Genomic DNA, 63,628 nt, shown 5'->3' with positions numbered 1-63,628 from the left:
TGTTCCATGCTTCCATGTCTGTGGCATAAGTGAGACCATGTGATATTTGTCTTTCTCGGACTGGCTTATTTCACTTAGCATATATTCTTTCTAATTGGTGTTTTGAGATTCTTAGAATATATTCCTAGAAGTGGAATCACTGGGTCAAAAGGCAGTCCCATTTTTAATTTTTTAAGGAACCCTCCACACTGCTTTCCATAGTGGCTGCCCCAGTCTGCATCCCCACCAGCAGTGCACCAGGGTCCCCTTTCTCCACACCCTCGCCAGCACATGTCCTTTGTTGATTTGATGATGGAGCCATTCTGACAGGTGGGAAGTGATACCTCATTGTGGTTTTAATTTGCATCTCTCTGGTGATTAGTGACACTGAGCATTTTTCATATGTCTCTTGGCCATCTGTGTGTCCTCTTTGGAGAAGTGTCTATTTAGTCTTTGCCCATTTTTTAATTGGATTATTTGTCTTCTTGGTGTTGAGTTGTGTAAGTTCTTTATATGTTTTGGAAATTAACTCCTTATCAGATGTGTCATTGGCAAATAGGTTCTCTCATACAGTGGGCTCCCTTTTAATTTTGTTGATGGTTCCTTTTGTTGTGCAGAAAATTTTATTTTGATGTAGTCCCATTTGTTTACTTTTCCTTTGTTTTTCTTACCCTAGGAGATGTATCGGCATAAATTTCGCTACATGAGATGTCTGTGATTTTACTGCCTATCTTTTCTTCTAGGATTTTTATGGTTTTGATACTTACATTTAAGTCTTTTATTCATTTTGAATTTATTCTTGTGTATGTGTAAGTTGGTGGTCTAGTTTCTTTTTTCTTTTTTTTTTGTGTGTGTGTCTGTGTGTGTGTGTGTGTGTGTGTGTGTGTGTGTGTGTGTGTGTGTGTGTTTTAAATCCTCACCTAAGGGTATTTTTTCCATTGTTTTTCAGAGAGAGTGGGAGAGGGGAAGAGAGAAAGAGAGAGAAACATCAATGTGAGAGAGACACATGGATTGGTTGTTTCCCTCTCGAGAGCCTGCAACTGAGGTATGTGCCCTTGACCAGAATTGAACCCAGGACCCTTCCTTCAGTCCACAAGCTGACACTCTAACTACTGAGCAAAACTGGCTAAGGCCGCATGTACATTCTTAAAGCCTCTCTATGAAGGATACAGTTCAACACAGAATTGGGGTTCTGTCTTGCTGTAGGCTATTCATGATGTGATTATAGGTGGGTATAAGCTATAAATGACAATAGCCTTTGGATATTGAAAATTATGAAATGATCATGTTAGTGATGCTTTGGAGCTAAAAACAAACCAAAACACAGCTGCCTCAGCCTTTTGCAAGTAATTATGGTGAGTTTGAAAATCAAGTAGCAGTATGGGGGTGCAATTTTCCTGGTTCCCTAACACAGTTTGACTTCATGCCTTAATATATTTGAATCCATTGTTACGTGATTCTTGATGGGTTTTCTAAAAATATTTAGGAATAAAAGTGTTCTACTGTTGACTTTCAGGTATCCAAATATTCTTCTCCTTTTTGAAATACAGTCTAAAATTTCTGGCTGCATGTGAAAATTGAGTCTAATAATTTAAGTACTCCCATTTAGAAATCATCTTTACAGATAATCATTCTTTCCTGCTAAGTTTCATAAGCTATAATTGCCCCAAACGCCTCTTTACAAGGTTTTAGAAAATGTTTGGAAGATAGGTGCCTATCTGAAATTTTGCTTAATGATTCTAAAGGAGGAATTTAAGTTGAGAACAACCAGATGACACTTTTCTTTTCTTCCAAAATAATCGGGAAGTGAATTCCAAAAGTCTGGAAGTTCAGACTCTCAAGTGCAGACAAGCCTGCCTTGTGTTCATTCTTAAGTAGCCACTTGATATAGTCATGTGGTACAATAACAAATGGAGCAGAAATTCAGCTATCTTGTCCTCTCATTCTCCTTTCACTTCTGAGTCCTTCATCCACTTCTCTCTTTCTCTGTAATCTTGAGCACCTTCATTTGACCTTGACACTCTTCCTGTTACTAAGCTCTTGTTTTCTGTGAACAAGTCTGTTTGACATCTTTCAATTCTTGTTTTGCAGAAGAACTTCAAAATGTTCAAAAGAAATAATGGTCTAACTTTCCTAAGAAGTTAAATTTGGTCATTCCCCTGGTAAAAGTGACCTGCTGTGAGGGTATTCCAAGCTGCTAGGGTAACTCCTATAAAAAAGAATTGAAAGTTAGAGGGAAAATAAGGAAAGATCCAAAAGTTGTACTGAGACAGATATTTAGGAGGAGCTGGTGTTCACATGGGGGTTTAAACACAATTAGTATCTTTCTTCTAAATATTTGGTAAGCATAAATTGAAATGTGTATCTCATAATCTTTGAAATAGCCTCATGTTTTTTGTGAGAAATATAATCATACAAATACAGAAGAATTAACTCAGTTACCTATTTTTCTAAAAGGGACCTAAGAGATCATTTATACTCATGACCTGTTTGTATAAAAGGAAATTGTTCTCTGAAAAGGTCATACTATCTTTTCGTGATAACACAGCTGGACTGGGAGAAGGGGAACTAGGGCACAGGACTCCTGATTTGTACCATGTTCTTATCACTTGAAGAACCAAGTCAATGAATTCCTAAGCTTTTTGCTAAATTAAGGTTTCTTACAACAGGAACTTCGGAAGAGATTAGTAGGTCTTCTATAATTTTAGGTAAATTTCAGTGTGAATGTACATTTCTCCCTGGAAGGAACAGAGCTTTCAAAAGACTAAGAATAGCCCATACTCCCCTTAAGGAAAATAAGGTATCAAAACTTTTAAACTACGTAAATGTTTATCTTAATATAAAAATCATGGATAAGGGTTTTAATGCTATATCTTCCTTGTTTCTCTCAGCTATGTGTATATGAAGGTAGTCTAGCTTCAGTTCTAGTTCAGTTATTCATGGAGAAGGTAAAGGACCCCATGGAGTAAAAAAATAAAAAAAATTAAAAATAAAAATTTCCATATACCCTGACCATAAATAATCAATCTGCTAAGAGATCTTTGTTTCACACACTCTGACTATATGTGTGGTTTCCATTTGCTCATCACTTATCCCACTCACCCCCTGAAACGTCTTCTTGGGAGAACTGTCAAAAATCCAACTCATAAGAGTACTGTATCATAGTACAGCAATGGATTAAGTGGAAACTACATTGACACTCTCCCAGGACAAAACTGGAATTACAACTAAAATATAGAAAAACCATCCTGAATAATCAATGGAGACTAGCTGGAGAGCACCCTCATAACCCTGATAAACATATGTGCACCCAATATAGGAACACCTAAATTTATTAAAACAAAACTTCTGGAGGACTTTAAGGGAGAGATCAACAGCAACACAATCATAGTGGGGAACTTTAACACCCCACTGTGATCACTGGACAGATCATCGACACAAAAAAATCAACAAGGAAACAGTGACCCTAAGTGACACAGTATATCAGATGGATTTAATTGACATTTACAAATCATTCCACTCAAAGCTGCAGAATACACATTCTTTTCAAGTGCACATGGGACATTCTCAAAGATAGGCCACATGTTAGGACACAAAACAAGTCTTTACAAGTTCAAGAAGACTGAAATCATATCAAGCATCTTCTAGGATAACAAAGGCATGAAATTAGAAATCAACAACAGTAAAAACACCCAAAAACATTCAAACACATGGAAGCTAAATAGCATGTTATTAAACAATGAATGGGTTACCAATGAGATCAAGGAAGAAATCAAAAACTTCCTGGAAACAAATGAAAATGAAAATGAACACACAGCAACCCAAAATCTATAGGACACAGTGAAAGCAGTCCTGAGAGGGCAGTTCATAGCACTACAGGCCTACCTGAGAAAACAAGTAAACTTTTCATAAACTATCCAACCCTATGACTTAGCTTAGAAAGGGAACAACAAGAAAAACCCCGAGGAAGTAGAAGAAAGGAAATAATAAAGATCAGAGCAGAAATAAATGACATAGAGACTTAAAAAACAATACAAAAGATCAATGAAACCAAGAGCTGGTTCTTTAAAAAGATAAACAAGAGTGATGAACCTTTAGCCAGACTCAAGAAACAAGGGAGAGGACCCAAATTAGTAAAATCAGAAATGAAAGAGGTGAAGTAACAACTGACCCTACAGAAATACAAAGTATCTTAAGAAAATACTATGAAATGCTATATGGTGGACAGTGTGGACAAAGCTGGACAATGTGGACAAAATGGACAAATTCCTAGGAAAATACAATCTTCCAAAGTTGAATCAGGAAGAATCAGAGAACCTGAATAGGCCAATAATAGCTGATGAAATTGAAGCGGTAATAGAAAAACTCCCAGTACACAAAATCCCTGGCCCAGAGAGCTTCACAGGGGAGTTTTACCAAGCATTCAAAGAAGAATTAACACCTATCCTCCTCCAACTGTTCCAGGAAATCCAAGAGGAAGGAATACCTCCAAGCTCTTTTTATGAAGCCAGCATTAGCCTAATTCCAAAAACAGATAAAGACACTACAAAGAAAGAATTACAGGCCAATATTCCTGATGAACATAGATGCTAAAATCTTCAGCAAAATATTAGCAAATCAGATCCAGCAATCTATTAAAAAGATCATATTTCATTACCAAGTAAGATTTATTTCAGGGATGCAAGGCTGGTACAATATTTGCAAATCAATAAACATGATATATCACATAAACAAATTGAAAGACAAAAATCACATGAGCATATCAATAGACACAGAAAAAGCATTTGACAAAATTCAACACCCATTCTTGATAAAAACTCTCAACAAAGTGGGAATAGAGGGCTCATACCTCAACATAATAAAGGTCATATATGACAAGCCTACAGCCAACATCATATTCAGTGGGCAAAAACTAAAACCATTTCCCTAAGAACAGGAACAAGACATGGGTGTCTACTTTTACCACTCTGACTCAACATAGTACTGGAAGTCCTAGCCACAGCGATTAGACAACAAGAAACATAAAAGGCATCCTTTTGCTTGGAAAGGAGAAAGCAAAACTTACCTGATACCGTACATAGAAAATCCTAAAGACTCCACCAAAAACCTACTGGATTTATTAAATGAATTCAACAGGGTAGCAGGATACAAAATTGACACCCAGAAATCAATGGCATTTTTATACACCAATAATGAACTCTCTGAAAGAGAAACTAAAAAAAAAACAAAAGGCCAATTACCATTGCAACAAAAAAATTAAGATACTTGGGAATAATATAAACCAAGGAGGTAAAAGACCTGTACTCAGAAAACTACAGGACTTTGCAAAAAGAGGTAGAGGAAGATACAAACAAGTGGAAGAATATACTGTGTTCATGGATTGGAAGAATTAACATCATTAAAATGTCCATACTACCCAAAGAAATCTATAACTTTGATACAATCCCTGTTAAAATACCAGCAGCATATTTCACAGATCTAGAACAAACACTTTGAAAACTTACATGGAACCAAAAAACACCCCGAATAGCCATGGCAGTCTTGAGAAAGAAGAACAAAATTGGAGAGATCGCAATACCAGATATCAAGTTATACTACAAAGCCACTGTCATCAAAACAGCCTGGTACTGGCACAAGAACAGACATATCGATCAGTGGAACAGAACAGACAACCCAGAAATTGACCCATGCCATTACACTCAATAATATTTGACAAAGGAGGCAAGAACATACAATGGAGTAAGACAGTCTCTTTAATACATGGTGCTGGGAAAATTTGATAGGTACATGCAAAAAATTGAAATTAGACCTCCAACTTATACCATACATAAGAATAAACTCAAAATGGATAAAAGACTTAATGTAAGATGTGAAATCATAAAAATCCTAGAAGAAAATGTAGGCAGCATAGTCTCAGACATCTCTTGTGGCAATATGTTTGCCAATACATCTCCTAGGGCAAGGGAAACAAAGGAGAAAATAAACAGATGGGACTATATCAAAATAAAAAGCTTCTTCACAGCAAAAAAACTCCACCAACAAAACGAAAATGCAGACCACTGTATGGGAGAACATATTTGCCAATGACACATGTGATAAAGCGTTAATATCCAGAATATATAAGGAAATCATACAACTTAACAAAAGGAAGACAAACAATCCAATTAAAAAATGGGCAAAATACCTAAATAGACACTTCTCCAAAGAGGACATACAGATGGCCAAGAGACATATGAAAAAATGCTCAAGGTCACTAATCATCAGAGATGCAAATTAAAACAGTAATGAGATATCACCTCACACCTGTCAGAATGGCTCCATCAACAACTCAGCAACAGTGCTGGCAAGGATGTGAAAAAAAAGGGAACCCTAGTGCACTGATGGTGGGAATGCACACTGGTGCAGCTACTATGGAAAAAAGTATAGAGTTTTCTCAAAAAAATAAATATAGAATTGCCTTTTGACCCAGTGATCCCACTTCTAGGAATATGTCTTAAGAAATCTGAAACGCCCTTATGTTCATAGCAGCGCTATTTGCAATACCTAAGATCTGGAAACAGCCCAAGTGCCCATCAGTAGATGAGTGGATAAAAAAGCTGTGGGACATTCACACCATGGAATACTATGCAGCTGTAAAAAAGAAGGATCTCTTACCCTTTGGGACAGCATGGAGAGTATTATGTTAAGTGAGATAAGTCAGTCAGAGAAAGACAAGTATCATATGATCTCACTTATATGTGGAATATAATGGACAAAATAAACTGATGAACAAAATAGATCCAGAAACATAGAACAGACTGACATATCTCAGAGGGAAGGTGGGGTGGGGGAGTGGGTGGGGAGAAATTAATCAAAGAACTTATATGCATAAATGGGGAAGGCCTGGGGGTGGGGCAGATGCGGAGTGGAGGGAATCAATGGGGGGGACATCTGTAATACTTTCAACAATAAAGATCAAGTTTTAAAAATAAATAAATAAAGACCTCTTGGAAAAAATTAGTAAAGGAGTTTGTTGTTTGCTATTTTTAATTTATTCATCTAAATTTCTTTATCATATGTTGTTCATTATTGTAGCATATTTGCCTTTTTGATAATTGTGTTTTCTCAGCTAATACAACACTCCTCTCTTTAGGTGGCCCTGATTCTTCTTTTCCTTTCCTATCTGTTGTCTCCAGAAATCCCAAAATCTTTATATATGTAATATGTTATCATATTCCCTCAGGGGTTTCATCCCTTCTGAAGATTTAAATGTGTTCTCTCCACCGAGGAATCCCAAATCTGCCTTTCCAGCCTCTTTCCTAACATATTTCTAACCACTCAGATTTAAGCCCAGTTTATTATATATTCCTCCACCAAATATGGACCATCTCCATATAGCCTCAAAGGAAGTGAATTTCTTGTTTCCAAATGGAATCTCCCTTCTACATTCCAAGTGTCTCATAACAGCACCAACTTTTCCATAATCTCCAAATTAAGATATTCAAACTACTTTGTGTAATTTTGTTCTTTTTCATTGAAAACATCCAAGAACTATCCAGTCCTATCTGTTTTCCTGCTGTATGTCTTTTGCTTTCATTGGTTTATTGAATAAACATGTTTTTTGAGAATCCACTAGGTGCAAAGTAATTGTTACATGCTATAGGGGAAACCAAGATGAGTGAGACTCTGTTTTAGCCCTCTAAGAACTTGCTGACAAAGTGTATGAAGCATATTTATAAACAGCTACAATGCAAAGCCTTAATAGCACTGGCAGTGGCTATCTGTGTCTTGAATTATGCCTCAGTTATGCCGTGATGTTACTGACTTTTGCCCAAATTCATACCCATCTATTGGGTTTATCTCAGACTTTTTCATTCTATACATCTCACTTTATTTGATATTTCTTTTCTTTTCTTACTTTTCCACTCATGGTCCTTTCAACTCTATAACTTATTTGATTTCTATCTCTCTTCGGGGCCTATGAGTGGAAAGATATGACTCCATAATCCTCCTGTTGATCCAGTGGAGGTTTTTGAGCCCTGCCCTTTGGCAATGAGCATCAACCAGAGGATAACCAGGACATGCACTTTCTTACCTGAAAAGCTGATTTTAATTAACTGGAGCTCCCTTTCTCCAACTCTCTTTGCCTTTGAAAAGCTGAGATCATTCACTGCTTCAGCTCTGGCTGTGTTTCTCTTGCTGGGGGTGGTCTGTCTTTTGCAGTTCAGCTAAGGATGACCTTTTTGGCCTTGTAAGACACCTAGGTCACTTCTGAGTACTCTTCTCCTTCTACCTGGAACACTTTGCCATGACATGAGCTGTGATAAAGTGATTCCTAAGCCCAAATTAATGAAATGAAAATGAATGCCTAACACCCATGCCTACTGGTTTCCTGCTCTTTCAACATCCACATTCTACTTCAGGTATTAAAATTCTCAGCTCCCCTGAAATTCATGTACTATTATGAATGTTTTATACAGCACTCCAACATGTTAACTGCAGTGTCACACAACTGAGTGAAGACAACAAATCATCATGCCTAGTTGGTGAGCTTTTGTCAATTCCAGCTCTCAAATAAAAAGTTGCCAAAGCAAAAAGCTATCCTTCAAACCAGGTATATTTGTTTATATTTCTTCTGCCATTAGTTAATCCATGAAAGCATCATATTCACATTCTTCCTTAAAAAAAAAAAAAAACCAAGAAATCCATTTTATTCAACTCCTCTAAGATCTTATGAGAAAACAGTTCTCAAACATGATTTTGTTTATTTTTAGGCTGAGGTTTTACAAATCATTTATAAATGAGGAAGAAAACAGAGGTAGTGGCCACATTCTTAGCTGAATCTTGTTTCTAGCCTGAAAGGTTGTCATTGACTAATGAAACAAAGGTGACAAATATAATTATCAACCTTTGAAACCTCTCCTTCTAGTGTGTGTGTGTGTGTGTGTGTGTGTGTTACTGCCTGATTTGCAATTTTATATTCTAGGAAATCTCACTTTTCTATGTTTAGAAAGCAGAAATTCAACATCCCTTCAAATATCCATTCCTTTACCTCTGATGATGTGTGTTTGGCGGGGGAGGGGGGAGGTCACTGAGAATTATAAGGGTATAGTGACATCTACAGGTAGCATGCTAAATAAGACATGGTTACCCTCTGCTGAGGAATGGACTGTTCCAACAAACCTCTCTGCCTTACCTTCGTTTCAATGTGCCTTGACCACGGTAACCAGCAGGAAAGCTTAAACCAGTTAAACTGGAATGGCTGATGTAAGAGATCTTGCTAAAATTAAAATCCATGCAATAAATGGGACTTTGATTTACTTAGTTCCCTAGACTTAGTTTATTTTCATTTTTGAAATGGGAATAGCAGTTTGATTGGCAGTTCATTTTGAAAATCTGTGTAAGGCATACATTTATACTTGATAAAAGTTGTCACTAAACATTGGTGGAAAACACAGAGAAAGGATATGCCAATTAGGAATTCAAAAAGTCATTTTCAGCTCTCAATGATGAAAGAGCCAAAATAAAACTTCTTGGAAGGCCTGTTCAGTGATAACAACTCAAGTTAATATTATGTCAGAAGGTATTTGTACATTTACTTAATGACAAAAGTGGGGAGAAGTAACAGTGGGAGGGGTTGAATAATAAAGTATAATCAAATTAGGCTTATTGATGTTGATTGTTTTGCTGTCTGGGTAAAATCAAAACAAATCAGGAAAAGGAAAAGATACAATTTAAGCTCCTTGTAGGGAGAGATTATGTGTTATAATTCTTTATATTCCTCATGGTAGTTAGACATATATCATGAATAGTTGATCAATCAGGAAAAATAAAAATTAGGGATTACTGTAAAAATATATCTTTCCCCCAACAACTTCTAATGTTTTATTTTTCATCTCTGTGCTTTTGTTCATGTTTTGGTTTTTTGGTTTTGTAATCTAGAATATCCTTTCTTTCTCTGAACATACAAAACCCACCTAGCTCAAATATCCTGTTCCTTATGAAGTCTTTTCTGGTTAAGTGAAAATAGAGTCATTTCTTCTTTTTTGAATTCTCATAACACTTTCTTATGTCACCTATCATCTTTTACTTTGGTATTAAAATATTTATGTATCTATTTTAGCTCTCCTTCGATACCTTGAGGACAGGGACAATTCTGGATATTTTTATTTATGTGCATTGCGTAATTTGGGTGTTCAGTAAGTATTTGTTGAATGAATGAAATAAAAGATTTCGCCTTCTGGAAGTTGAACAACAAACAATTCAAGAATTAGATGATAATATCATATTTACAAAAATGAGTTCACTAAGCCATTAGTCCTTGTGTTAAAAAGTTCTTTATTCCTTAGGATCTCCTTTTTTGGCATAAATCAAAATCTTAAATACCATTTAGGATTTCACCTGTGTGCTTGCTTATCTGAGCAGGAAGAATAGGATTAAACACATGTGGATAACTGGAGAGTGGGGGACAGTAGAGCAGTTTGAATTCCCTTCTTTTAGCATGAGAAAAATGGGTGGGCTTCCATCGGTCACTGCCAAGGTTACCTAGCTGGAGCAAGTTTGCTAATAGCCAAATAAACGAGGCTGATAACCAGGTCAGGCACTCAGCAGCAAGAAGCTACAGGATGTTCTGCTACATGGGGACCTCTCCTGTCAGGGAACAGCATAATAGGCTTCTTGGAGACCTGTGAAGAACCTGTATGTGGCCCTGGCCATTGTAGCTCTGTTGGTTGGATGTCATCCCATGCACCGAAGGGTTGCTGGTTCGATTCCTGGTCAGGGCACATGCCCAGGTTGCTGGCTCAATCCCCAGTGGGGGGCATGTAGGAGGCAGCTGATTGATATTTTGCTCTCTCTGTCCCCCTCCCTTCCTCTCTCTCTAAAAATCAGTAAAAATATTTTTTAATAGAAAACCTACATGTGTGTGCAATGAGCAGGTCATTATTTGGGCACTGCCACAGAGGGCATCTTCAGCCTGTCAATATTAGCCAGAGAAGCAGGAATAGCCACAGAGAGGGTAAGCTTTAAAGAGAGAGGGGAAGAGGTGCCCGAGAGCCAGGCCCTGCTCACGCCTCCCAGTTTAAACAGAATAGTCAAGATTGCCACTCAAGGCTGACCTGAGGAAAAGGAAAGGAAACAGGGTTTAAAACAGCTTTTAAAATAATGCTTCGATTTGAACTAAAGTTGATACCGAACACGGGTTTGGCTGCCCACCACTCGACAGCCAAAACTCAAGAGACAGAGTCTGATAGAAGGAGAGCAGGTTTATTCCAGAGCTGTCAGCTTGAGAAGATGGGGGACTCTCATCACTAAAAACATCTTAACATCTCAGTGCAGGCAGGGGGTTTTATGAGCTGGAAGAAGAAAGCATAACAAAAGCAAAGGGAGAGGTTGTGGGTTCTTGCTGAGGGTGCTGTATGTGAGTCAGCACAGTCTGCTCTGATAACCATCTCAGAGCCAGTCAAGCCACGGTTTGATTTTCCTGGAAGGTGAACAAATCTCCTGGAGCCAAAATGCCTGAAGGCTGGAGTCCGCTTCCTTTGTGGTTAGCTCCTAGAGTCCTTTAAGCAAACAGGCTGTTTATCAGTAGCTACATATTAATGTAAAAGTCATCATTTACAGAAACAATATTCAAAGAATGGTGGGGTGGGTTACAAAGTTTAATAACCAAAAGTGGCCACAAAACTATGGAATCTTCCTATCGCTGTACTGGAAAGGGAGATACAATAGGCAAGAGAGAGAAGACAGTAATTGGAAACACTGCAGCCAATTTATCTTTACATTCCACCAAGCTCAAACTTCTCAATAAACCTAGTTACATTAGTAAACAAAGAACTGTCTTAGCCTGTTAGGGCTGCCATAACAAAATACCATAGGCTGGGTGACTTAAACAACAAAAATTTATTTTCTTACAGGTTTTGAGGTTCTGGTAGGGTTCAGTTTCTGGTGAGAGCTCTTCCTTGCTTGCAGATGGCTGCTTTCTCACTGAATCCTCTCATGGCAGAAAGAGAGAAAAAGGGGTGGGGGGGACAGAGAGAAAGAGGAACAGAGAGATCTGGTGTTTCTTCCTCTTATATAAGGGCACCTGCTGTATCAGATCAGAACTCCACCCTTATAACCTCATTTGACTTGAATCAGCTCCTTAAAGGCACCATCTCCAATACAATCACTTGGGAAGTTAGAGCTTCTACATATGAATTAAGGGGGGGGGGGATGCAATTCAGTCCATAGCAAGGACCCCTTGCCATGTGGCAAAACTGTTTGGAGACACAATAGGATAGAGAAAAACAGAAAATGATTTTCCATTCCATGCTTATGTCAGGACATTGCAATTTCAAAGAGAAACAAGAACTTTCAGGGCTTGATTAAATCTGGTTTTTTGGTCGTGATTAAGACTAAAGGAACTAAAAAGCTAATCGGAAACTCAGAGGCTCCACCTTTAGTCCCTAAAGCCAGAGGTAGTTGATGCTGCCAATTCTTTGGGAGAGGGGGGAGGTGATTTTCAAAATAATTCAACATGACATTAAACTCAAAATATACTCTTCAAAAGCTGAAACATATCTCTGCCTATAAGGGTGTCTCCTTCCCTAGGACCTGCCTTCACTATCGCTGGAAAAGGCATGGGTTTAAGTCTGTGTAATAGCCTTACCCTTCTTTACTCTGCTTTTCCTGGTAACCTCCCATAACTGGCTCTCCACCCCCAGTTTTCTTTGTCTTTAGTTGAATGTGGTATTTAAGGTAATGGCTTCTTCTATTTGTGGGAATTACTCAGTTTTCCTGGATCTCTCCCATGTATACAGGAGGTAAACTTGTTATTATTAAACTTTAATTTGTTTTTCTCCTGCTAATCTGTTTCACGTCAATTTGATTATTAGACCAGCCAGAAGAACCTTGAAGGGAGATTTTTCCTCCCCAACAAGCATTTTATCCAGTTACTTAAAAATAAAAAAATAAAATTACATCTCAACAACTTATAAAAGGCAAGTAGAGGTAAATGTGCTCGTTTTACACATGACAGAGAACACCAAGGTAGTTGTTGAAAAAACCAGCACTCCTGAAACAATGAACTTTCCATTAGCCCTGTGGCACAGTCAGCTCCGCAAACACAAAAGGCTTTGAAAACATTCACCTGGCTACTGCTGTTAATGTTCTGTAGGAAGTTAAAGTACAATGTGAAACAACAAAATACTGAATGTGAGAGCTGGAAACAATTGAGCATTGTCCTGGTTTTCTGGAATTTGAGCAGTAACCTATTTTATAAAGCTGGAAGGTCTCCACAAAGCAGCCACTGGCTGGTCTAATAGGTTACAGGTGCAAACTCTACAACTCCAATTGTCTTGAGGAAGACAAGCTCCACCTTGGGTGTAATTTCTTTAATATGACTTTTTCGCCTTTCTTTCCTTTTGATGCAAACTGGACTCATTCAGCACACTGACTCACCTGCCTCCTTTTCCCTTGTACAGCCACTCCCTTAATCATTAAGCCCTCAGGACAATGAGCTTCTGATCAGCATCAAATAATCTCAGGAAGGAAGCCTAGGGTCTGTTGACCACAAAGACATAGTTTTGGTCAACATCTAGGCCTCAGCTTTGTTTCAGCTCCAGACCCAGGAAAGTAGCAGAACCAGGCAAAGTGATGCCATGGCTGACATCAAGACCAGATGCAATGACCAACTACTTCCTACCTTAGCACCAATTAATCAGTAGAGACCACGACCCTGACCATGACCCTAACTCCCTTAGTCACCATAATTAATAATTTTCCCCTATAAACTCATCCTCCAGAAGCCATCAGGAGCCAAGTCTTTGAGCATTAGCTCATCTGTGACTCCAGGCATGGGCCACTTCCTAAAAATAAACCCTTACTTTCTTTGCTGGAAAAAAAAAAAAAAGGCAGAAAGAAAAAAAAAAAAAAAAAGCTGAGATGTGTCACAAATTGGCAGTATAAAACTCAACAGTAGCAAGTCTAAAGTTAATCAACAGTGCATTGGAGAATCCAGGTAGTAGGAATAGTATTGGAAAGTTAAGACTAAGTAGAAAAAATGTTTGTATCTGAAAACTATTTGTTAAGTTACAATAATCTACTCTTAAAAAAGAAATAGTTCTGACTTCCATTTTCAGGTCTGACATGTAAACAGCTTGGAAATATTCATTTCCATCCTCACAATAAGAAAAGAGCTGTTCTCAAACTAAAAATCAACAATTCTTCTAGATTTGATGCCATTGTAATAATCTGGTTATTATTTAATAGGAAAGGAGGAAAAGGGAAGGCTAAATAATATAGACATGCCATTTTTACAGCTTTGCCAAAAAGCTGCATTTAACACTTTCCAAGTCTGTCCCCTGCTGGGGAATGGACTGGAACAAAGGCAGTTTAGACACGTGCTCAGTAAGATCTGAGTGATGTGGGAAGGTGCCTACCTGACTGCCAATCAATCACGCCTGGAAACAAAATAGTGGCTAGGATGGGCATGGCCACTGCATGTGAAGGAAACCTGAATTTTTGAACTTCCAAACAAAGAAAGTTCCCTCCTTCTTCCTCTCTGGCTGGCCAGGTTCCTGGCCCTCCTGTGGCAAGGGGCTGCAGTCCCCTGCGCCCACATAGCTCACGGCCATGTGGGACACCCACAATGGACTAATGGACTTTAATTCACTTAGATGCTGAACTACCCTGGCTGCAACATGGAACGGAAGCTCTGGACACTGGCCTTACCTCTGACTTTGCTGAACCCCCATCTGTACCTTTTCCAGGACTAGCTTAAGGGACAGGGGACTTTGGAACCTCAGAAATGTAATGTCACACAAATAAAGCCTTTTTCCACATCCCATCTTCCCATGGGGACTTCTGAAAATGCTTCAGCAGTACCCCAAGAACCTCATTTCCACTCATGTCTGGGAAATCTGGCCCAATAATTTCTCCTGCAACAGATTCATCAGACAATGGAAGTCGCAGGTCAAACTCCTGCCCCTAAAACTGAAGAGGCAAGCAGGCAGATACAAAGAATCACAGCTCAGGAGCAGAAGCCCACAACTGGAGGCAGAATAGTAGGAAATCTTTACATTATAAATACCTCCAAAGTTCTCTTTTCTTAAGAAGGCCTGCCCTCAAGGGAAACTATTTTACTAGAGCTTAACCAAGTAGGGTTTAACCAACATGTGGGAAGGAACAGTCCTAACCCAGCCCTCTCTAGCCTTCCATATTGTGGAAGGGAAATAACCAACTCAGGCTCACTAAAATTCAGAACTAATTCTAGAACTATAGTATCCCTGCTCCTACCTTCTCACCACATCACTAGGGCTCATGTATAATAACAGGGGGTTATAGCTAAAAGAATTAGATGCCTCAGACTCTGGAAAACCCAAAGGCAAATGGGGGAGAAAAAACAAGGATGCTAGAGGAAATTTTCACCTCTGACAGTACAATGACAACACACAGTAAACACAGCCTAACTCCTAGCCAGATAAACTTCAACCTCACGCTAAAGGCCCACCTACCCCATACATCATGTTTGGCTTTCAACAAAAATATTGCAAAGCATATTAAAAGAAAAAAAAAAAAAACAGTCTGAATGGACAAAATAAGCATCAGAACCTGGCTCAGATATGGCAGAGATTTTGTAATTAACTGGGAACTTAAAATAACTATAATTATCATGCTAAGGGATCTAATGGCAAAAAAGAGGATGACATGTAAGAAAAGATAGGTAATGTAAGCAGACAGATGGAAACTATAAGAAAGAATCAAAAGATTATGCTAGAAATCAAAACACTGTAACAGAAATGAAAGCTGTCTTTGATGGATTCATCTATAGACTATACACAGCCAAGAAAAGAAACAGTGAGTTTGAGGATATATCAATAGAAACTTCCAAAACTGAAATACAAAGAGAAAAAAATAATGAAAAAGATTGAACAGAATATCCAAGACCTAGGGGACAGTTACAAAAAGTGTGTCATACATATAATATCAATAACAGAAGGAAAAGAAAGGGACAGAAGAAAGATTGAAGTTTTAATGGCAGAGGATTTCCCCAAATTAAAGGCAGACACCAAACCACAGGTACAGGAATCTCAGAGCACAATAAGCTGGATAAAAAACAAAAACAAAACAAAACAAAAACTAACATCTAGGCACATCATATTCAAACTGCAGAAAATCAAAGGCCATGAGAATATCTTGTAAGAAACCATAGAAAAATTGCCTTACCTACAGAGGAACAAGGGTAAGAATTAAATCATACTTCTTTTCAGAAACCATTCAAGCAAGTGATACTGTTGCAATTATCTAGTTATTAATAATAGGAAAGGATCAAAGAGGGAAGGCAGACATTATAGGCATGCCATTTGGGCAGCTTCACCAGGAAGCTGAAATTTCACACTCCCCAGGGAACCACCGGCCCATTCCCTGCAAAACACTGGAGGAAGAGGCCCAACAAAGGAGAGATAGACATATGCCCAATGAAGCTGGGGTGACATAGGGAAGGTACTTGCCTGTCAGTCAAACCTAGGGACAGAGATCATTGGCCAGAGTGGGTGGGGGCCACTGCAAGTCCACAAAAATTTGGAAATAGATAATCCCTTTAAAAAAAGGTGTTCACCCACTTCTCTCAAAAGAGAGAGAGAGAGAGAGAGAGAGAGAGAGAGAAAGAGAGAGATCAACAGAAACTTCCAAAACTGAAATACAAAGAGAAAAAAATAATGAAAAAGATTGAACAGAATATCCAAGACCTAGGGGAAATAGATGAGTGGATCAAAAAGCTGTGGGACATTTACACCATGGAATACTATGCAGCTGTAAAAAAGAAGGGCCTTTTACCCTGTGGGACAGTATGGATGGACCTGGAGAATATTACGCTAAGCAAAATAAGCCAGGCAGAGAATAAATTAATTTTAATAATTTAGACTACTTATTCACTGGTTATTTAATTCCTCCAAATATTAATGAAACATCTGTTCTTTGGAGGGCTCCATGCTAGTACTGGGGATGGAAATTAAAAACGAAAAAACAAAACAAAACAAAAAACACTGAGCCACTTCCCAAAGAATTTTAATGGTTAGGAGGAGCTATCATATAAAAATAAGGTAAGATTATCTCTCAGACATAAAGAATAGGCAAAAAAGGAGGATGAGGAAAGGAGGAGGTTCCAGATTAGAGCTTCAAGTGTAAATGCCCTAAAGCAAGGCAGTGTTGGGTCTTGGGGAACTACAGGTCCCTTGGTGGGAGGGTAATCTAACTTAGCTGTATGGTGGGCTAGATGAGGCTATGATAATGGTGAGCAGCGACCAGACCCTCAGATGGAGAGACTCATGGTTAAAATTAAGCCTGAAAGGAGAAACTGCCCTTAACAGTTTCTTTGGGATTGTGGGTCAACCAAAGAGAATTTCCACATGGGCCAGGTATCGAATGTGTCCTCTGCTCTCGTCCCAGTGCAGATAAACACAATGTGCAAATTAGATGTTTTATTCACATTGTCTCAGGGAGTTCCTGAGATGTAAGAGGGTGAGTCTCCTTTGAGGTGAGAAGTTAAGAAGACACTGAGCACTCTTAGCACTGAGCTTCGAGGATCAGAGCCTGCTCCATCAAAAGGGCATTTAAATTATGTTATCATGTGCATAAGTGAGTCCTAGGGTTTTGGTGCTGGTTACATTCATGAAAATAAGGGTTGTTTAAATGAAGGGCTGCTGGGAGGGAGGGAAGTTGTCAATTCTAGAAGCTTTGTGTTGCATCTATCTGTGGAAGTATACCTCATGCCCATATTGAATGACATCATATAATAGGAAAATATTACTTAGTTTTCCTGGCTAATCAGCATTTTAGCTGATTGGATTTTCTTTGTTACAGAATGCTACATGCTTGCTGATTTCTGTTGGATGAAAGCAAACAAACAATCCCAGAGGATGGGTGGCATCACTGGGATTCAAATGAATCACAGTGATAAATGCCATGTTGAAGTCTCAGTACAAGCCAGGTATTGTGCCAGGCACTTAACACATATTAACCACATTCCATCAGTCCAACAAGACAGAGCTTATCAAACAAACCCACTTCACAGATGATCACAATGTTTAGAAATGTGCCCAAATTCACACAGCTGTTAAGGACAAGGTTGAAACTAGACTCCTGATCTGGATTAGTTTAGATCTCACACTATTCCAATTCTCCCAGCCTGAGGCCCACCGTGTGTTTCTGAATTCAATTTTCTTTTTTCTTCTTAATAATGTATCTCAGACAATAAAAATAAAGAATCTATGGTCATGCTACTGGGCTGGACTACATTCCCATAGCAATAAGAATACCAAAATAAATGAGAGGCTGAATAGAAAGCTAATACTTGGCAACAACATGATCATCTGCACATACAATGTTACATAACCTGAAAATACCAGAATTTCATAAAATTATCCCAGACATCCCCTTCCCTGTAGAATAGCAGAACAGACTTTACATGAGAATCTAAGTATGACTGATGAAGAGAAGGAAAATATCAACATATTTTTGCCAGACAGTCCCTTACCTGTCCTGGGACTCCTGACTTGTGCTTCAGCTACCCCATCTCACATCACTCCTAAAACCAAGGTTTGCAGATGGAAAACCGTTCAGGGTTTGCAGGGATGTGGCATTTCCCAGGAAGCATTCATCCCAAGAGGCAGGAGTGAAGAGGAGGACCCCAATGTTAGAGGGCTGGATAGATAAGCACCCCGGAATATTGGGGATCACACACAGACATGCTTCCACCTGCTCTCATACTTAAAGGGCCCCAGACAGAGCTGTCAGGCTAAGCATACCCGAAATTATTCTTCAGGACTTCCAGGGACTTAAGAGCCTTAGCCTAAGAAGGACAACCTCAGGTCAGCAGATAAATAGATACAAAGGCAAGAACACCGAATGAGGAGTCATGAAAAGACCCAGACAAAACAATGGGGTTCCATAAAACCCAGCTCAGGCCATCAACCCTTGCCTGTCTGGAAAAGTCCTGGAAGGATGTGGCTCATCCTGACTTCCAATTTGGAGGTCGCCAAAAGGTGAGTACCTTGATTTAATGGGAGCAGCCTCAGGGTAGCAGAGAGCAGAGCCCCAAGAATGGTCAAGTGTCAAGGTGTAGAATCTGAATAAGACTGAGAGAACCACCCATGGCAAACAGAGTAACACCGCAAATTCCCCCAATGTGGTTGGTCCTGGGATGCTCAGGACAGAATTGTGACAGAACCCCATTAATCTTCCAGAAGTGATCTCGTGATTGATGGAGACAATCCCACATATGTAGAGAGAGAAAACACAAGCCTTAACACGAGCTGTAATAAACCTAAATGTTATGATGGAAGCCCCACTAGCAGAGGGAGCCAAACAGAGCCCAAGCCTATTCTTAGCCCTGGGAAAGTGTAAAAGAGCTATCACTACTTAACACCTGTGAGGTCTTGAGAGGGAAGGCTCTCGGGTTAAAGGATGCAGCTCCAGTTCTACAGACAAAAAGTAGTTTGGGCCTTAAGTGAAGATAAGATGAGAACCCTGAGCACTGAAGATAAGACCGCTGCCTAAACAAGGGGACTTACAGGGAATTTACCTTGCTGTCAGGCTTATGTAGCAGAAGGACTAGATCTAAGGCCTATAAGCAAACTTCCCCGCATATAAGGACAGACTCAGGTGACTAAAAAGAAGAGTCCCAGGCTCAGATAGAAACCTGGTTAGGAAGCTGAGTGAAGACCAAAGGCCCAAAACTCTTAAAAAGTGGGGTCTGGACCGGCGGGGAATGGTTCAGAGGCTGAGCGTCGACCTAGGATCCAGGCGATCAGGGTTTGATTCCCGGTCAGGGTACATGCCTGGGTTGCAGGCTCAATCCCTAGTTGGGGGCCTGCAGGAGGCAGCCAATCAATGACTCTCTCATCATTGATATTTCTCTCTCTCTCTCTCTCCCTGTCCTTTCCTCTCTCTGAAATCAATAAAGATATATTTAAAAAAAAAAAAAAGGGGGGGGGGGGCCTGACAACGTCCTAACCCTCCTGTCAGGCCTGCAAGGCCCAGGGCCTAGAGCAGAAGCAGTGCGCCCTAACTACCCCAGTGGATTTGGGAGAGTGAGGACTTTGTTTGCAGCCAGGCCCACTCAAGTCTATAGAGAGAGGAGTCCTGGCTCTGAAGACAAGAAAGTGGGGGCCCCGAGCAGGGACCTAGGGCCCACGGACTCCTAACCGCCCCGCCTCAGCCCGTCAGGCACCCTGGACAGCCCTGCAGAACAGGACCCAACCAACTTCCGCTCCGGAGCCCAGGGCGTTTCCGTTTCCGCCTCTACTGTGCTTGGCCGTTTTGTGGCCCAGGGCGGATTCGCGGGCGTGGCGACTGTCTGCGAGTCAAGGTGAGGACCCTGAGTGGGACCTGAGGAAGCCACACCCCTCCATCACGAAGGTGGGCCCCCAACCCCTCCCCTGCACTCCGGCTCCGAGAGGCCCCAGCAGAGCCCTCAGACTGAATCCGGCCTGCAGTGTGCTGCCGAGAAGGCCTTGCCCTATGGGTGTGGCCCCCATTCTACAGGCGGGGGACCCCTAGGCCCCAACGGGCTTCACCATGAGGGCCCTGAGTGCTTAAGCCAGACCTCTGTCCATTTAAAGGGGCCACACAGAGCAGCAACCCCTGCACTCAGCTCTAGGAAGCGCCAGGCAAAGGAAACAGATAAAAAGCGAACCACCCACCTCTCCAGAGGTAACTAAGGCAGTCACGGGCTCTCCCTGGCAACTCCCAAACTCAGCAAAGATGGCGGCGACCCAGGGCAGAGCTGGCAGGTTGAAGTGACCTTTATTTCCTCAGGTGGTGATCTCAGAGAGGTAACGGCCTTGGTTTAGTGGAGGAAGGTCATTCAGAAAGAGGGACCCGTCTCTAACAGGATTCGGGGTTGTTATAGTGAGCGACGATGGGGGACTCGTCCTACAAAGTAGGGGGCCACATAAAGTCCCAGCCGTGTTTTCAGACCTAGGAGACTAGAGCATATCTTAACAATGAGTTGCACTCACTTCTTCCGGGGCCATCTCAGGGAGGTGACAGATCAGGTCAAAGAGAGCAGAGGCAGGTCAGCAGAGGGAGGATTTCCTGTTGTGGCAGGTGTCAGGGACAGATCATTAAGGACATTAGGGATGTGCCTACTATATCCGTAGAGCCATACAAAAGCTCCTTCCCTTAGCCTGTGTGGCTTAGTGGTTAGAGCATCCACCTGGGCACATTCCTGGGTTGAAGGTTGCATCCCTGGTCAGTCGGGGCTGTGGGGGAGGCCACCAGTCAATGTGTCTCTTTCACATCCTTGTTTTTCTCTCTGTCTCCTCCCCCTTCCATTGTCTCTTAAAAAATCAATGGGAAAAATATACTTTCACTGAGGACTAACAAAACAAACAAACAAAAAAGAATCCTCCCTAATATCAGCACTGTTAGACCTCAAGGATAGATGTCAGGCAGGAGTGCCTATCAGTACTCACTCAGGGGTAACAGGGAAGCAGGGGATTGGGTCTGAGGGGAGTGGTCCCAGGCCATCACAGGGAGAAATCCTGACCTCAGCATGAGTCAAATTGACCCCTCGGAATTGGATCCTGTGTGGAACCACCTACCATAACACTTCAAAATGCTTGCAACAGTCCCCATACTTGGGAGACTGTGGTCAGTCACATAAGGTCAACTTCATTTCCTCTTACTGGAGCTCAGGTGGGTTGGCTCTTACTGTGAGGAGTTCTCTACCAGAAGCCCAATGGAGGAACGAACCAAACCTAAATAAAGGGGATATCAAAGCATTCATTCGAACCCTTTGCTGTCAGCCTCTCAGGGAAGGGCTGTCAGGTTGGGCGTCACCCCTTACTTCTTTATACCAGTCTAAAGGAGTTGAGATCCTTAGTCTGAAGGTCCAGCCACCAGTCAGCCAAAGAGGAGTGGTGTCAAGCCTTACAAGGAGCCAAGGTGAGAAGCTTGACTGACAACTGGGATTCCAAATGAACTCAGGACACAAAGGACCCCACTAAGCTCTCAGCACTGGGTGTCCAATGATTTGGAGGTGGACTGAGGCACCTCTCCGGTTCCTTCTCCTGGGTCCCAGCTAGCGTTGAGGTGTCCACCTCAGAGTAGCTGTGGGGAGGGTCCTCAGGCTCTGTGTGGAGTACACACCATAATACTGAAATTGAACAGAGAGGACCCCACGTGCCAGAACCAAAGTGGCCATAGTGACATCGCCTACTGACCCCTGAGTAATCTCAAGGCAGGGCTGGTAGGATGCAGCATGTGACTCACTCTAAAGTTTCCCTGGGTCCTCTGCAGGATTCTTAAGAGGACAGACTGACTAGGAGAACAGGAGCCTTGTGGGAGCCTAGAGTAGTGCCTTCAAGGATGCCTGCAGAGGCAGCCTTCAGTAAAGGCAAGGTGGAATCCAACTGTTAAAGGTGATCACATCATCTTGCTTTCCGTTCACCAGGTGCCCAAACCAGCTGTCCATTGGCCCACATTCCTGTCTGCTGTTCCAAACAACAGCCATCATGCCTCGTGGTCAGAAGAGTAAGCTCCGTGCTCGTGAGAAACGCCGCCAAAATAAAGCTGAGAACCAAGGTGATGAGAGTGCTCAGGCCCCTAGAGGAGAGGAAGGAGAGGCTGCTTGCTGCTCCTCTTCTCTTTTGGGGGAGCCTCCCTCAAGCTTCACTGCTGCTGGCACTCTCCAGGCACGGCCAAGTGCCCCAGCAACCACCGGTGCCGCTGCAGGTGCTTCATCTGAGAGACCTGCTGTAAAAGCCAAAGGCCATGGTAGGAAGAGTAAAACTTCCTCCCGGGCCTCAACTTCCACTGAGAGCTCTGGCCTAGATCTTCTAACTCAGAAGGCGATTATGTTGGTAGAGTACCTGCTGTGTCAGTATAAAAGGAAGGAGCCCATTAGAAAGAGAGACATGCTGAAGATAGTCCACAAATGGTTCAGGAAGGACTTCCCTGAGATCCTCAGGAGAGTCTCTGAGCACATGGATCTAGTCTATGGCCTAGAATTGAAAGAAGTTGAGCCCAATGGTAACTCCTACACCCTTATGGACAATCAAGATGACAGCAGTGATGGGAGTCTGAGCAGCGGCTTTAGGTTTCCTAACAAAGGGATTTTGATGCCTCTCCTGGGTGTGATCTTTTTGAATGGCAACTGTGCCTCTGAGGAGGAGATCTGGGAATTCCTGAATATGATGAATGTCTACGATGGGAAGACTCACTTCATTTTTGGGGAGCCCAGAAAGCTTATCACTCAAGATTTGGTGCAGGAGAAATACCTGGTGTACCGGCAGGTGGCCAGCAGCGATCCTCCACGCTATGAGTTCCTGTGGGGTCCAAGAGCCCAAGCTGAGACCAGCAAGATGAAAGTCCTGGAGTTTTTCTCCAAGCTCAGTGATTCCGTCCCCAGTGCCTTCACCCCCTATTATGAAGAAGCTTTGAAAGATGAGGAAGAGAGAGCCCAAGCCAGAGCCCAGGCTGCAGCCAGGCCTGGCATTCCTTCCAAGGCCAAGGGGCGCTCCAAGGTCACATCCAGCAGCTGCCCTCACCCTGAGTGATGTCAAGATGGAGTCTTCACTTTTAGTTGGAAAGGTCTGTTAAGCAGTATTGTTATATGCAAAATATCTTGTTTGCTTATCTTTGTGTGGGTTTTCAAAATTTGTATTTTCAAGTGGTGTTCTTTTAGATATAATGTTAGTTTACATCCAGAATATAAGTTCATATGTTTATGAAGGACATGCGTGACACATTTATGGCCATTTATCAGATTAGGAGTAAGAGTTTGGTGTTTTAAATAGAAATTGGAAGTCTTTCAGTCCCTTTTGTCATCGAAAACAGCATAACATGGCTTTAGGATAGGAGTATCTTTTGAGATGTGGAAGAACTTTACATTAAAATAGTTGGCAGCAGTACATAGATGATAGATAATAGATGATGATAGATGATAGATAGATGATAGATAGATAGATAGATAGATAGATAGATAGATAGATAGATAGATAGATAGATAGATAGATGATAGATAGATAGATAGGTGATAGATGGATGGATAGATGATAGATAGATAGATGATATAGATAACAGATTAGATAGATGATAGATAGATAGATGATAGACAGATATAGATAATAGATTAGATAGATTATAGATATAGATAATAGATTAGATAGATGATAGATAGATGATAGATAGATAGATGATAGATAGATAGATAGATAGATAGATAGATAGATAGATAGATAGATAGATGATAGATAGATAGATGAAGTAAAAAATGGCCACTTCTGTTTTAAAACTATTTTCCAATTTCAGTTCACAACATTATTAGTCTCAGGTTTCCAGTATATCTATTAGACTTGTATATTACCTAAAAGTGTTCACCCCCTTAAGTCTAGGAGCCATCTGAACAGTGCTTAGGTATTACAATGTTATTGATTATATTCCCTATCCTGTACCTAGCATTACCTGTTACAGCCAAGTCATGGAAGTGTTCTTGTGTAGACGAATGGATAAAGAAGATTGGGATATATATAAAACGGGTCACTTCTTGTTTGCCTTACTACATTTAGTCTTTCGGTTTTGTAAATTTTGAAGAAATGTATCTGGATTTGCTTGTTTTTCAAGAATGTTTGAAAATATAAATCCTAGTGAATCAGACCTCTTGTTTCATGGCTTTTACTTTACACGATAATTGAGCATCAGCTCTTTGGAAGACTTTATGCTTGCATCCGGAATGTTTAGCAATGAAGCCCATGCCCCTGCCTTGCAATTATAGACTGTAGGAGAAGCTATCAATATAAAGACATGAGATGGGCTCCACTTCATAAGGAACAACTTAATAGGAGTGTAAAGAGAGGATGGAGATAGCATATTACTTAGTTTTCATTCCTAAGCAGAATTTAGTCCTGTTGGGAGGTCAGTGGGCAATCCAGGGCCACATCCAGGTGCTTCTCTCATCCTGAGTGAGGTCTGAGGTGAATTCATCACATTGTGGTTGGAAATGCCTGTGGACCAGGATTCCTGATGTACACAAATACCTTGTTGACCTATTTTGGGGGTTCATTTTCAAGTGGTAGTGTTTCAACCCAAAGTTTATTTAGATTCAGAATATATGTGTATGGATGACTTGAATCACACACTTGTCATTTATCAGGTTTAGGAGTAAGCGGTATGTTTCTTGAGAAACACATTGAAAGTCCTTAAATCACTTTTGTGATCCTGAACACCACCACATGGCATTAGAATGGGGATATCTTTCGTAACGGGAAAAGAAAACCCATACAAAGATAGGTGGCATCAGAACATAGAGTGAGAAAAAAGTAAAAATTGTTCAATTGTGGGTTTACCTTATTCCATTCACTTTTTCTTTTCCTATATTTAAAAGCTGTGTACCTGGTTGACCTTAGATTACTCAAGAATGGGTGAGTTTAAGGGAATATAAATTAGTGCAGCCACTATGGAAGACAGTATACATTTTCCTCAAAAATTTAAAAATAAAACGACCATTTTATCCAGCAGTTCCACTACTAGGTAATTATCTAAAGAAAATAAAACCACTAACCTGAAGGGATAACTGTACCACCATGTTCATTGCAACATTATTCACAGTTGCCAAGACATGGAAACAACCTAAGTGCACGTTGAGGAATGAGTGGGTAAAGAAAATGGGATACTCAAACACACACACACACAAGGAGACACGGATATATCATTCAGCCATAAAAAAGAAAGACATCCTGCCATTTCCGACAGCACCAGCAGAACTGAAGGGTATTATGGTAAATGAAATAAATGGTGATTTGAACCCCTGGGACCTCCCTGGCAGAGATGTCAGGCTGATTTGAGGCTGGGAAGTCTCGGGGTGAGGGCTTCCATCTAACATGGGCTGTATCCCTTTTGCAGAGGGACGAACTGGGTTTCTAAAAGGAATCCAGCCATAGGGACATCCTGAGTGTCATGAGGGGATCCTCAGAAAGCAGAGGGGGCCACAGAGTCCAGCACTCTCCTTAGCCCTGTGAGACCCAGAATAGAACGAGTCCACGCATTCCGCCTGTGACGTCTCAGGGAGGGATCGAACCCCAGGTCTGCAGAGACAGGAGTCTTGCTCATAAACGAGTCAAGGCGAGGACATTCAGGGCTAAATGAGAGGGTGCCTCCCACAAACGCAGAGCCCCGCTCCCCGTCAGGCCTGCAAGGCCCAGGGCCTAGAGCAGAAGCAGTGTGACCTAACTACCCCAGTGGATTCGGGAGAGTGAGGACTTTGTTTGCAGCCAGGCCCACTCGGGTCTCCAGAGAGAGGAGTCCTGGCTCTGAAGACAAGAAAGTGAGGACCCTGAGTGGGGACCTAGGGCCCACGGACTCCTAACCGCCCCGCCTCAGCCCGTCAGGCACCCTGGACAGCCCTGCAGGAAAGGACCCACCCGACTTCCGCTCGGGAGCCCAGGGCGTTTCCGTTTCCGGCTCCACTGCGTTTGGCCGTTTTGTGGCCTAGGGCGGATTCGCGGGCGTGGCGACTGTCTGCGAGTCAAGGTGAGGACCCTGAGTGGGACCTGAGGAAGCCACACCCCTCCATCACGAAGGTGGGCCCCCAACCCCTCCCCTGCACTCCGGCTCCGAGAGGCCCCAGCAGAGCCCTCAGACTGAATCCGGCCTGCAGTGTGCTGCTGACAAGGCCTTGCCCTATGGGTGTGGCCACCATTTTAAGGGCGGGGGACCCCTAGGCCCCAACGGGCTTCACCATGAGCGCCCTGAGCGCTTAAGCCAGACCTCTGTCCATTTAAAGGGGCCACACAGAGCAGCAACCCCTGCACTCAGCTCTAGGAAGCGCCAGGCAAAGGAAACAGATAAAAAGCGAACCACCCACCTCTCCAGAGGTAACTAAGGCAGTCACGGGCTCTCCCCGGCAACTCCCAAACTCAGCAAAGGTGGCGGCGACCCGGGGCAGAGCTGGCAGGCTGAGGTGACCCTTATTTCCTCAGGTGGTGGTCTCAGAGAGGTAACGGCCTTGGTTTAATGGAGGAAGGTCATTCAGAAAGAGGGACCCCGTCTCTAACTGGATTCTGGGTTGTTACACTGAGCGACGATGGGGGACTCGTCCTACAAAGTAGGGGGCCACATAAAGTCCCAGCTGTGTTTTCACACATGAGAGACTGAGGCACATCGCCATAATGAGCACTCACTTCTTCCGGGGCCATCTCAGGGAGGTGACAGGTCAGGTCAAAGAGGGCAGACACAGGTCAGCAGAGGGAGGATTTCGTGTTATGGCAGGTGTCAGGGACAGACCGTTGAGGACACTAGGGTTGTGCCCACCATACCAATGGGGCCACACAAAAATCCTCTCTGTTTTCAGTGCTGGTAGACCTCAAGGATAGATGTTAGCCAGGAATTCCCATCAGTCCTCACTCAGGGGTAACGAGGAAATGAGGGCCTTGGTCTGAGAGGAGTGGTCCCAGGCAAGCTGAGGAAGAAATGATGACCTCAGCTTCAGTCGAATTTAGACCTTGGCTTTGGATTCTGTGTGGAAACCCCTACGATAGCACCTAAAACCTCTTGCAACAGCCCCCACTCTTGAGGGACCACTTTCTGTCAGAAAAGGTCAATGTCATTTCCTCTTATTGGAGCTCAGATGGCTTGGCTCTTACTGTGAGGTGTTTTCTACTGGGAGTCCTATGGAGGAACCTGAGAGAGGACTGAAAGAATGTACCAAATCTTAATAAAGTAGACATCAAAGGGTCCATTCCATCCCTGTACTATCAGCTCAAGTAATCTCAGGGAAGAGCTATCAGGTTGAGCTTCCCCCTCACTTTTTTATATCAGGTATAACAAGGTGAAATCCTTAGTCTGAAGGTCCAGCCACCAGTCAGCCAAAGGGGACAGTGGCAGGCCTTACAAGGAGACAAGGTGAGAAGCTTGACTGACACCTGGGGATCCCAATGAACTCAGGACAAAAAGGACCCCACAAAGCTCTCAGCACTGGATGTCCAATAATTTGGAGGTGGTCGGAGGCTCCCTTCCAGTTTCTTCTCCTGGGTCCCAGGGAGCACTGAGGTGTCAATGTCAGAGTAGCAGAGGGGAGGATGCCCAGACTGTGCCTTGAGTTGACATGATAATACTGAAGATGAACTGAAAGAACCCCAGATGCCAGAACAAAGGGAGTCACACTGACATTGCCTACTTCACCTGAGGAAATTCAAGGCAGGGCTGGTAGGATGTAGGAGGCAACTCACCCTAAGGTTTCTGTGGTAACTCTGTGGGATTCTTAGAGGACAGGCTGACTTGGAGAAAAGGAGCCTTGTGGGTCCATAGACTAGTACCTTCAAAGAAGCCTTTAGAGGCAACCTTCCATAGGGCCCAGGTGGTGTATACCTGTTGAAGGTGCTCACGTTATCTCATTATCCTTCTACCAGGTGCAAAAATCACCTGTCCATTGGTTCACACCCCTGACTGCTGTCCCGAACAACAGCTATCATGCCTCGTGGTCAGAAGAGTAAGCTCCGTGCTCGTGACAAACGCCGCCAAAACAAAGCTGAGAACCAAGGTGTTGAGAGTGCTCAGGCCCCTGCAGGAGAGGAAGAAGAGGCCGCTTGCTCCTCCTCTTCTCTTTTGGGGGAGCCTTCCTCGAGCTCCACTGCTGCTGGCAATCTCCAGGAGCCGCCAAGTGCCCCAGCAACCACCGGTGCCGCTGCAGGTGCTTCATGTGAGACAGCTGCTGTAAAAGCCAAAGGCCATGGTAGAAAAAGTCAAAATTCATCCCAGGCCTCAACTTCCACTGAGAGCTCTGGCCAACATCTACTAAGTAAGAAGGCAACTATGTTGGTAGAATACCTGCTGTATCGGTATAAAAGGAAGGAGCCCATTAAAAAGGGAGACATGCTGAAGATAGTCCACAAATGGTACAGGAAGGACTTCCCTGAGATCCTCAGGAGAGCCTCTGAGCGCATGTATGTGTTCTTTGGCCTGGAATTGAAAGAAGTCGAGCCCAACGGTAACTACTACACCCTTGTCGACAATCAAGATAACGGCAGGGATGGGAATCTGAGTAGTGGCTTCAGATTTCCTAAAAAAGGGATTCTTATGCCTGTCCTGGGTTTCATCTTGTTGAATGGCAACCGAGCCTCTGAGGAGGACACCTGGAAATTCCTGAATAATTTGGGCATCTATGATGGAAAAAGTCACTTAATATTTGGAGAACCCAGGAAGCTTATCACTCAAGAGTTCGTTCAGGAGCAATACCTGGTGTACCGGCAGGTGGCCAGCAGTGATCCTCCACGCTATGAGTTCCGGTGGGGTCCAAGAGCCCAAGCTGAGACCACCAAGATGAAAGTCCTAGAGTTTTGGGCTGAGCTCAATGATACGGTCCCCACTACCTTCGCACCCCATTATGAAGAGGCTCTGGTAGATGAGGAGAGAGCCGAAGCCAGAGCCAAAGCTGCACCTAAGGTTGGCACTCCTTCCAAGGCTAGTGAGCCCTCCAAGGCCACATCCAGCCACTGCCCTCACCTTGAGTGATGTCAGGGTGGAGTCTTCACTTTTTGGTTGCATAGGCCTGTTAAGCAGTTTCCTAATGTGCAAAATATCTTGATGGCTTATATTTGTGATTTTTTTTGCAGTTTCAAGTGGTGGTGGTTTAGACATAATGTTTATTTAGATTCAGAATATAGTTTTATGGATGACACATATTGCACATTTATTACCGTTCATCAAGTTAAGAGTAAAAGTTTTGTCTTTGAAATGCAAATTGGAAATCTTCCATCATTTCTGTCAACCAAAACAGGAAAACATGGCTTTATGATAGGAATGTCTTTTGAGTAGAAGAGCTTTACACTAAAATGGTTAGAAACATGATAGATAGATGATAGATAGATAGATAGATAGATAGATAGATAGATAGATAGATAGATAGATAGATGATAGATAGATAGATAGATAGATAGATAGATAGATAGATAGATAGATGATAGATGATAAATATAGATAGATGATTGATAGATGATAGATACATGGATAAAGAAAAAATTGGACACTTCTGTTTTAAATTTTTTCAATTACAGTTGAAATACAATATTACATTACTTTCAGATTTACAATTTAGTGTTTAAAAATTTATGTAATTTGAAAGTGTTCGCCCCCATAAGTTAGTATACATCTTAACCATTCTTAGATATTACAATGTTACTGACTGTATTACCTACCCTGTACCCAGCATTGCCTGTACCCAGCCAAGACACGGAAGCAAACTAAGTGTTCATTTATAAACCAATGGATAAACATGTGGTTCGTATATAAAACTGGTCAGTTCTTGTTTGCCTTACTACATTTAGTTCTTGTTTTTTAAATTTATAAGATATATACCTGGATTTGTTTATGTTTTTCAAGAATGTTTGATAATATAAACCTTAGTGAACCAGACCTCTGTTCATGGTTTTTATTTTACACAATCATTAATTGAACATCAGCTCTTTGGAAGTTTTCATGGATACACTGGAAGTGTTTAGGCAAAGAAGACCCTGCCCCTGCCCATGTAATTATAGAATGTAGAGGAAGCTATCATTAAAAAAGAGGGTGAGATACTCTCCATAAGGAACAAGTGAAAAGGAGGGTAAAGAGTGGGTGGAGATAGCTTATTTTCATTCCTAAACAGAATTTACATACATTGGGAGATCAGTGGGAGACCCAGGCCCACATCCAGTTGCTTCTCTCACCCTGAGTGAGGTCTAAGGTGGATTCTTCATACTGTGGTTGGTAATGCCTGTGGACCAGGATTCCTGATATACACAAATACCTTGCTGAATTTGTGAGGTAATTTTAAAGTGGTACTGTTTCAACAGAAAGTTTCTTTAGATTCAGAATATGAATGCAGGGATAACTCTACTCTCATGATCATTGCTAAATTATTTACAGTTGCCAAGACACTGGAAAAACCTAAGTGTACATTGACGAATGAATAGATATAGGAAAGGATACAAACACACACACACAAAGACAGCGAAAGGATATATCATTCAGTCATAAAAAAGAAAGAAACCCTGCCCTGGCCAGTATGCCTCAGTGGTTGGAGCCTTGGCCTGTGGAATGAAGGGTCCCGAATTCAATTCCGGACAAGGGCATGTACCTTGGCGGCAGGCTCGATTCCCGGCCCCAGGTAGGGGTGCGTGAGGGAGGCAACCAATCAATGTTTCCCACGTATCGGTGTTTCTCTCTCCCTTCCACTCTCTCTGAAAAGCAATAGAAAAAAATATCTTCAGGTAAGGATTTAAAAAATTAAAAATAATATGAAATAAAGAAAGGAGAGAGCGAGAAAGAAGAAAGAGGAAGGAAGGGAGGGAGGGAGGAAGAAAGAAAGGAGAGGAAAGAAAAAAGAAAAGGAAAGAAAAAAAGACAAGAAAGGAAAAAAGAGGGAAGGAAGGGAGGGAGGAAGGGAGGAAGGGAGGAAGGGAGGAAGAGAAAGAAAAAAAGAGAAATCCTGCCATTTGGCACAGCACATGCAGAACTGGAAGGCATTATGTTTAATGAAATAAGTGGTAATTTTAAAGTGGTGTCTTTCTACAGAGAGTTTTCAACAAATGGAGAAAGACAAATACTGTATAGTATCATTTATATGTAGAATCTTTAAAAGAAAAAACACATGAAAATACACTCACAGATACAGAGAACAGATTGCTGGTTGCCAGAGGCAGGGGGGAAAGCTGGGCAAATGGGTGAAGGTTGCCAAAAGGTACAAACTTTCAGTTATAAAATAAGCCCTGAGGATGTAATTTACAGAATTAACATTAATAGTTAATAATACTGTATTAGATCTGTGAGGGCCAAGAGAGTAAATCTTAAAAGACTAATTACAGGAAAGAAAAAAGGATCCATAGATAAAAATTTTGAGTGTGTATATTAGTTTACTTAATAACAAACTACCACAAATTTAACAGCTTCAAAATACACACACTTAGTATCTCACAGTTCTGTAGGTCAAAATTCCAGGCACAGAGTAGCTGGGTTCCCTGGATCAGAAACCTCACAAAGCTTCAATGTATCAGGTAACTGTATTCTGACATGGAGCTCAAGAGCTCCTTCCAGTACCATGCAGGTTAGGGACAGAATTAAGTTACCGGAAATTGAAGGACTGAGGTGCCCATTTTCTTGCTAGGTGTTGGGTAGGGGTCATTCTCAGGTTACTCTTAGGTCCTTGAAATGCTTTGCAGCTCGCTCCATCTTCAAAGCCAGCAAAGAAGAACCCACCCCCCCCCCCTCTGAATTTCTCTCCCCAGGAAATAGCCAGTCTGATTTAAGGATTCACCTGATTGGGTTTGGCCCTGGAGGATAATCTCTCTGTTTTAAGAGCAATTCATTTGGGACCTCAATTACATTTGCAAAATCCCTCACAGCAGCACCTAGATTAGTGTTTGATTAATTAACTGGTGGAAAATGTGTGTACACCCAGAGTCAGGAGTCTGGTAGGCCATCTTGGAACTCTGCCTAGCAGTGTCCCTGGAGTATGGTGGTTACGTGTGTAATTAAGAGCTTTACCCTGTAAAGGTACATAATAACATACATATAGTTATAGATGATTGCTTCAAAATATTCTGGGGGCTGAGGGTGGATATAGGTGAAACAAGATTGGCCATGGGTTGAAATGGCTGAAGCTGGGAAATGAGTACCTGGAGGATTGACTACACTATTTCTGTACTCTTGCAAACGTATAAATTTCATCACCTAAGTTATTCCAGAGCATGAAAAATGAAACACAACTTGCAATAGTGTTTTTATGAACCCAGTATAACATTGTTATTTAGACCAGGTAAAGGTAGCTGAAAAAGACTTAATTTATTATTTTATTACTTGAGAATATTATTTAGTTCCAATATCACTTAAGCACATGGATGAAAAAATTCTCACAGTGCTACCTTACAGAATTTGGCAATACATAACCAAACTAAATATGCATTTACCTGTGAACTAGTAATTCCACTATTTCAGACTTACCCTGAACACACAGCCCCAACAATACATAAATGCCCATCAATATATCAATTGAACAGAAACATGGTATATCCACACTGTACTATGTAGCCATAACAGAGAATGAGTGTGATCTTTGTAAATTGACAGAGGGTGCTTATATACATATATTTGATGTGTGGATTTTGGCTAAGGTATGATGCAATCCCCCGAGACTTCTCATTTCCTTATGAAGAGGCTTTGAGAGATAAGAAACAGAGAGCCTCAGTCAGAGCTGCAACAGGGCTCCTCTATTTTTGCCATGGCCAATTTCCAGTCCAGGGCATGTCCTGAAACTCCTCCTATCCCTAGTGAGGTCTGAGGCGGAGGCTTTACCTTCTGGTTAAAGAAAGACGGCAATCTTGTAACTAGTGAGAAGCCAAAGAGGGGCTCCTGAGAACACAGTGCATAACATGTTTGTGTTCCTGAACAACATCTGAAAATTGGAGATTTAGCTTTTTAATTATTCTAGTTTAAAGATTGTTCCTTTCACTTAGGGTTTTATTTAGCTCCAGAACCCAAGTTTATGAGTGACATGGATCACATATTTATTGCAGTTTATCAGGCTGAAAACTAGGAACTTTGGTATTACCTAACAAAGTGAAAAGCTTTGGAACACTTCTTGTTATCCAGAACAAGGTAGCATAAGGTTGGAATAAGAATCTTTGTGAAAAAGGAAATTACCACACAGTAAAGTCTGTGCAATCATGAGATGTGAAAAAAGAGTAAAATGTAGTCAACAGTTGTTTATTCCTTTCAGTTTCTTGGTAAAATTGCAGTAAACGTACCTGGTTTGGCTTGGCTTGTTCAAGAAGTAAGAGAAATGAGATCCTAGTAAGTTTGACTTCTTGTACACTGGCTCTTTACTTGTCCAAATATTGATTTAGCATCTGCTTTTTGGAAGGCTCTTGACTAGTACTGGGGATGCTAAGAAAACTAGGCCTGACCTGTGCTGCCCATAGAATTTTCGAGTCTAAGAGCAGCTTTCTTATAAAGTAGGTGGTGAGATACTCCTAAGATCTAAAGAACCAGTAAAATTAAGGGTCAGAAGCCAGGCTGGAGAGTCTACTGTAGATTCCTTCAGGCAAGGCCGTTAGAGCCTCTGGAAAGTGAAAGCTGTGCGGGGGGGGGGGGGGGGGGGGTAATTGTACCTTCACAGCCTGGTGGACACCACGAGGCTGTAATAATGGTGGGCAGGGGCCACACCTTCAGATAGTGGGTCTCAGAGGTGAGACACTTAACGCCAGGAAAGGAAAACTACCGTTACCAGTTACTTTGTAATTATGAATAAACCAGACAGAATGTCCACCTGAGACAGCGATGGCATCCTGTGCACCTGTCCCAGTGCAGGTGAGCAGAGTGCACAGACTAGGTGTTTTATGCACGTCATCTTCAGGGCACTTCTGAGAAAAAAGCGTGACAATCTGTGATTTGAATCTCAGCCCCACTGGGCTGGCCCTCTTTGCTGAGGGTTAAGGGGTCAGAGCCCAGTCCATTAAAGTGGCATTCAAAATCGTTTTGTTGCTGTTGTTGTAATTTGGCAAACACTAAGAGAGGTGTAGATTTTAGGAGATGGTGCAATGTCTGAAGATATGCGAGGTTTGCAAAAAGAGCATCTACCTTGGAAGAGTTACTGTTGAACCAAATTCTAGAAGATTTGAGCTACATTCAGCTGGAAAATGAGACAGTCAAACTATGTTTTAATGTGGGGAAATTTTGAGTTTTTTACTCCAGTGGACCCGGGAGAGTGAGGAGTTTGTTTGCAGCCGGGCCCACTCCGATCACTAGAGGGAGGAGTCCTGGCAATGATGACACGAAACTGGGGGCTGTGAGTGGGGACCTAGGGCCCACGGACTCCTTACCGCCCTGCCTCCAGGGCGTCAGGCACCCTGGACAGCCCTGCAGAAAAGGACCCAACCGACTTCCGCTCCGGAGCCCAGGGCGTTTCCGTTTCCGGCTCCACTGCGCTTGGCGGTTTTGTGGCCCAGGGCGGATTCGCGGGCGTGGCGACTGTCTGCGAGTCAAGGTGAGGACCCTAAGTAGGACCTGAGGAAGCCACACCCCTCCATCACGAAGGTGGGCCCCCAACCCCTCCCCTGCACTGCGGCTCCGAGAGGCCCCAGCAGAGCCCTCAGACTGAATCCGGCCTGCAGTGTGCTGTCGAGAAGGCCTTGCCCTATGGGTGTGGCCACCATTTTAAGGGCGGGGGACCCCTAGGCCCCAACGGGCTTCACCATGAGGGCCCTGAGCGCTTAAGCCAGACCTCTGTCCATTTAAAGGGGCCACACAGAGCAGCAACCCCTGCACTCAGCTCTAGGAAGCGCCAGGCAAAGGAAACAGATAAAAACAGAGGTAACTAAGGCAGTCGCGGGCTCTCCCCGACAGCTCCCAAACTCAGCGAAGATGGCGGCGACCGGGCAGAGCTGGCAGGCTGAGGTGACCCTTATTTCCTCAGGTGGTGGTCTCAGAGAGGTAACGGCCTTGGTTTAGTGGAGGAAGGTCATTCAGAAAGAGGGACCCTGTCTCTAACAGGATTCTGGGTTGTTACACTGAGCGAACACGGGAGACTCCTCCCACAAGATAGGGGGGCCACCTAAAGTCCCAGCCATGTTTTTACACATGACAGACAGGCATATTGCTATGATGCGTTCCACTCTCTTCTTCCGGGGCCATCTCTCGGATACCGTCCCCACTGCTTGTCCACCCATTAGGAAAAGGCTGAAAGATGAGGAAGACAGACCCCAAGCTAGAGCCCAAGCTGCAATCAGGACTGGCACTCCTTCCACCGCCAGTGGGCCCCCCAGGGCCATGTCGAGCTGCTACACTCACCCTGAGTAATGTCCGGCGTGGTGTCTTCACTTTTGCATGGGAAGGCAGTGGGAATTGCCAACGAGGCTTATCTTTGTGTGCTTTTTTAGTTTTTAGAGTTTCAGGTGCTTTTTTGTTAGTCAATGTTTTTTTATATACAGAATATGAGTATGTAAGTTTATGAATCATATGGATTGCACATTTATTACCATTTGTCAGATTTGGAGTAAGAGTTTTGTTTTTGAAATAGAAATTGGAAATCTTTCAAAATATTTTGTGATCCAGAAAAGGATATCATGACTTTACGATAGGAATATATTTTGAGATGTGAAAAAACTTTACACCAAAATAGCTGGGAGCAATAGATAGATACACAGATAAACTATAAATTGGCCACTTCCATTTCAAATTTTTTCAATTACATTTAACAGCAATATTACATTAGTTTTAAGTTTACAACATAGTGATTAGAAATTTATATAACTTAACTGTTTACCCCTATAAGTTTGGTACCCATCTGAACGATACATAGTTCAGTGTAATTGAGTACCCTATACTCAGCATTATTTCTTACAGCCAAGACCTGGTAATGTCCATCTGTAGACTACTGCATAAAGATGTCAGACATATATAAACCTGGTCACTCCTTGTTTGCCTGACTACATTTAGTCTTTCATTTTGTAAATTTTAAAGACATTTATTTGGATTTGATTATGTTTTTAAAGAATGATTGAGAATATAAATCCTAGTGAATCAGACCTCTTGGTTCATGGCTTGGAAGTCTTTATTACTGCCCTCTGATTTTTCAGCCTAAGAACACCCTGCCCCTGCCGATGCCCATGCCCATGCCCATGCCATTATAGATGGTAGGAAAAACTATCAAAATCAAAGAGGGTGCGATACTCTCCACGTCATAAGGAACAAATGAAAAGGAGAGTAAAGGGGTGAAGCTAGCATATTACTGAGTTTTCATTGCTAAGCAGAATTTTGTTTCATTAGGAGGCTTTCTTTTTTCTAGAACACTGCATATTTTCTTACATCTCTTAGGTGTAAAAAAAAACAAACCCAGTTGTGTGGATGATAATACCTGAGGTCAGAGACAATCATAGTAATAACTGCCATCCCCTAATCTCAATACAAGACAAGGAGACAAACAGTTGCTTTCTACTCATTACATATATCCCACCAATTGTATAAGGCAGTGCTTTTCAGATACACTATACAGTGGAAAGCCTGAAGCTTATAGAATTTGAGCTTGGTAATGTGCCAAAATTCATGGGACTCATAAAGGACAAGGCTGGAAGTAGACTCCTGGTCTAAATTACAGTAAGTCCACACTGTTCTTCTCCTCCGACCCTGAGACACACCCTGTGCCTGTTATTTCAGCTTTCTTCTCAGTACTTCCAAATATGTCTGAAGTGATAAAAGGAATGGCCCCTTTCCCAAGCTACAGGCTTGGAAAACATAGCCAGGACAATAAGAATACCATTATAATTAGGAGGTATAAATAAATAAGTGAAAGAGACAGTGCCCTGTGACACTATGATCATCTACATTTGCAATGTTAGATAACCTCAATAGGTCAGGGGCTCTCAAAAGTATCCTGGACAGTCTCTTCCCTGTAGAAAGTAAACCTATCAGAACAGAAGTTACATGAGAATTCTCATCTGGCTGATGAAGAAAAGGAATAGTTCACTGTGCTTTTTTCCACAGATGGCCCACCACCTATTCATGGACTCCCACCTTGTGTCACGAGTGCTCACTGCTTAAGAGTTTGCAGAGATGTGTAATTGGCCAGGAAGCCTTTAATCCAAGAGATAGGAACCAAGATGAGGGCCCCATGCAGGGGAACAGAGAAGACCAGCACCCCAGAATATAACAGGTCCCATTGCTCTCAAACACAGAGGGTCTCAGAAACAACTGTCAGACTGAACATACCCTTCTGTATTCTGGCTTCTTATGGGTATAAGAGCCTTGATCTAAGGGCAGAGTTGTCAGGTCAGTAGAGGAAAGAGTATCAGGATGTCATAGAAATGGCAGTGATAGACCCTAATGAGGATGATGGCAGGACCCAGCCAAAAGAGTAGGATCCCACAGAGCCCCATCCCAGTTTTCAGTCCTGTGAGGTTACTTGTGTCTAACACTGGCTTTCATATCAGGTCCCTGGAAGTTGAGGGTTTTTCTGCAGGCTGTGTGCTCGGTTCAGCAGAGAGTGGCGTCCCAGGAAGGATGCGGAGTCAAAGTAAAGAACCTGAATGTGGACAAATTAACCCACATTTGACAAGACTACAATTAACCCCTCCTCTGCAGTTATCCCTGGGAGGCACAGGCAAAAGCAGGCAGGCTCAAGTCCTCCTTGGATTCTGCCTACAGGGTCTCAAAGAAATAAGAGTGTTGGTGTACAGGCCGGATCACCAGCAGAGAGTCGAGCCCCAGGCATGAGAGTGTCATCGCAAAAATCCCGTGTGAGGAATTAAGCAACCAACTGCTCCATAACAGGTCTGTCTTGAGAAGGTTCTGATCTGTAGTTAGTCCTGGAAGGTCAGAGGCAGAGCTTCCAGACCAAGGTTAACCCTCGTTTCCTGAAAGGGGGTGGTCTCAGGGACTTAAAGTCCTTGGACTAATGGGGAAGCCCCATTCAGCAGAGGAAGGATGCCCGGTTTCTAGCAGGATTCAACATGATGGCACAGAGTAACAGTGAGTGTATCCCTCCCAGAAAGAAGGGGCCACATAGAGCCCTGTACTTGTCAGACCTGCTGACATGATGAATCATACTGTTGCTCCCAGAGTTCTCATGGAGGTGAGGAAACTCGTCAGAAGTGGGCAGCCCCAGACTCTCCCACAGTTTATACATTATATCGTCTGATGAGGTGGGGATGCATTACAGAATTATCCTTGCTAAGCAGCATTCTCAGTGGCTGCAATTTCTGTGTCTTGGGGTTTGGTAATATGCTCGAGTTCACAGGACTAAGTGACAGGGCTGGGACAAGGCTCTTGGCCTGAATTCCTCTAGAGCACACACTGTTCATTCTACTCCCCTCTGCCTAAAGCAGACCTTGTGCTCCTTAATATTCCAAAATGTGTCTCAGGGAATAAAAATAAGGACTCTGTGCCCAAAGCATTGGATTGGAATACAGAGCCAAAGCAAGTAAGAACACCCCAGAAAATGGAAGTTATGACTAGAGGAGAAAGAGATCATAGTCAGTGACAGTGTGATCATCTCCATATGCAGCATCAGGTCATTTCTTTTTTTTTTAAATATATCTTTATTGATTTCAGAGAGAGGAAGGGGGAGAGGGAGAGAGAGATAAAAACATCAATGATGAGAGAGTCATTGATCGGCTGCCCCCTGCACGCCTCCGACTGGGGGTCGAGCCCGCAACCCAGGCATGTGCCCTGACCGGGAATCGAACTGTGATCTCCTGGATCGTAGGTTGAGCTCAACCACTGAGCCACGCCTGGCTGGGCTCAGGTCATTTCAAACTCAGGGTTCACAGAGCCCTCCTGGACAGCTCCTTCCTGTTAGGACCTAAATCAGTTAAAACAGAAGGCAAAAGACTAACTCTGACTTGAAAACAAGGAGAGATCAGCACCATTTTTCTCTGATAGCCCACCCCTGTGGTGTGCCCCTGCCTTATGTTGCAGTTTCCGTATCTCACATCAAGTCTGGCACATGAACCCACAAGGTTTGCATTAGGGACACTTCTCGAGGAGTCAGAGGAATGTGGTGTTTCCCAGGAATCTGTTCATCCAAGAGACAGGAGACAAAATGAGGACCCCTGTGAATGAGGACTGGGGAGACCATCACCCCCAAAGGTAGAGGGTCATTCAGAAACCTGCCCAAACCTGCTCTCAGACCCAGAATGCCCAGGCAGGACAGTCAGACTGCACCCGCTCTTGTACTCATAGTTCTCGGTGAGGTGAAGGTCTTGGCCTAAGGAGAGTGGCCTCCGTTCAGGAGAGGGTGGTTCCTAGGTTGGACACATGTCAAGTTGAGGATGCTGAATGAGGGGACCACTGACTCCAGAACACTGCTGTTCCATAGAGACTCAGCCCTGCAGTCACCCTGTCAGGACTCAAACATCCCTGGCCTAATGTGGCTACTCCTGCTTCCACATGGGAGGTCTCTGGAAGGAACTGACCTTGACCTGAGCACAGTAACCTCGGGTCAGGGAGGGCGGAGTGCCAGGACTTGCCAGGAGCGAGGTGAAGTCCCTGAGTGAGGAAAGAGGGGACCACTAGTCCGATTGATGAGGGGGCTTTACAGACCCCCGGCTCTCTTCTTAACCGTGAGAGACCCCGGGGGGAGCTAAAAGGCTGAGAAGCCTGCTCATTTCTGCCTGGTGATCTCAGGGAGGGAAGGGCCTTGTGGGAGTCTCACAGAGTCCTGCCCCTCTTGTTAGGCTTGTGATGTCAAGGGCGACATCATAAGCAGTGTGCCCTGACTGCCTCACTGCATTCTCAGGAACATGAGGGCTTTTTTGTTTGGGGTCTGGCAGAGGATTCCCAGGCTCTGATAGATACCAAGATGAGGGCCCTGAATGAAGACCTAGGGAGCACCAAGTCCTAAAGTATGGGGTCTCACAGAGCCCCGCCTGTCAGTTGTTGGAGACCCTGGGCAGCCATAGCCAGACATGACTCACCCAGACTTCCACTTTGGAGTCAAGGAGCTTAGACTGATGTGCCAGTTTTTTTTCCATCTAGGTTGCAGACCCAGCACCAGTCTGAAGTCTCAGGTGAGGATCTGAGCGTGGACTGCTGAGATCATGCCCACTCCCATAACAAAGGTGACCCTACAAACTCCCGCCTCTGTGATCAGCAGTGGAAGGTCTCTAAGAGCTTTCCAGCTAAGGACTGCCTGGACAGCCTCAGGGAGGAAGACCTTGGTCTAAGTTAGTAACTCTGATTCTTCAGATCAGGGAAACATAGGCCCTAACTAGAGTCAAAGAGAGGGCCCTGGGTGCAAATAAGGGGATCTCTTCCCATTAAAGATGTCAATAGAAAGCAACACCCCTGCTCTCAGTTCTAGGAGTCTCCAGGCAGGTATAGACATTTTTGTCCGGCTCCAGCTTTCCCCCTAGGAGCCCAAGGATGTGAGGGCCTTGTCTGAAGGCTGGTGGCCTCAAGTTCAGTGGAGGGAGGAGTATCTGGCTCTGATAGGTATCTAATGAGATCCCTAAGTGAAGGCTTAGAGACCAACAGAATATCTGTCCATCTGAGCCACCCCTATCATTTCTCTCTGGAAAGTCCCACACGGGTAAGGGTGTTGGACTCATTGAGCTGCCTCAATGCTGCAGAGAGAGGAGACCCAGGGGAAGTATCCTGCATGAAAACTGGTGGTACCACTCACCCCTCCTAAAGAGGAGACAACAGGGAGTCCCCCCCTTGCTTGCAGCACTGAGGAGACATGACATGGAAGTCAGATGCATGTGAACCCCCTTTTATTTTGATGGTATTATGTGGGCGAGAGCCTTTCTGAGTGTACACACATCAGGTCTGCAGAGGCAGATATCCCAGGCCTTAACTAGAGTGAAGGTGAGGACCCTGAATGAGGACTTAGGACCCCAAGGAGCTCATGGCAGTGAGTCCCATGGAGCTGTCAGCAATGGGTGCCCCTTGGCAAAGATGGTGGATAGAGGTGTCCCTTTATTGCCTCTTAAGATGCCCCAAGAAGTTGAGGACCTGGGCTTAAGGTATAAATTTAGAACAGCGTGGAAGAGATGACCCAGGCCCTGCCCAAAGTTGATATGTTGGTCTTGAATGGGAACTGAGGCGACCCCCACAGTCCACAGCAGTGGGGCTCCAGAAGAGTAGACTTTCCTACTGCTGCTATGAGCCCTAGTAAGCACTAGGCAGGGCTGCCCGGCTCCAGCCTCAGGCTCACTGTAATGATTCCCATGCGGTTCTCAGAGGACAGATGGGTCACAACAGGAGCCCTGTAGGTTCCTGGAGCACTGCCCTCAAGGAAAAGTGCAGAAGTGGCTTTCTTCAAGTCGAGGTGGTATATCCCTGATGAAGGTGCTCACACCCTCTCACCCTCTCTTCTCTCAGGCCCAGATCACCTGCTGTCCTACCCACATTCTACCTACTGTCGTTGACAGTCAGCATGCCTCGGCGTCGAACGAAGCTCGGCGGCCGTGAGAAGCCCCAGCAGGCCCAAGGTGAGACCCAGGGGCTGAGGGGTGCCGAGGAGAAAGCATTGCCCTCCTCGCTCCCTTCTCCTCTTCCAGCCGTCAGGCAGGGAAAGCCCGGTGCGAGGTCCCGTAGCTCTCGCAAGTGGCCCCGGAGAGCCGCGTCCGCCACCACTCAGTCTGCAGGTGCTCCTCGCGCAAGATCATCCAAAGGAGCCACCTGCAAAACCAAGAACAAGCGAAGTCCCTCCAGGGCCCCGCGTGCCTCTGCGCGGTCCCAAAGGGACCCTCTCGGCGAGGTGACCGGTATGTTGGTGCAGTTCCTGATGCAGATGTGCAAGGTGAAAAAGCCTATCAGGAAGGCAGATATGCTCAAGATTGTCCAGAAAAAGCACAAGAAATGCTTCCTCGAGATCCTCAGAAGAGCGTCTTTCAGCATGGAGGTGGTATTTGGTGTTGACCTGAGGGAGGTTGATGCCGTGAAGCATATTTATGACCTTGTCAGCAAAATGGATCTCCCCAACAATGGGAGGGTGGGCCGTGGCAGGGGGTTCCCCAAGACCGGCCTCCTGATGCATATCCTGGGTGTGATCTTCATGAAAGGCAACTGCGCCACTGAGCAGGAGATCTGGGAGTTCCTGAACAAGATGAGAGTGTATGCTGGCAAGAGGCACTTCATATTTGGGGAGCCAAGGAAGCTCATCACCCAGGATTTCGTGAAGCTGAAGTACCTGGAGTACCGCCAGGTGCCCGGCAGTGATCCTCCAGGCTACGAGTTCCTGTGGGGCCCCAGAGCCCGCGCTGAAACCAGCAAGATGAAAGTGCTGCAGTTTTTGGCCAAGATTAATCAGACCGACCCCAGTGCCTTCCCATCCTGCTACGAAGAGGCTCTGAGAGACGAGGAGGAGAGAGCCCAGGCCGCAGTTCCGCTCGGGGCCGGCCCCGATGCCCAGGCAGTGAGTGAGCCGGGGCCGTGCCCCGCAGCCCCTCCCGCCCCTGGGGAAGCTGCGGCCCAGTCTTCATTCTGTGATTGAAGAGAGAGCGGCCAGTGTTCCAAGGAGGGGAGAGCTGGGTGTGGCAGGGAGCACAGCGTCGGATACCTTAGTGTTCCTGTCTGTGTGGGCAGCTTCCTGAGATTCAGCTGCATTTTCTTTTTTTTTCCAAAGGTTCTTTTCTTTTTTCTTTTTTTAAAATATATCTTTATTGATTTCAGAGGGAGGAAGGGGGAGAGAGAGAGAGAGATAGAAACATCAGTGATGAGTCACTGGGGATGGAGCCCGCAACCCGGGCATGTGCCCCGACCAGGAGGTGAACTGCGATCTCCTTGATCCTAAGTCGGTGCTCAACCGCTAAGCCACGCCCGGCCAGGCTCATCTGTATTTTCACTTGTTCTGTTTTTGAGGGGTGTTACTTCTGCATACAGGCTTATCTAGCATTATAATCTTAGTGAATTATATTCCCCACCCTTGTTGTTTACCAGGTTCGAGAATAAGAGTTTTGCTGTTTTGTAAAACAAGTTGCGGAAACTTACACCTTATTTAGTAATCTGGTGCAGGGTGACATGGCTTTGGAATATGCATTTCCTTGGAAATGTAAAGAAATAAAGCAGTAAAATGCAGTGGTACCTCGGTTTTCAAATGTGATCCATTTCAGAAGACTGTTCGAGTTCTGAAACGTTCGGAAAACGGAGGGTATCCACAGCGGAGAGCTGGGCCCCAGGATCTTGCCCTCAGCAGAAGCCGCAGTGTGGCATGTTCGACTTCCGAGGAATGTTCGAAAACCGAAGCACTTACGTCTGCGTTCATGGCGTTTGGAAACTGAAATGTTCCTCAACAGAGACGTTCAAAAACCAAGGCACCTCTGTATATGAAATCAGTAAATAGAGAAAAAAGTAACATTGTCAATATTGGGGTTCTCAATCCCTTTTACTCTGTTTTATGAAGTTATAACTCACTGTATGTACTTTTTTCCCCCTTTTTACTTTTTAATGTTTCTTTATTGTTGCGACCATTACACACGTCCCTCTTTTAACCCCTCTGATCCCCTTCACCCCACATCCATCCCACCCCCAGGCCCTCCCCACACCAATGTCTGCGTTCATGGGCCATGCCCATACAAGTTCCCTGATTAATCTCTCCCCACCCACACACCCCTCCCCGCCTTCCCTCTGAGATCCCTCAGTTTATTCCAAGCTTCTATTTCTCTGGATACACTTTGTTCATCAGTTTATTTTGTTTGTTATATTCCACATATAAGTGAGATCATTTGGTACTTCTCTTTCTCTGAATGGCTTATTTCACTTAGCATAATACTCTCTAGTTCCCTCCATGCTGTGCCAAAGGCTAAAAGGTCCTTCCTCTTTACAGCTGCATAGTATTCCATGGTGTAAATGTACCACAGCTTTTTTATCCACTCATCTACTGATGGGCACTTGGGCTGTTTCCAAATCTTAGCTATTGTGAATTGCGATGCTATGAACATAGGGCTGCATAAGTTTTTTGTGATTAGTGTTTGTTCCTTAGGATATATTCCTAGAAGTGGGATCACTGGGTGAAATGACAGGTCAATTTTTAATCTTTTGAGGAACCTCCATACTGTTTTCCACAGTGGCTGCCCCAGTCTGCATTCCCACCAGCAGTGTACCAGGGTCCCCTTTCTCCACACCCTTGCCAACATTTGTAGTTTGTTGACTTGCAGATGGAGCCATTCTGACAGGTGTGAAGTGATACCTCATTGTGGTTTTAATTTGCGTCTCTCTGGTGACTAGTGAAGTTGACCATTTTTTCCTGTCTCTTAGCCATTTGTATATCCCCTTTGGAGAAGTGTCTATTTAGGTCCATTGCCCTTTTTTTAATTGGATTGTTTGTCTTCCTTTTGTTAAGTTGTATAAGTTCCTTATATTTTTTGGATATTAACCCTTTATCTGATGTGTCATTGGCAAATATGTTCTCCCATTCAGTGGGCTCCCTTTCTGTTTTATTGATGGTTTCCTTTGCTGTGCAGAAGCTTTTTATTTTGATTCAGTTCCATTTGTTTATTTTCTCCTTAGTTTCTCTTGCCCTAGGAGATGTATCAGCAAACATATTGCTATGAGAGGTGTCCGAGATTTTGCTGCCTCTGTTTTCCTCTAGGATTTTTATGGTTTCATGTCTTACATTTACGTCTTTTATCCACTTTGAATTTACTTTTCTGTGTGATGTAAGTTGGTGGTCCAGTTTCATTTTTTTGCATGTATCTGTCCAATTTTCCCAACACCATTTATTGAAAAGACTGTGTTTACTCCACTGTATGTTCTTGCCTCCTTTGTCAAATATTAATTGACCATAATGGCATGGGTCAATTTCTGGGTTCTCTGTTCTGTTCCACTGATCAACATGTCTGTTCCTGTGCCGGTACCAGGCTGTTTTGATTACAGTGGCTTCATAGTATAACTTGATATCTGGCATTGTGATCCCTCCAACTTTATTCTTTCTCAGTATTGCCGTGGCTATTCGGGGTGTTTTTGGGTTCCATATAAGTTTTTGAAGTGTTTGTTCTAGATCTGTGAAATATGCTGTTGGTATTTTAATAGGGATTGCATTGAATTTATAGATTGCTTTGGGTAATATGGACATTTTAATGATATTAATTCTTCCAATCCATGAACAGGGTATATTTTTCCATTTGTCTATGTCTTCCTCTATTTTTTCAGTGTCCTGCAGTTTTCTGAGTAAAGGTCTTTTACATCTTTGTTTAAGTTTATTCCTAAGTATCTTATTTTTTTAGTTGCAATGGTAAATGGGATTGTTTTTTTAGTTTCTGTTTCTGAGAGTTCATTATTGGTGTATAAAAATGCCATCTTTTTCTGGGTGTTAATTTTGTATCCTGCTACCTTGCTGAATTCATTTATTAAATCTAGTAGTTTTTTGGTGGAGTCTTTAGGATTATCTATGTGCAATATCATGTCATCTGCAAATAATGACAGTTTTGTTCCTTTTTTCCAATTTGGATGCATTTTGTTTTCTTCTTGTCTAATCGCTGTGGCTAGGACTTCCATTACTACATTGAATAAGTGTGGTGACAATGGACACCCCTGTCTTGCTCCACTGTATGTACTTGACTAGTTCATGAATGTAGAATTAAACCATAATAAATTGGACCCCATGTTCACAGGCTCATTTATTCCCCAAACAGAAATTGCACATCTGCCCTTAGAAGGCTCCATGCTAGTACTGGAGGAGTTGAGAAAAAGAAGACTTACCCACGGACCATAAAAATATAGAGTGTAGAAACAGCTATCAGATTGGGAAAATGGTAATATAGACTCTAAAACCAAAAATTCAAATGAAAAGACCGGATAACAGTGGAGAAAGGTGGTTCCAGAGGAGAGCTGTCAAGTGTAAAAGTCCTGAAGCAAAGCAGTGTTGGCCTTGGGTAAATAGAAGTCCCTGGATGGGAGGGAATTTCATTTATCTGCAATGCAGGCTAGGCGATGCTGTGAAAATCTTGAGCACAGGCCACACCCTCAGATAGATGAAAGACTAAGCGTGGAATGGGAAACTGCACTTAATGGTTACTTTGAAAGTCCCAGTAAACCATACAGAAATCACCTGGGGCAGGGATGGAACATGTCCTGTGCTCTTGTCCCAGTGCAGATGAGCACCGTGTGCAAATTAGATATTTTATTCACATCGTCTCCAGGGAATGTCTGAGAAATAAGCATGATACTCGCTTGAGGTGGGATGTCCAGAATTCTCTGGGCTGAGACTCTTTCCCTTGAGCTGGGGGAGCCAGAGTCTGTTTACAAAGACACTCAAATCGGATTACCTTGTGTGTAATTTGGCAAACTACGCAAGGTCTAAATTATTGTTGGTGGTTAAATGAATGAAACTAGGAGTGGTCTAGAGAGAAGGGCAGCTGAGCAGGAGATAAGTCTTTGATCCTTTAAACATGTTTTAAGAGTTGTCTATTGCATCTACTGAGGAAGTCTACCTCACACCTACACTGAATGACATACTCTAATGGGAATATTACTTAATTCTCCTTGCTAAGCAGCATTGTGCTTGATAGGGTTTTCTTTGTCCTAGAGCACTGATATTCTTTGACATCTCCTGGGTTAAAAATTAAATCTCAGTGTAGTGGGTTGAAACTCCAGGGGACAAATTAATCATAATAAGAACTGGCATCCTTTAAAGTTTCAATACAGGCCAGTTAATGTGCCAGGCACTTTGCATGCATTATATACATTCCAGTAGCCCCCAAGACCAAGCTTATCAAACCCATTGCACATATGGAAAGACTGAGGCTCACGGCTTTTGGTAATGTTTGTCATTTCATACAGATCTCAAGTGAAAAGTTTAGAACTAGACCCTGGCCTGAATTAGTCTGAAGACCACACTTTTCCTCTCCTCTCAAGCTGAGGCCAACTTTGTGTCTTAATTCACCTTTCTTCTCACTACACCCATATGTATCTTAGGTGATAAAAAAGACTCTGTGCCCAAAACACTCAACTGAAATACATAACCAGAGTAATAAGCATTTTAAAGTAATAGAAACTTGAATAAAGGAGAGAAAGAGATAACATTTGGTGACAATATGATCATCTACATATCCAAAGTCCATGCACCTCAAAAGATCAGAGGCTCATAAAATCACTCTGAACAGTGCCTTTTGGATAGAAAGTTAAATCTATTCAAACAGAAGTTACGTAAGAAGTTAAGGCTAGCTGGGAAAGAAAGGAATATATTGACACTCTTTTTTCATTGACAAGACATTTGTCCTGGGGTCTGTGCCTTGTTTTACAGCGTCCCTGTCTCACATCAGTTCTGGGACAGGGAGCCATTCTCTGAAGAATGCAATAGGGAAACTGGTCAAGAGTTTGCAGAGATGTGATCTGTACCTGAAAGGTTTTAATCAAGAAATTTGAGCCATAAGGAAGATCCCCTTGTAGTAGGGCTGGGGAGAGCAAAATGCCAGACAAAGTTGGCAGCCTGAGCATCCCCCCACTTACTCTTTAAGGTTCTCAGGGACTTGTGAGTCCACCATAAGAGGATAACCCCAGGTCAGGAGAGGGAGCGGTCCCAGACTCTAACGCATATGAATGTAAGGGCCCTGAATGAGGAACGAGGGAAGTGCCCACAGAGAATAGTGTGGCCCATAAGCTCCTGACCCGGCTGTCAGCCCTCAGTCCTGAAATAGCCTTGACAGGATATGACTGAACCTGATTTCTACTTAAGAGGTCAAGAAGATAAAGAACTTGGTCTGCCGATCAACAACTCAGGTAAGTAGGGGTAGGATCTCCAGGGTGTGCCAGGAGGAAGATGAGTACCCTGAAGAGTTTAGAGACCACCAAACTCGTATTGGTGGAGACCTCACAAAATTCTCCCTATTGTCATGAGAGATCCAGGCATAAATGTCAGGCAGAGTTGGCCTCATATCCTTCTAACAGAGAAGTGAGGAGGAGGATCAGAGGGAGGAGATCCCAGATCAGCAGAGAGAACAATCTTAGGCCTTCACATGCGTCAGTTTTAAGGTACTGAGTTAGAACACTCAGTGGGATCACCATCATAGGGCCTCAACCTGCCTACCACAGCTGTCACTCATGGGAAACCATAGCGGGTGTGGCCAACTAAGGCCACCCTCACCTTCTCCAGTTGGATCTCAGGGAGGTGCAAAACTTTGCTGAGAAATTGTCCTCAGGTCAGGAAAGAGGGAAACCTTAGGCCCAGCTAGGAGTCAAATGAAGGAAACTGAGGAAGGACTGAAGGGAGAGTCTGGCCCTGTCCCTACACTCAAGACTTAAATCCCCAGGGCTGGGTGTGAGACTGAGGCCCCTCCATCACTTTTCAATTGACTTTATTTTAAAGAGCAGTTTTAGCTTTATAGCAAACAATAGAAAGCACAGAGAGTACCTGTTTACTCTCTTACCCGCACCTCTCAGAGCCTCCCCCACTAGCAACATCCTGCATTAGAGTGGTACATTTGCTACAATCTATGAACCTACATTGACACACTGTTAGCATACAAAGTCCACAGTTACGTTAACCTTCATTCTTGGTCGTGTACAATTTGTGGGTTTTGACAAATGTGTGATGACTTGTAGCCACATTATGGTTTCATAGAGCATAGTATCGCTGCCCTAAAAACGCTCTGTGCTCCACCTATTCAACCCTCCCTGCCTCCTAAGCCCTGGCACCCACTGATCTTTTTACTTTTTCTATCGTGTTGGCTTTTCCAGAATGTCACAGAGTTGGAACCATGCAGAATGTAGCCTTTCCGGATTGGCTTGTTTCACTGAGTCATATGCATTTAAGCTTCCTCCATGTCTTTTCATGGCTAGCAAGCTCGTTTCTTTTTCTTTCTTTCTTCCTTTTTGTTTGTTTGTTTGTTTGTTCGTTTGTTAATCCTCACCCTAGGATATTTTTCCATTGGTTTTTAAGTAAAGTGGAAGGGAGGGAGGGGAAAGAGGATGAGAGAGAGAGAGACAGAGAGAGAGAGAGAGAGAGAAACATTGATGTGAGGGAGACACATGGTTGCCTCCAGCACTCGCTCCGCCCAGGGCCAGGGATTGAACCTACAACCCTTGACCGAGAATCGACACTGCCATCCTTCAGTGCGGAGCAGGGATGTCAGTGCTCTAACCACTGATCCACACTGGCAGGGCAAAAGCTCATTTCTTTTCAATGGTGAATAATAATCCATTGTCTGGATGTAGCAGAAGGGCATCTTGATTGGTTTTAAGTTTTGGCAAATTATGAATAAAGCTGCTGTAAACATCTATGAGCAGGGTTTTTAAAATTTATTTATTTTTAGTTTTTCAGTTACAGGTTGCTTTCAGTATTGTCTTGTGCTGGGATGTTTTTATGAGTGTGAAACTCATTTGGGTAAATACCAAGAAGCAATATAGCTAGATAGTACGGCAAGAATATGTTTAGTTATTTTATTTTATTGCCACTTAACATGTTATTGAAGTTTGGCTGACATGCAAAAAACTGTATAAATTTAATGTAAACAAATTTATTAGATTGGAGAGCCTTGTGGGGTCCCAGAGCAATGCTCTCAAGAAAACCTGCTGTGGCAGTCTTTTTTTTTTCCTTTCTCTCTCTCTCTGTCTTTTTTTTTTTCTGTAATTCTTTATTCTCATTTCAGTTTCCCAACCGGAAAACTATACTCAGCCCTTCTGAATTTCTTATCCAAGCCCCATAAGTTTGAGAGATTCAGAGAATTTTCTATTTGCGCTGTAATCTTCCCCAGTGGTAGCTCATCCTAAAGTTGAATTTGTTCCAGGTGTAAATATGTGTTAATGAGTTTTGAAAGCCAAATAATAAATGATACTTAGAAATCTTTTATAACAAGCCTAGAATAGATTTTTAAAGCAATTTGAAATATATTTTCCTTTTTTTAATTTTTTGGGGTGACATTGGGTTTTATTTAGCTACAGAGCCCAAGTTTATGAGTGACATGGATCACATATTTATTGCAGCTTATCAGGTTGAAAACTAGGAACTTTGGTATTACCTAACAAATTGAAAATCCTTGGATCACTTCTTGTCATTCGGAACAAGGTAGCATAAGGTTGGAATAAGGATCTTTGTGAAAAAGGAAATTACCACACAGTAAAGTCTGTGCAATCATGAGATGTGAAAAAAGAGTAAAATGTAGTCAACAGTTGTTTATTCCTTTCGGTTTCTTGGTAAAATTGCAGTAAACGTACCTGGTTTGGCTTGGCTTGTTCAAGAAGTAAGAGAAATGAGATCCTAGTAAGTTTGACTTCTTGTACACTGGCTCTTTACTTGTCCAAATATTAATTCTTGACTAGTACTGGGGATGCTAAGAAAACTAGGCCTGACCTGTGCTGCCCATAGAATTTTCGAGTCTAAGAGCAGCTTTCTTATAAAGTAGGTGGTGAGATACTCCTAAGATCTAAAGAACCAGTAAAATTAAGGGTCAGAAGCCAGGCTGGAGAGTCTACTGTAGATTCCTTCAGGCAAGGCCGTTAGAGCCTCTGGAAAGTGAAAGCTGTGCGGGGGGGGGGGGGGGGGGGTAATTGTACCTTCACAGCCTGGTGGACACCACGAGGCTGTGATAATGGTGGGCAGGGGCCACACCTTCAGATAGTGGGTCTCAGAGGTGAGACACTTAACGCCAGGAAAGGAAAACTACCGTTACCAGTTACTTTGTAATTATGAATAAACCAGACAGAATGTCCACCTGAGACAGCGATGGCATCCTGTGCACCTGTCCCAGTGCAGGTGAGCAAAGTGCACAGACTAGGTGTTTTATGCACGTCATCTTCAGGGCACTTCTGAGAAAAAAGCGTGACAATCTGTGATTTGAAACTCAGCCCCACTGGGCTGACCCTCTTTGCTGAGGGTTAAGGAGTCAGAGCCCAGTCCATTAAAGTGGCATTCAAAATCGTTTTGTTGCAATGAATGAAGATATGCGAGGTTTGCAAAAAGGACATCTAGGTCGGAAGAGTTAGTGTTTGAACCAAATTCTAGAAGATTTGAGTTGCACTGAGCTGGAAAACACCGAGACACTCAAAGTATGTTTTAATGGGGGGAAATTTACTTAGAGTTTATTTGTAAATAGTATTTTGCACTGATTTGGGGATCCAGGTCCTAGAGTGACACATATTCTCTGATATTTCCTGGATTTTTTTTAAAAACCCTTTAAGGTGAGAGTTATCATCTGGGGTTGAAATCATTCTAATCATAAACATAACAGATATTGTCCAAAATCTCAATGTACTCCAGGTACTGTACCAGGCACTTTACGTATATTAATCACAAACTACCAGCCCTACTAGACAGGGCTTAACGAACCCCCTTCATAAATGGAGAACCCGAGGCTCACAGAGTTTGCTAATGTAGCTGAGTTCAAACAGCTAATAAGTAAGAGGGGTAGGGCTAGACCCACTGGACTGGATTTGTCCAAATCTCACACTGGTGCACTCCTTCCAGCTTACTGGGAGTCAGTTAATTCACTTCTATCCACTATTCCAAAATGTATCCCAAGTGATAAAAAGAAGGACTCTGTAACCAAAACACTTTCAGGAGGCAGTCAACCGATGATTCTCTCATCGTTGATGTTTCCATATCTTTCTCCCTCTTCCTTCCTCTCTCTGAAATCAATAAAAACATGTTTAAAAAGAAAATGAATCCTTTAGAACTTCCTTAATCTGGCTGATGAAGAGAAAGAATGTATCGGCTTTTTCTTTTTTTTTATCTGACACCAGAATCTGTGTCTTGGGCTCCCTGATTTATGTTGCAGTTTCCTATTCCTCCATCACTTATGAAACGGGGACCCATTTTCTGCAAGATTTGCAATAGGGAAACTATTCAAGAGTTTGCATGCAGGTGATATTTCCCAGGAAGCCTTCAATCAAGAGACAGGAACCTAGAGGAGGGCTCCTATGAATGAGGGCTGAGGAAATCATCACGGCAAAATATAGGCGTTAAACAAAAACTTAAGGAGCGTGAGCTCAGTTCAGTAGAAGGAGTCTGAGGCCCTGAGATATGGTGAAGACTGTAAATAAGGAATAGGAGAATGATTCAGCCAGAACAGTAAGGTCAGAGAGAGTCACATCCTTTGAGGCCTTGAAGGGCAATGATCATATAACGATCACCTTGACTTCCAATTTGGAATTCTCAAAACGTGAGATTTTGATGTAAGGTGAGCAATGTCTGGAAAGCAGAAGGTGGATATACAGGATTGTTGGTCTGTAAAAGTAAGGACTCTGATCTGGGCTAAGGGTAACGCCCAAAGCATAAAAGGAGGTCTCAAAAAATCTCTTCTGTCATCCCTATGAAGCCCCTGCAGAGATGTCAAGCTAATTTGAACCTGGGAAACCTCAGGGAGCTAAGGACTTCCATCTAATATGCGCTGTGTCCATTTTGCAGAGGGAAGGACTGAGTCTCTAAAAAGAATCCAGCCATGCAGAGATCCTGAATGTCACGAGGGGATCCTCAGAAAGCAGAGGGGGCCACAGAGTCCAGCAATGTCCTTAGCTCTGGGAGACCCAGAACAGCAAGAGCCCACACATTCCCCATGTGACGTCTCAGGGAGGGATCGAACCCCAGGTCTGCACAGACAGGAGTCTTGCCCATAACCGAGTCAAGGCGAGGACACTCAGGGCTAAATGAGAGGGTGCCTCCCACAAACGGAGGCTCACAGAGCTCTGCCCCCCATCAGGCCTGCAAGGCCCAGGGCCTAGAGCAGAAGCAGTGCGCCCTAACTACCCCAGGGGATTCAGGAGAGTGAGGACTTTGTTTGCAGCCAGGCCCACTCAGGTCTCTAGAGGGAGGAGTCCTGCCTCTGAAGACAAGAAAGTGGGGGCCCTGAGTGGGGACCTAGGGCCCACGGACTCCTAACCGCCCCGCCTCAGCCCGTCAGGCACCCTGGACAGCCCTGCAGGAAAGGACCCACCCGACTTCCGCTCGGGAGCCCAGGGCGTTTCCGTTTCCCCGCTCCCTTGGGCTTGTCGGTTTTGTGGCCCAGGGCAGATTCAAGGGCTTGGCGACTGTCTGCGAGTCAAGGTGAGGACCCTGAGTGGGACCTGAGGAAGCCACACCCCTCCATCACGAAGGTGGGCCCCCAACCCCTCCCCTGCACTGCGGCTCCGAGAGGCCCCCGCAGAGCCCTCAGACTGAATCCGGCCTGCAGTGTGCTGCCGAGAAGGCCTTGCCCTATGGGTGTGTCCCCCATTCTACAGGCGGGGGACCCCTAGATCCCAACGGGCTTTACCATGAGGGCCCTGAGTGCTTAAGAGCAGGCCTCTGTCCATTTAAAGGGGCCACACAGAGCAGCAACCCCTGCACTCAGCTCTAGGAAGCGCCAGGCAAAGGAAACAGATAAAAACAGAGGTAACAAAGGCAGTCGCGGGCTCTCCCCGACAGCTCCCAAACTCAGCGAAGATGGCGGCGACCGGGCAGAGCTGGCAGGCTGAGGAGACCTTATTTCCTCAGGTGGTGGTCTCAGAGAGGTAACGGCCTTGGTTTAATGGAGGAAGGTCATTCAGAAAGAGGGACCCCGTCTCTAACTGGATTCTGGGTTGTTATAGTGAGCGACGATGGGGGACTCGTCCTACAAAGTAGGGGGCCACATAAAGTCCCAACCGTGTTTTCACACCTAGGACACTAGGGCATATCGCCATGATGAGTTGCACTCACTTCTTCCAGGGTCATCTCAGGGAGGTGACAGATCAGGTCAAAGAGGGCAGACACAGGTCAGCAGAGGGAGGATTTCGTGTTATGGCTGGTTTCACGGACAGACCACTGAGGACATTGGAGCTGTGCCACTATATCAGTGGGACCACAAAGGATCCTCCCTACCTTATCTGGTTTTTGCTTTGTGATTAGAACATTGGCCTGTGGACTAAAGTGTTGTTGGGTGGATTCCTGGACAAGGGTGTGTACCTGGACTGAAGGTTCCATCCCTGGCCGAGTGGGGGCTGTGATGGAGGCAACCAATCAGTGTCTCTCCCACATCCTTGTTTTTCTCGCTCTGTCCCTCCCCCGCCTCCCTTCCATTCTCTCTCAAACAACAAATGGACAAAATATCCTCCAGTGAGAACTAACAAAACAAACAAAAAAGAATCCTCCCTAATTTAGGCACTGGCAGACCTGGAGGATAGATGTCAGGCAGGAGTGATTATCATTAGTTATTCAGGGGTAACAGGGAAGTGAGGGCCTGGGTCTGAGGGGCGTGGTCCCAGGCCAGCAGAGGGATAAATCTTGACCTCAGCATATTCAAACTTAGACCTCAGAATTGGATCCTGTGTAGAACCACCTACCATATCACCTCAAACTGCTTGCAACACCCACCATACTTGGGAGACCATAGTTAGTCACATAAGGTCAACTTCATTTCCTCTTACTGGAGCTCAGGTGGGTTGGCTCTTACTGTGAGGAGTTCTCTACCAGAAGCCCAATGGAGGAACGAACCAAACCTAAATAAAGGGGATATCAAAGCATTCATTCGAACCCTTTGCTATCAGCCCAAGGACTCTCATGGAAGGGCTGTCAGGTTGAGCATCTCCCCTCACTTATTTATATCAGGTCTAAGGCAGTTGAGATTTTTAGTCTGAAGGCCCAGCCACCAGTCAGCTGGAGAAGAGTCATGTCAAGTCCTACAAGAGCCAAAGCAAGGAGCTCGACTTACAACTGGGGATCCAAATGAACTCGGGATACAAAGGACCCCACTAAGCTCTCTGCACTGCATGTCCAATGATATGGAGATGGTCTGAGGCCCCCTCTCGTTCCTTCTCCTGGGTCCTAGGGAGCACTGAGGTGTCCACAGGAAACTAGCAGAGGGGATGGTACGAAGGCTCTGCCCACAATTGACATAATACTGAAGACGACCCCACATGCAAGAAAAAAGGGAGGCAGACTTACATCACCTTCTGTCACATGAGTAATCTCAAGGCAAAGCTGGTAGTAGCATGAGACACACTCTAAAAGTTTTCTGGTTCCGCTCTGGGACTCTTTTTTTAAAATTTGTCTATATTGTTGAAAGTATTACAGACATCCCATTATTCCCCCATTTACCCCTCCCCCACCCTGCTCCAGCCCCCCAAGGCCTTCACCACACTATTGTCTGTTTACATGGATTATGCATATATACATATAAGTTCTCTGGTTAACCTCTTCCCTCCTTCCCTCCCCAATTCCCTCTGAGATCCATCAGTCTGTAACATGCTTCTATATCTCTGGATCTATTTTGTTCATCACTTTATTTTGTTAATTGGATTCCACATTTGAGTCAGATGATGTGATACTTGACTTTCTCTGATTGGCTTATTTTGCTTAGCATAATCTCCAATTCTCTCCTTGCTCTCGCAAAGGGTAACACATCCTTCTTTTTTAGAACTGCATAGTATCCCATTGTGTATTTGTACCACAGAATTTTTGTCCACAGAATTTATGATCTAAAGATTTTAGGTATCATAAATAGCACTGCTATGAACATAGGGATGCATATATTTTTTCTAGTTGGTGATTCAGGGTTCTGACAGACTGACCAGGAGAAGAGGAGGCTTGTGAGATCCGAGTAGCACCCTCAAGGAAGCCTGCAGAGGCAGCCTTCAATAAAACCAAGGTGGAATCTCCCTGTTGAAGGTGCTGATATCATCTCATTTTCCATCCACCAGGTTCCCAAACCAGCTGTCCATTGGCCCACATTTCTGTCTGCTGTCCCGAACAACAGCCATCATGCCTCGTGGTCAGAAGAGTAAGCTTCGTGCTCGTGACAAACGCCACCAAAACAAAGCTGAGAACCAAGGTGTTAAGAGTGCTCAGGCCCCTAGAGGAGAGGAAGGAGAGGCTGCTTGCTGCTCCTCTTCTCTTTTGGGGGAGCCTTCCTCGAGCTCCACTGCTGCTGGCACTCTCCAGGCACGGCCAAGTGCCCCAGCAACCACCGGTGCCGCTGCAGGTGCTTCATCTGAGAGACCTGCTGTAAAAGCCAAAGGCCATGGTAGGAAGAGTAAAAATTCCTCCCGGGCCTCAACTTCCACTGAGAGCTCTGGCCAAGATCTTCTAACTCAGAAGGCGAATATGTTGGTACAGTACCTGCTGTGTCAGTATAAAATGAAGGAGCCCATTAGAAAGAGAGACATGCTGAAGATAGTCCACAAATGGTTCAGGAAGGACTTCCCTGAGATCCTCAGGAGAGCCTCTGAGCGCATGTATGTGTTCTTTGGCCTAGAATTGAAAGAAGTCGAGCCCAATGGTAACTCCTACACCCTTGTGGACAATCAAGATGACAGCAGTGATGGGAGTCTGAGCAGCGGCTTTAGGTTTCCTAACAAAGGGATTTTGATGCCTCTCCTGGGTGTGATCTCCTTGAATGGCAACTGTGCCTCTGAGGAGGAGATCTGGGAATTCCTGAATCTGATGAGTGTCTATGATGGGGAGACTCACTTCATTTTTGGGGAGCCCAGAAAGCTTATCACTCAAGATTTGGTGCAGGAGAAATACCTGGTGTACCGGCAGGTGGCCAGCAGTGATCCTCCACGCTATGAGTTCCTGTGGGGTCCAAGAGCCCAAGCTGAGACCAGCAAGCTGCAAGTCCTGGAGTTTTTCTCCAAGCTCAATGATAGTATCCGCACTGCATTGGCACCCCATTTTGAAGAGGCTTTGAAAGAAGAGGAAGAGAGAGCCCAAGCTGCACCCAGCGATGGCACCTCTTCCAACACCAGTAGGCACTCCAAGGCCATGTCCAGCAACTACCCTCACCCTGAGTGATGTCAAGGTGGAGCCTTCACTTTTTTAATAGAACGGCCTGTTAAGCAGTTTCTTATTAAACAAAATATCTTGTTTGCTTATCTTTGTGCAGGTTTTCAAATTTTGCATTTTCAAGTGGTGTACTTTTAGACATATGTTAATATACATCCAGAATATAAGTGTATAGGTTTGTGAAGGACTTGCATCACACATTTATGGCCATTTATTAGGTTAGGAGTAAGAGTTTGGTGTTTTAAATAGAAATTGGGAATCCTTCAATCACTTTTGTGATCCAGAACCTTATAACATGGCTTATGATAGGAATATCTTTTGAGATATGAAAGAACTTCACACGAAAATAGTTGGGAGAAGTAGATAGATGATTGATTGATGATAGATAGATAGATAGATAGATAGATAGATAGATAGATAGATAGATGATAGATAAAAAATGGCTGCCTCTGTTTTTAAATGTTTTCAGTTATGGTTGGCGTACAATATTATATTAGCTTCAGGTTTAAAACTTAGTGATTACATATTTATATAATCTACTATATGCTCAACCCCACAAGTCTAGTACCCATGTGAACCATACATAGTTATTACAATATTACTGATTTTATTCCCTAACTTGTACTCATTACCTGTTACAGCCAAGACATGGAAGTGTTCATTTGTAGACGAATGGATAAAGAAGATTGAGACATATATAAAACTGGTCACTTCTTGCTTGCCTTACTACATTTAGTCTTTCGTTTGGTAAATTTTAAAGACATATATCTGGATTTGCTTATGTTTTTCAAGAATGTTTGAGAATATAAATCCTAGTGAATCAGACCACTTGGTTCATGGTTTTATTTTACACGATAATTAATTGAGCATCAGCTCTTTGGAAGCCTTCATGCTTGTACGGAGAATGTTTAGGCAAAGGAAACCCTGCCTCTATGCCTGACCCCATAATTATAGATTGTAGGAGAAGCTCTCATTACAGAAGAGGGTGAGGTCCCCCCCTTCATAAGAAACAAATGAAAAGGAGAGTAAAGAGGGTCTGGAGATTGCATATTATTTAGTTTTCATTGCTAAGCAAAATTTAGTTTCATTGGGAGCTCAGTGGGCAATCCAGGGTGACATCCAGTTGCTTCTCTCACCCTGAGTGAGGTCTGAAGTGGATTCTTTACATTGTGGTTGGAAATGCCTGTTGACCAGGATTCCTGATGTGCACAAATACCTGTTGACCTATTTTGCGGTTAATTTTTAAGTGGCGGTGTTTCAACTAAAAGCTTATTTAGATTCAGAATATAAGTTTATGGATGACATTAATCACACATTGTTCTGTATCAGGTTTTTAAGAGTAAGACTTTTGTTGCTTGAAGTACTATACATGTTGAAAATATTTAAATCACTTTTGTAATCCTGAAAACCACTGCATGGCATTAGAATGAGGGTATCCTTGGTAATGGGCAAAGAAAGAACCATACAAAAATTGGTGGGGTCAGAACATAGGGAGAAAAAAGTAAAAGTTGGTCAATTATGAATTTACCTTATTCCATTCAGTCTGTCTTTTCCTGAATTTAAAAGTTATATACCTGGATGTCTTAAGTTACTCAAGAATGGGTGAGTTTAGGGGAATGTAAAATTCGTGCAGCCACTTTGGAAGACAGTATAAATTTTCCTCAAGAAATTAAAAATAAAACGACCATATTATCCAGCAACCCCACTACTGGGTATGTATATAAAGAAACTGAAACCACTAACATAAAGGGATAACTGTACCCCCATGTTCATTGGAATATTATTTACAATAGCAAACATATGGAAATGACCTAGGTGACTATTGATGAATGAATGGATAAAGGAAATGAGATACACACACACACACACACACACACACACACACGCCCCGATATATCATTCAGGCATAAAAAAAAGACATCCTGCCATTTGTGACAGCACATGCAGAACTGGAGGGCCTTATGCTAAATAAAATAAATGGTAATTTTCAAGCAGGGTTCTTTGAACAGAAAGTTTTCAACCCCTGCGAAGCCCAGTAGCAGGGATGTCAGGACGGTTTGGGGCTGGGAAGTTTCAGGGTGAGGCCTTCCGTCTAACATGGGCTGTATCCCTTTTGCAGAGGGAGGGAATAGGTCTCTAAAAAGAATCCAGCCATGTGAAGATCATGACTGTCATGAGGGGATCCTCAGAAAGCAGAGGGGGGCACAGAGTCCAGCACTCTCCTTAGCCCTGTGAGACCCAGAACAGCAAGAGCCCACACATTCCCCATGTGACGTCTCGGAGGGATCGAACCCCAGGTCTGCAGAGACAGGAGTCTTGCTTATAAGCGAGTCAAGGCGAGGACACTCAGGGCTAAATGAGAGGGTGCCTCCCACAAACGGAGGCTCACAGAGCCCCGCCCCCCGTCAGGCCTGCAAGGCCCAGGGCCTAGAGCAGAAGCAGTGCGCCCTAACTATCCCAGGGGATTCGGGAGAGTGAGGACTTTGTTTGCAGCCAGGCCCACTCGGGTCCCTAGAGGGAGGAGGCCTGCCTCTGAAGACAAGAAAGTGGGGGCCCTGAGTGGGGACCTAGGGCCCACGGACTCCTAACTGCTCCGCCTCCGGGCAATCAGGCACCCTGGACAGCCCTGCAGGTAAGGACCCAACGGACTTCCGCTCAGGAGCCCAGGGCGTTTCCGTTTCCGGGTGCCTTGCACGTGGAGGTATTGTTGCGCAGGGCGGATTCGCGGCCTGGCGACTGGCGTCGAGTCAAGGTGAGGACCCTGAGTGGGACCTGAGGAAGCCACACCCCTCCATCACGAAGGTGGGCCCCCCCAACCTCTCCCCTGCATTTCGGCTCCCAGAGGCCCCAGCAGAGCCCTCAGACTGAATCCGGCCTGCAGTGTGCTGCTGAGAAGGCCTTGCCCTATGGGTGTGGCCCCCATTCTACAGGTGGGGGACCCCTAGGCCCCAGCGGGCGTCACAGTGAGGGCCCTGAGTGCTTAAGCCAGACCTCTGTCCATTTAAAGGGGCCACACAGAGCAGCAACCCCTGCACTCAGCTCTAGGAAGCGCCAGGCAAAGGAAACAGATAAAAAGCGAACCACCCACCTCTCCAGAGGTAACTAAGGCAGTCACGGGCTCTCCCTGGCAGCTCCCAAACTCAGCAAAGGTGGTGGTGACCCGGGGCAGAGCTGGCAGGCTGAGGTGACCCTTATTTCCTCAGGTGGTGGTCTCAGAGAGGTAAAGGCTTTGGCTTAGTGGAGGAAGGTCATTCAGAAAGAGGGACCCGTCTCTAACAGGTTTCTGGGTGGTTACACTGAGCGACCATGGAGAACTCCTCCCACAAAGTAGGGGGCACATAAAGTCCCAGCTGTGTTTTCACACTTGAGAGACTAGGACATATCGCCACGATGAGTTGCACTCACTTCTTCCGGGGCCATCTCTGGGAGGTGACAGATCATGTTAAAGAAGGCAAGACACAGGTCAGCAGAAGGAGGATTTCATCTTATGGCAGGTGTCAGGGACAGACCATTAAGGACATTCGAGATGTGCCCACTATACCAGTGGGGCCACAAAAGATCCTCCCTGCCTTATCTGGTTTTTGCTTAGTGGTTAGAGCATCGACCTGTGCACCAAAGGGTGTGGGAGTCGATTCCCTGAAAAGGCTGAGTACTTAGATTGAAGATTCCATCCCTGGCCTGATTGGGGCTGTGGGACACAACCAATCAATGTCTCACTTACATATTGACGTTTTACTCTCCCTCTCTTTCTACCTCTCCCTCTCCCCCTCCCTACCTGCCTTCCACTCTCTAAAAAAAATCAATGGAAAAAATATCCTTGGTGAGGATTAACAAAACAAACAAACACAAAAGAATCCTCCCTAATTTCAGCACTGGCAGACCTCAAGAATAGATTTTAGGCAGGAGTAGGGGTCAGTACTCACTCGGGTATCAGAGAAATGGGGGCCTTGTCTGAAGGTAATGGTCCCAGGCCAGCAGAGGGAGAAATGATGACTTCAGCATGACTCAGATTTAGACCTTGGATTGGGATCCTGTGTGGCACCAACTACTGTAGCACCTCAAACTGCTTGCAACCTCCCCCACTCTAGGGAGATCACTTTTGGTCAGATAAGGTCAACTTCATTTCCTCTTATTGAAGCTCAGGTATGTTGGCTTTTACTGTGAGAAGATCTCTAATGGGAGCACAATGGAAGAACCATCCAACCCTGAATAGAGGAGATACCAAATCATCTATTCCACCCTTTTGTAGTCAACTCAAGGAATCTTGGGGAAGTTTCTGTCAGGTTGAGCATCCCCCCCCCACTTTGTTTTCTCAGGTCTAAGGGAGGTGAGATCCTTACTCTGAAGGTGCGGCCAACAATCAGCTTCAGGAAAGTGGTTTCAAGCCTTACAAGGAGCCAAGGTGAGAAGCTTGACTAACAGCTGTGAATCCAAATGAACTCAGGACGCATTAGACCACACAAGCTCTCAGCATTGGGTTCCCCTGATAGGGAGGTGGACTGAGCCTCCACTCCGGTTCCTTCTCCCGTGTCCCAGGGAGCGTTGAGGTGTCCACGTTAGAGTAGCAGAATGGAGGGTGCCCAGGCTCTGCCCAGGGATGACACAATAATACTGAGAAAGAACGAAGAGAGCCCCATATGCCAGAATATATGGGGCCACACTGACATCACCTACTGACACTTGAGGAAAGTGAGGGCAAGACTGATAGGACATAGCATGGGAATTACTCTAAAGTTTCTCTGGTTTCTCTGTGAGATTCTTAGAGGACAGACTGACAAGAACAGGAGTCTCTTGGTATCCTAGTATTGCCGTCAAGGAAGCCTGCAGAGGCAGCCTTCAGTAAAGGCAAGGTGGAATCCAACTGTTAAAGGTGATCACATCATCTTGCTTTCCGTCCACCAGGTGCCCAAACCAGCTGTCCATTGGCCCACATTCCTGTCTGCTGTTCCGAATAACAGCCATCATGCCTCGTGGTCAGAAGAGTAAGCTCCGTGCTCGTGACAAACGCCGCCAAAATAAAGCTGAGAACCAAGGTGATGAGAGTGCTCAGGCCCCTAGAGGAGAGGAAGGAGAGGCTGCTTGCTGCTCCTCTTCTCTTTTGGGGGAGCCTCCCTCAAGCTTCACTGCTGCTGGCACTCTCCAGGCACGGCCAAGTGCCCCAGCAACCACCGGTGCCGCTGCAGGTGCATCATGTGAGAGATCTGCTGTAAAAGCCAAAGGCCATGGTAGGAAGAGTAAAAATTCCTCCCAGGCCTCAACTTCCACTGAGAGCTCTGGCCAAGATCTTCTCACTCAGAAGGCGATTATGTTGATAGAGTACCTGCTGTGTCAGTATAAAAGGAAGGAGCCCATTAGAAAGGGAGACATGCTGAAGATAGTCCACAAATGGTTCAGGAAGGACTTCCCTGAGATCCTCAGGAGAGCCTCTGAGCGCATGGATCAGTTCTTTGGCCTAGAATTGAAAGAAGTCAAGCCTAACAGTAACTACTACACCCTGATCAGCAGTCAAGGTGACAGCAGTGTTGGGCATCAGAGCAGCGGCTTCAAATTTCCTAACAAAGGGATTCTTATGCCTGTCCTGGGTGTGATCCTCTTGAATAGCAACCGTGCATCTGAGGAGGAGATCTGGGAATTTCTGAATGATTTGGGCATCTTTGATGGAAAGAGTCACTTCATGTTTGGAGAGCCTAGAAAAGTCATCACCCAAGATTTGGTGCAGGAAAAATACCTGGTGTACCAGCAGGTACCCAGCAGTGATCCTCCACGCTATGAGTTCCTTTGGGGTCCAAGAGCCGAAGCTGAGACCAGCAAGATGAAAGTCCTGGAATTTATGGCCGAGCTCAATGATACTGTCCCCTCTGCCTACACACCCTATTATGAAGAGGCTTTGAAAGAAGAGGAAGAGAGAGCACAAGCTGCAGCCAGGCCTGGCATTCCTTCCAAGGCCAGTGGGCGCTCCAGGCCCACATTGAGCAGTTCTCCTCACCCTCAGTGACGTCGAGGTGGAGTATTCACTCTTTGAATGGAAAGGCCTGTTGCACAGTTTCCTATTATACAAAATATCTCATTGGCTTATCTTTTTGGGTTGTTTGGTTTGGTTTGGTTGGTGGGGGATTTTTTTGCATTTTCAAGTAGTATACTTTTAGACAGAATGTGTACTTAGATCCAGAATATAAGTATATAAGTGTATAAATGTCATGGATCGCACATTTATTACCATTTATTAGGTTAGGAATAAGAGCTTTGTCATTTTTTTAATAGAAATTGGAAATCCTTCTAAATTTTTTGTGATCCAAAACAGGATAACATGGCTTTAGGATGGGAATATATATTGAGATATGAAAGAACTTCACACCAGAGTAGTTGGGAGCAGTAGATAGATAGAAATATAGAAAGATCGATAGATAAAATAAAAATTGGCTACTGTTGTTTTAATTTTTTTCAATTACAGTTGACGACAAGGTTATATTAGTGTCAAGTGTACAACATAGTGATTAGACATTTATATAACTTACAATGTTCCCATGCCCATAAGCCTACTACCCATCT

At 43.9% G+C, this 63,628-nt stretch overlaps 5 protein-coding genes across 5 annotated transcripts; all 5 read left to right on the top strand.

Annotated features, from left to right (window-relative positions):
- Positions 1 to 22,454: 22,454 nt before the first annotated feature.
- LOC107543676 (melanoma-associated antigen B4-like) lies at positions 22,455 to 23,498 on the top strand. The gene has a single exon (XM_016221259.2). The coding sequence runs from the start codon at positions 22,455 to 22,457 to the stop codon at positions 23,496 to 23,498; it is 1,044 nt and encodes a 347-aa protein (XP_016076745.2).
- Positions 23,499 to 28,407: 4,909 nt separating this feature from the next.
- Positions 28,408 to 29,448, top strand: LOC107533005 (melanoma-associated antigen B4-like). The gene has a single exon (XM_016207560.2). It carries the CDS (start codon positions 28,408 to 28,410, stop codon positions 29,446 to 29,448), a length of 1,041 nt encoding a protein of 346 aa, XP_016063046.2.
- Positions 29,449 to 41,842: 12,394 nt separating this feature from the next.
- LOC148090613 (melanoma-associated antigen B3-like) lies at positions 41,843 to 42,901 on the top strand. The gene has a single exon (XM_087813396.1). It carries the CDS (start codon positions 41,843 to 41,845, stop codon positions 42,899 to 42,901), a length of 1,059 nt encoding a protein of 352 aa, XP_087669522.1.
- A 13,155-nt stretch (positions 42,902 to 56,056) lies between these two features.
- Positions 56,057 to 57,088, top strand: LOC107543678 (melanoma-associated antigen B2-like). The gene has a single exon (XM_016221261.2). It carries the CDS (start codon positions 56,057 to 56,059, stop codon positions 57,086 to 57,088), a length of 1,032 nt encoding a protein of 343 aa, XP_016076747.2.
- Positions 57,089 to 62,042: 4,954 nt separating this feature from the next.
- LOC107543677 (melanoma-associated antigen B4-like) lies at positions 62,043 to 63,074 on the top strand. Its single transcript, XM_016221260.2, has one exon. The coding sequence runs from the start codon at positions 62,043 to 62,045 to the stop codon at positions 63,072 to 63,074; it is 1,032 nt and encodes a 343-aa protein (XP_016076746.2).
- The last annotated feature ends 554 nt before the right edge of the window (positions 63,075 to 63,628 follow it).

This window comes from Miniopterus natalensis, chromosome X (genome assembly GCF_054644295.1).
Source record: "Miniopterus natalensis isolate mMinNat1 chromosome X, mMinNat1.hap1, whole genome shotgun sequence".
Lineage (NCBI taxonomy): Eukaryota > Metazoa > Chordata > Mammalia > Chiroptera > Miniopteridae > Miniopterus > Miniopterus natalensis.
This window is presented reverse-complemented; position numbering and strand designations above follow the sequence as displayed.

Excerpts from the sequence above, each read along its gene's own strand:
- LOC107543676 (XM_016221259.2), top strand. The coding sequence starts at position 22,455 with ATGCCTCGTGGTCAGAAGAGTAAGCTCCGTGCTCGTGAGAAACGCCGC.
- LOC107533005 (XM_016207560.2), top strand. The coding sequence starts at position 28,408 with ATGCCTCGTGGTCAGAAGAGTAAGCTCCGTGCTCGTGACAAACGCCGC.
- LOC148090613 (XM_087813396.1), top strand. The coding sequence starts at position 41,843 with ATGCCTCGGCGTCGAACGAAGCTCGGCGGCCGTGAGAAGCCCCAGCAG.
- LOC107543678 (XM_016221261.2), top strand. The coding sequence starts at position 56,057 with ATGCCTCGTGGTCAGAAGAGTAAGCTTCGTGCTCGTGACAAACGCCAC.
- LOC107543677 (XM_016221260.2), top strand. The coding sequence starts at position 62,043 with ATGCCTCGTGGTCAGAAGAGTAAGCTCCGTGCTCGTGACAAACGCCGC.